Source organism: Mirounga angustirostris, unplaced genomic scaffold (assembly GCF_029215605.1).
Source record: "Mirounga angustirostris isolate CCGP_5_RB_7025 unplaced genomic scaffold, mMirAng1.0.hap1 SCAF_3, whole genome shotgun sequence".
Taxonomy (NCBI): domain Eukaryota; kingdom Metazoa; phylum Chordata; class Mammalia; order Carnivora; family Phocidae; genus Mirounga; species Mirounga angustirostris.
In genome coordinates this window covers 161,615,602-161,677,084 of record NW_026991711.1, presented here as the reverse complement: position 1 = coordinate 161,677,084, position 61,483 = coordinate 161,615,602, and the positions used below count along the sequence as shown (strand labels likewise).

The following is a 61,483-nucleotide window of genomic DNA, read 5'->3' as shown; positions in this document are numbered from 1 at the left end:
GGTTGGTGTAAAAAGATCAGCATCGCAGCGCCTGGGTGGCTCAGTCGTTGGGCGTCTGCCTTCGGCTCAGGTCATGATCCTGGAGTCCCTGGATCGAGCCCCACATTGGGCTCCCTGCTCAAGCGGGAAGCCTGCTTCGCCCTCTCCCGCTCCCCCTGCTTGTGTTCCCTCGCTCACTGTGTCTCTCTCTGTCAAATAAATAAATAAATAAAATCTTTAAAAAAAAAAAAGATCAGCATCTGCTAGAGCTTAGGGGAAGGAGGGCAAGTAGGTGGAGCACAGGGAATTTTCAGGGCAGTGAGACTATGATACTGTGATGCATTTGATATTTTGCATTTTGACAAAACCACTAGTGATGTACAATGAATGCAAAGACTAAACCCTAATGTAAAATATGGACTCTAGTTAATAATAATAGTAATAATAATAATGTGTCAATATTGGTTCATCAATTGTAACAAATGTACCACACTAATGGCAGATGTTAGTAATATCATCACTGAAAGTAATGATGGGAGATGTAACATTATGTGTCAACTATACTTAGATTAGACTATACTTAGATGTAACATTGTGTGTCAACTATAGATATACAGTTGTGTGTGGAGAAAGATATATAAAGTGTGTGGAGAAAGAAAGGCTGGGGAGAGATATACAGGAACTCCATACTTTCTGCTCAATTTTTCTGTAAACCTAAAACTACTTTTTAAAAATAAAGTCTTGGGGCGCCTGGGTGGCTCAGTCAGTTAAATGTCCGACTCTTGATCTCAGCTCAGGTCTCAATCAGAGGGTCGTGAGTTCAAGCCTCACATTAGGCTCCATGCTGGGTGTGGAGCCTCCCTAAAAAAAAAAATTAAAATTAAAAAATTAATTCTATTCCTTAAAAAAAAAAAAGTCTCACAGATTCATGATCCCTGGATTAACAGATAAAGATGACACTGCTGTGAAGTGAAAAAAGGATAGTCTTTATAATAAATAAGGACAGATCATTTGGATCCAGCCATATAAACATAAAATGGGCCTTTATCTCCTACCTACAGAAAACTCACATCCACATGGATCATAAATCTAAATAAGAAAGGGAAAGCAATAAAGCTTCCATAAGAAACCCTAAGAGTAGGTCTTCATGGTATTGAAGTAAATGAAGGCTCTTAAATAGGATACAAAAAGTACTAACCATAAAGGAGAACCTGATCAGCTGGAGTGTTTGAGAATTAAGAGCTTCTGTTCAGAAGCATGAAGGCCAGCCAGATAGTAAGGGAAGAAATAGTAGGAAAGGGAGCCATCTTCCAGGTGGGTTGATAAGTGAAAGGGGTGTTGCAGAGCAGTGTAACTAGAACAATAAACATTTACATACAGGGCGGTCACCAGAAAACACATACTGACATCTCCCCTGCATCCCAACCCCTTTGATGTCATGGCTGTAGAGTGAAAACCCTTCAGACGTTTTTCTGAGGGGAAATCTGCATCTTGCCTTGAGGTGAGTATTAACTGACAGAGTCACTCAAGCTGAAAACCTAAACGGATCGTGTTGCCACTCGCGGTCATTGCCACAGCCACCTCAGTCAGCCATGTCCCCCTCTATGAGATAGTAGAAAAATACACATGTTGGTCTCTACCCTGGTTCCTGGCGCAGAGCTCCTAAGCCCCTTACAAATCCCCAAGTGCTATGAGCATTAGGAGCATCTTTTGTTCTAATGAGGTGACATTAGGTGGGCTGCTGGATGAAGGCTGGCCACCAGAAAGACCAAGCCATGATTAGAAGCTTGGAATTTTCTGCCTAACCCCCTCCCTCATCCTCCAGAAAGGGGAGAGGGGTTGGAAATGGAGTAGTAATTGATCAGGCCCTGAGGAAACCTCCATAAAATCCCAGTAGTGGGGGCTCTGGGAACTTCCACAGGGGCAAACACATCCACACCAGGAGGGTGATGCACCCCAATGCCATGAGGACAGAAGCTCCTGTGCTTGGGACCCTCCCAGACCTCACTCTAAATCTCTTCATCTGGCTGTTCATTTGTATCCTCTATCATATCCTTTAATTAACTGGTAAACCAGTTAAAAGTGCTTCCCTAAGGTCTTTGAGCCCTTCTAGCAAATTAATTGAACCCAATTGTTCTGGATATTTGTCTTTATCTTGTTAATTATTTAAATAGTGGGGAAAAAAGAGAAATAATTACCATGACTAAGGAAATAGGGCATTTGGACCTCAGAAATTGAAGCTGTTATTCATTAATCAATTGTGCAAGGGAATTCTGAGAAATCCAGCAACCCCTGGGGGAAAGTAGAGCTGAGGGTAAAGGACAGAGCCAGGAGGAAGGACATCCAACCTGAAAACTACAAGGACTCAACTGGGTTGTCAGTTGGTTACAAAAGCAACTTGTAATTTACATATATTCAGTTCAAAAAAAAATATCATCTGGACATTTCAGTGGCTACCAGCGTAGAAAATTCTAGAAGAGATTGGTTCCTTCCTAAAATCCTAATAAGGGGCATCTGGGTGGCTCAGTGGGTTAAGTGTCTGCCTTTGACTCCGGTCATGATCCCAGGGTCCTGGGATGGAGTCTTGCATAGGGCTCCTTGCTCAGCAGGGAGTCGGCTTCTCCCTCTGCCTCTGCCTGCCACTCCCCCGCTCAGGCCCGCTCGCTCTTTTTGTCAAATAAATAAATAAAATCTTTTTTTTTTTTAAGAAATCTTACCAGAGGGCAAAGATAGGTGCTTCTTTCTGGGATGTGTTCCAAGAAATGCCTCCAAAAATGTAATGAAAGTCTAATAAAGAATATTTGGCCAGTGTTCCCTGTGAACACAACTTCTGGAATTTCTGCAGGCAGAACAGACCCAGCAAATCAATGTGAGAGGGTGAGGATCTGAGAAGGAAATGAGACACACCTTTTTCCATGTCATGGCAGCAGAACGGGCCACGTTGCAGAGGGGAGAGAGCACAGACCAGAAAGTGAGGTACCCGAACTGCATAATTCAGCTCTCAGTCCAATGTCTACCTTCCCAAATAGGGGAGTTAGGGAGTTAGACTAGACAATTTTTAAGAATACTTTCAGTCCAAACATTTAATGAGTACATAAATGTACTCATTTTTTTCATTCAGTGTCTTACTTTTCTTCCAGGATTCATCCCCCTACTCATCTCCCTTCTGGTAACCACCAGTTCTCTACAGTTAAGAATCTGTTTCTTGGTTTCCCTCTCTCTCTCTCTCTTTCCTTTGCTCATTTGTTTTTGTTTCTTAAATTCCACATGTAAGTGAAATCTTTTTCTTTTTTTTTTTTAAGATTTTATTTATTTATTTGACAGAGAGAGACACAGCGAGAGAGGGAACACAAGCAGGGGGAGCGGGAGAGGGAGAAGAAGGCTTCCCACTGAGCAGGGAGCCTGATGCAGGGCTCGATCCCAGGACCCTGGGATCATGACCTGAGCCAAAGGCAGACGCCCAACGACTGAGCCACTCAGGCGCCCCAAAATCTGTCTTTTTCTGACTGACTTACTTCACTTAGCATTATACTCTTTAGAGTGTTATGGATTCATATTGTTGCAAATGGCAAGATTTCATCCTTTTTATGAATGAGTAATAGTCCACTGTGTGTATATATGTAACACATCTTCTTGATCTCTTCATCAATCAATGGACACTTGGGCTGCTTCCATAATTTAGCTATTGTAAATAATGCTGTTGTAAACTTCGGGGTGCATATATCCCTTTGAACTTAGGTTTCTGTATATTTTGGGTAAATACCCAGTAGTGCAATTACTAGATCATAGGGTAGTTCTATTTTTAAGTTTCTGAGGAAACTCCATACTCTTTTCCACAGTGGCTGCACCAGTTTGCATTCCCACCAACAGTGCAAGAGGGCTCCCCTTTCTCCACATCCTCACCAATGCCTGTTGTTCCTTGTGTTGTTGATTTTAGCCATTCTGACAGGTATGAGGTGGTATCTCAGTGTGGTTTTGATTTGTGTTTCCCTGATGATGAGTGATGATGAGCATCTTTTCATGTGTCTCTTGGTCATCTGGATTTGACAGTTATTTTTCAAGTTAGGAACTCTTCCTTCCAACTTAAGCTCCCTAGCATTTTTTTTTTTAATCAGGAAGGGGTGTTAAATTATCAAGAAAAAAATTTTTCAGGATGTTTGATGTTGATTATAGGATTTTCCTACCTCAGTTTCCTAAAAATAAATTGCTTGCACTGTGCTTACAGATCCAGGGCTATGTGCACCTCACAAAATGAGTTGAAAAAAATCTCTTTTTCTGTATCCTATAATTTCTTCAACAACAGAAATTTTCTTGTATATATTGACTGTTCATCTATATTTGTCACTTATTTTTTTGTCACTTATTAAATGGATGTGAGGTATTGGCTTTGTTAGGCATATGAATTCTTAATATAGATTTACTAAGCTTTTCTTTCCATTATCACATATTTTTCCAATTTTGTTGTTTTCTTTTGTTTTATTTGTGAGAGGGACAGAGTTTAAATTTTTGGATATTGAAACCTATTTATTTTATCTCTGGTATTGATCTCTAATTTGCCACTCAGGAAGATTTTTAGGTATACCAAAATGCTTTGTGTTTATGAAATTATATCTATTGTAGGTGTAGAAAACCTTTCCCTTCTTCCCTTCTAGGTTCTTTGGCTGGCCTAATAATTAAGCTGACACAAGACAGATTAACAGTAGAAGAGCACATTTCTTTTTTTTAAAGATTTTATTTATTTATTTGAGAGAGAGGGAGAGCAGGCAAGAGAGCACAAGCAGGGGGAGCAGCAGAGGGAGAAGCAGGTTCCCCACTGAGCAGGAAGCCCAACATGGGACTTGATCCCAGGACCCCCAAGATCATGACCTGAGCTGAAGGGAGACGCTCAACTGACTGAGCCACCCAGGTGCCCCTAGAAGAGCACATTTCTTATATATGGGAGCCCCATAAAAATATGAGACTCCTTAGCAATGAGGTAATTGAGGTTTATATATCATCCTGAGCTAAGGAGAACCAGGTAGGGGTCTGGAGCTTCAAAGTGGAGGAAGATCGTTCACAGGAAGACGAGCAGAGCAAATGTTTGGTAAAGAAATGTTTGCGGTGCCAAGCAGGTAAGTCTTTCTGATATAAAAAGCTATTTCTGGTATTAGCTCTCTTCCCAGTATAGGCTCCCTAAGTTCTTTTAGGCAGTTAAGGGGGGAGGTAAAAAAAGTTCCTCCTGAGTCCGCTGGGCCCCAATTGTCTTCAGCTGGAAATAATCCACATGTGGCACATTTTGGAATGGCATATTCCACTCCCCTCACTATATTCCTTTGTCAATTTCTCTAAATGTATTCAAGCCTAGATAGATGTTACCTACACAGAGATAAGAAATTCAATCAAAATTTTAATGGATTTTTTTGTATTTAAAAATTTTTTCCAAAGATTTTATTTATTTGTCAGAGAGAGAGAGCACAAGCAGGGGGAGCGGCAGGGAGAGGGAGAAGCAGGCTTCCTGCTGAGCAGGAAGCCCGATGCGGGGCTCAATCCCAGGATCCTGGGATCATGACCTGAGCTGAAGGCAGACACTTAACCAACTGCGCCACCCAGGCATCCCTGTATTTTAAATTTAACTAGCCAGTTCAATGATTTGCTTTTGATGTACAATGGAGAGTGAGAGTCTAGCTTGACTCATTGTCCAAGTGGTCAACTAGTCGTCTAGCACCTCTTACTTAGTATTCCCATATTCACTGTTGATTTGTGCTACCCCTTTGCCTTTATGATGCTTTTGCATATTTTAGGGATTATTTCTGGGCTATCTACTCTGTTCCATTTTTCTGTTCATGTAGTTCTTCTCTTAGCCTTTTCATTACTATAAGTCTATATTTTATCTGGTCAATGGAGAGTATAAGTTTAATTTTTTTCCTGAGTTCTTTTTTTTGTGTTTTTTTCCCTCTTAGATGACCAGCATAAGCTGTTTCACAGGGTAAAATAAGACTGAGGACAGGAGGCATTATTTTATGTCTGCTCTTCTCAGGGAGAATGACTCCTGATGTTTCTCTGGGGGTAGAGGAGGAAAGGAAGAAGCAGAAAAATAACAGATAATGTGAGCTGGTAAATCAGCTTTGAAATTTTTCTCTTTTTGAAGGCAATGGGCCTGAAGGAGAAGAACACCTCTTCTCTGTATCCTGCACGGGATTGGGTCTGTTTCCTTATGAGACGTTGCAGGTCTAGGCCTTACCTCCCACATGCTAGAAACGGGCCTGGCTTCAGTAATATGGGGACTTCAGGAATATCTATGCAGTAATTTGAGATCATTTATTTATAGACTAACCTCTCAGGAAGGAAGAGAGACAAATAAACAGGCTAAAAGGGATCAAAAGTCTCCCTAGTGCTCTGAGAGTAGGGGTATTGGGGAAAAAAGGCAGAGGAGAGTCCGGTCATGAGTTTGGTTTCATTTATCAACAGGCAAATGCTGTACCAGATTGCACCTGAAGCCACCAAGGGACAAGGTCAAAAGCTTCACAATTCTGCTGCAGTGGGAGCTTCACGAGAGCAAACTCAGAGACGACGGGGTGATGATCGCCCGTTGCCAGTGACAACTGGACCAGGAGGAGTCTCTTGCTTGAAAAGGGTGAAAATTGCCAAGCCAGGAGGGAAGGGAAACAGAAAGATGTGATCACCAAGGGAAAGCAAATTAGCCCACAGCACAATCAGCCCAGAGACCTGAGATTTAAGGAGAAAACATGATAGAAAAGTAAGCTGATAAGGTGTCTACAAACTTCTAAAAAGGCCTGTTATTAAACAAAAAATAAAAAGCAATTTAGGCAACAAAATAAAGAAATTAGGTGAAGATACCTAACAGTTGAGGAGAAATGCATTTCAGAAGATAAAAGAGAATAAAAGTTTAAGTGCCCCTGTGTGGAACGGGGAGTGACTCTTTCCTGAAATTACCTCATAAATAACCCTGGGGAACTTTCAGTGATACCCCACATATTCAAGGCATAGTTTTCAAATAGAGCCACTTCTCTGCTTGTCCCAAAAGATAACCTAAGTCTTCTCGGGACTCTTCTACAACATCTCAACTCCAGCTCAGAACTGGCTCCTTGGTAATATCATGCTACTCCACCCACCTTTCTCTCTTTTGTCCCCATTATTTGTTGTCCCAGCTTGGAATACTCTCCATCTGATACTCCAAAGTGTGAATCCACACAACACTGTTCACTTCCTCCAGGAAGCCCTCTGGGACCACTCCAGCCTAGGCTGTCTCTTTGGTCCAAGTACTTCTCGCATGTTTATTCAGGACCCCACAGGGAGTTTGATGAGAATGCAAAATGCCCCTTTCCATTGTTCCCCAGGCTAGCCTTTTAACCCTTGTCGTGCCTGACGTCTAAGGCTGCGGCTTCATCATCCCACAAAGTTGGCCCACAGGTGGCGATGACACAGAACCGAAGACTATCGAAGACTATCGTTCTCAACTCTTCTGTCTTTCTGAGCAGGATGAAGCTGGACGACAGAACTATCCCCTGAGGCACAAATAAACTAAATGACTTTACAAAGCAGCCTGCTTTCTTGGGGGGATGTTCTGTATTGGTTTGATATGATTTTAAATCCACTGGTTTATGGCAAAGATAAAAAAAAATGAGAGTGAAGTAAGCTGTATCAGGAGATCCTCATTTTATCTGTTGTTGTTGATAAGCACTCAACAGCTCAGCTCCTGAGGGGTGCTGCTGGGGACTTATCAATAAAAACATTAGAGGAGAGGCACTTGGGTGGCTCAGTTGATTCAGCAACTGATTCTTGATTTCGGGCTCAGGTCGTGATTTCATGGTCATGGTGAGATCGAGCCCCATGCCGGGCTCCACATGTTGAGCGTGGAGCCTGCTTAATTAAGATCCTCTTTCCCCTCTGCCCCTCCTCCGCCCACCCTGTACTCTCTCTCTCTCTTCTAAAAAAGAAAAAAAATTAGAGGAATCAACTATGGCCAGGGGACATTTAGACTTTAAACACTGAGAGCTTGTGAGGACCGTCTGAGAGTGTTCAGTCCTGGGAAGGCGATTCTGCTAATCGAGCTAGTGCTCCAAAGACCTTGGGGCTTTGGCTCCTGCTACAGGAAAGGCAACTCTTACCTGCAGGGGTGAGAACCATGCCGCAGTCTTGCGCATCAATACTGGGGCGCATTCCCGATCCATGTGCTCCAGCAACAGGGGACCTTCACGTTTGCCCTGGCGGGGTCAGCTGGCTATTGGCCAAGCCTCCTCTCCCCATTGCCAACTTGCGTAAAGGTACATCCAGCTAAATTTGGACTTTCTCTCTTTCATCTCCTCTTGCCTGAAACAATAGTGTGACTAAGCTATCATTAATTTGGAGTATGTTATTTCTTTATTGGCTTATTAAGAGATATTATCCTGTATGCTATATTGGCTTGTAAAATTCCCGCAGTGAACCTGTGTTAGATGAACTATTGGCAAAGACAATGTCAGTCTCTGAGCATTAATTTGTCCCCCAAACAGGGGCGCCTGGGTGGCTCAGTTGGTTAAGCGACTGCCTTCGGCTCAGATCATGATCCTGGAGTCCCTGGATCGAGTCCTGCATCGGGCTCCCTGCTCGGCAGGGAGTCTGCTTCTCCCTCTGACCCTCCTCCCTCTCATGCTCTCTGTCTCTCATTCTCTCTCTCTCAAATAAATAAATAAAATCTTTAAAAAAAAAAATTTGTCCCCCAAACAAAACAGGGGCACAATGTACTTGGTAGAAAAAGTGAGACTCTAGGTCTGGAGAAGAAAAAAGTAAGTGGGGGGGGAAAACTTGCCTAAAAATCAAAATGATTTAAGCTGTACATTTATGACTCTTGTGCATCTTCAGTATTTATGGAATATTTTGAGGAAAAGTTTACATTTTAAAAAACCAACAAAGGGGCAGCTGGGTGGCTCAGTCATTAAGCATCTGCCTTTGGCTCAGCTCATGATCCCGGGGTCCTGGGATCAAGCCCCGCATCCGGCTCCCTGCCCAGCGGGGAGCCTGCTTCTCCCTCTGCCCCTCACCCCACTCGTGTTCTCTCTCTCTCTCTCTCTCTCTCTGTCTCTCACTCTTTTTCAAAAATAAATTAAAAAAAAAAAAAAAAACATGACTCATTTCTCATCTCCTGAGTCTCAGTTTTTGCTCCTAGGCCTTGCTGGATGTTTTCATAAAGATAGAGAAAAGGATTCTACTGGAGAAAAGAAATTAGACACATTGAAAAAACCCCAACTAGTTAAGAACCTGATGAAGAAAGTCAAAGGTTATCAAGATTCAAGTAGAGACTAGAAATAACTGACACTTTTTCAACTAAATTCATTCTTTCTTTGAAAAATCATGTCACACCATTTTTCTTATTTGTTTTATATTGTTTTTGTCTTTCAATTCCCAGGGTAGAATGTGCCCTGAAAGAGATCTAGGTGAGCATTTAGAATTTGTTTTCTTCATCCCCTCACCTCAATCCCTCCTCATTTCACCATTCATGTCTTTTTTTTTTTAACTGAGATATAATTGACTTATAATATCACATTAGGTTTAGGTGTACGACTTAATGATTCAATATCTGCATAGATGTGAAATGATCACCACAATAAGTCTAGTTAACATCACTGTTCACTTCTTGATAGACATGCCTTGCAAAGCAGAAGCTCAGTAGCTGTCTTTCATGTTTTTGCTATGTGAAGGAAAGCTTGGGAGTTGTTGAAAAGCCAAGGCCCACCAATGTAATTTAGGTTAATTGTAAATAGAAATTTCTCCCTTCCCACCCAGGGGCTTGCCAAATTCCTTTATGTTGTCACGTAGTTAAAACTCAGAGGGTTTTTTTGTCATGAGTGTCTTTAGTCTGCTCCAAATTACTTACATTTATGAACCAAATATGCCAGTTCAAAATATTATTCAAAGTGGCTACTTAACTCAGAAAAAAAAAAATCCGCCATTTGGGTCTGAGGTCTTTTGGCTACAGTACATACTTCTTCTCTGGCCCCCTTACCAAATAAGGGGAGGGTGAGTGGTCTCCCTGGCTTCCCGCGGATCTCAGCTCCCCATCCATCTGCCTACCCCATATCTGATGCTCCAGTCAAACCAAACACAGTCACTATTGCTGACTGAGAACTGTGTCCAGATTCCTGTCCTTTTCCCTCCCGAAATAAACAATTAAATCTTAAGGACCTCAAAAAAAAAAAAAAAATCTTAAGGATCTCATTTAAAATTCTGGTCAGTAAAGGTTTTTTTCCCCTAATTATAAAAGTATTATATACTCACCGCAGATGATTTTGAAAATGCCAAAAAAATAAAAATAAAAAATATAAAGTTCAGCAGCCATCCCTTTACCCATAGGTACCAACTTTGTGTGTATGTGGAGATGTGAAATCTAATGGATCATAATGAGTATAGAGTTTTTGGTCAGCTTTCTCCCTGAATTTCACCCCAGCCTCCTTTCCCTTTGCTCTTCTTGAAAGAATGGCCCTGAGCAGAGTCCATTCCCCAAGTTTCTTCCTTCTCTCCTCACATGCCTTGTCCCCATCTGCTTGACTGGATCACAGACAATTTCTGAATAGAATGCTCATGTTGACTTGCTGCACTCTGGTGAGTTTATTAAAGTATGTATCACAAACGCTGGGAAATTCACTCTGGCAACGACCACTGACATGAAATACCTATGGTTCTGGGTATAATCCTCCCTCTGAGGAATAGGATCTCTGACTTCAAGTGCCAGAAATTTGTTATTGGCCTGGACAACAGAAGAATATGGGGAAAATTCCCAAATATTTGGAAACTAAGTAATATATTTCTAAATAATCCATGGGTCAAAAAAGAAATCAAAAGGAAATTAGGTAGTATTTCTGAATTGAATTAAAATGAAAACCAAATGTATCAAAATTTGTGGGATGCCGCTAAAGCAATTTTCAGGGGGAAATTTATAGCACCAAATGCATATAAGAAGCAGGGGTGGGGAAGAGCAGCAGGGCAGGATGAAAAGGGGCACATAGAATATTTTGGAGGTGATGAATATGTTCACTATCTTACTGTGGTGATGATCTGATCTCTCAGATATACATAGATATGTTAAAATTTATCAAATAATATACTTCAAGTATGTGCTATTTGTTGTTTATCAGTACACCTCAGTAAAACTGTTTTAAACGGACATGTGGGGAGGGCGCCTGGGTGGCTCAATCAGTTAAGCATCCAGCTCTTGATTTCAGCTCAGGTCATGATCTCGGGGTCATGAGATTGAGCCCTGCATTGGACTCTGAGCTTGGTGTGGCGTCTGCTTGAGATTCTTTCTCTCCTTCTCCCTCTGCCCCTCCCCTGGCTCACTCTCTCGCTCGCTCTCACTCTAATAAATCAAATCTTAAAAAACAACATGCGGGTAGTGGCTGCACTATCAGAAGCAGATCAAAAGCAACCACGAAAAGAAAACCAAAAGAATAGATAATTAACAACCTAGGAAAGGGTAAGGTAGACTTTTTAAAATTACTTAAATTACCTAAGTAGAGAAAATTGAACTGGTGCCACAAAGAAAACAACTAGAAAAATAGCAGCTTTAAACCCAATTATATCAATAATTACATTAAATGAAAATGAACTAAATATTTTAACTTTAAGAAGAAACCAGACTGAGGGCACCTGGGTGGCTCAGTTGGTTGAGTAACTGCCTTCGGCTCAGGTCATGATCCTGGAGTCCCTGGATCGAGTCCCGCATCGGGCTCCCTGCTCGGCAGGGAGTCTGCTTCTCCCTCTGACCCTCCCCCCTCTCATGTGCTCTCTCTCTCTCTCTCATTCTCTCTGTCTCAAATAAATAAATAAAATCTTTAAAAAAAAAAAAAAAAAAGAAGAAACCAGACTGGATTTTGAAAGCAAAAACAAAGCAAAAATTGTAAAACCTGACAATACATGGGGAGGAAAGGCAAAATACACCATCCCAAAATATGCCACTTAGCATATTTGGTTATTTTGAATTAAAGTTACTTAAGAAACAGCCAGTGCAAGAAAGACACTCTGACCCTCCTTTGTCCCGCTGACAGCAGAAAATAAATCTCTGATGTGAAAGATACCCTCCCTGTACCAGCAGGGAGAGAGACATCCTTATCACTAGAAATAGAGAATTCAGGGCCAAAAAGAGCATATAAACAAACCTTGCTACTTTCTCACTAATCTGCTACCTCAATCCCAAACTTCTTTGTTTTGTCAATTCTTCACAAACTTTTTATTTCCTTGTCTAAAAGGTGTAAAAGCTGTCTGCTTTGGTTACGCCTTTGAGTCTGATATTTTTGTGAGCTCCTGTACATACAAAATTGACTTTTTTTTTCTTTTTTTTTTTTTCTTTTTTAAAGATTTTATTTATTTGACAGAGAGAGACACAGCGAGAGAGGGAACACAAGCAGGGGGAGTGGAGAGGAAGAAGCAGGCGCCCCGCCGAGCAGGGAGCCCTATGTGTGCCACTTGTTCATAGTCTGGTCCATTCCACACCTCTCAATTTTCCCAGATTGAGAAAGCACATGGGCAGCAAGAGACTCAGATATGAAAGAACTCCTTAATATTATCCTAAAATCACTGATCTCTACACAAGGCTTATTCTAGAAGTTTCCCTCAAGAGTCTGGGCTTCTGTAGCTGAATCACCACTTGGGCAATTTAGATGCTGTCTGTCACAGCAGGCTGGCCTTCATCATGAATGGCACCAAGTTGCTCCCTTCAGTCATTTCTAAATGACTTTGACAATTTTTGTCATAGTCCCTGTTTATTTATTCTTATTCATGTAATTTTTAACTGACTCAATTTCTTTCCCTAAATAAAAATTTACATAAATGTTGTTAAAAAGGAAGTTTTATATCACTACCATAAATGGAAAAGCATTACATTTGCTACAGAAGAGGAACTATAAGAGTAAATAAAATGAAAATGTTGCTATAACTAAGTTTCTAGCTAGATACTATTGACCTTTCTCTCCTTTGTCAAAAAGGGAAGTTAGCATATTTTGAAATGTATTAAAGATAGATTAGCACTGACAGTGGATTTTTTCCCCTGATGTAAGAGAATTATAAAGAGAATGACTTTTCACTATGTGATCCGCTGTTGTTTAATGCATAATGACTACATACTGCCAGTATCACCAGTGGGCCCCAGGCTAGAAGGGAACATTGCATGAGCTCATTGGCCCCGGTATCAGGAACGTGGCTAAATAGCGCCCCCTCCGTGCATACCCAGCCTGTGGGTAACAATAGTGGACTCCTAATGAAACAGACAGTGGGTAGGTCCCAACTAGCACCTTTCTCAGTCAGCCCCTCCGGCAGCAGTGCCCACCACTTCTTTTAAGCCCATCTTGGAAATTCCAGGCTCATCTCAGCGGTCCCAAGGTTCAAGTGCCAACTGTGTTTCGGCTGCCCAGGCCCAGCCCCACAGTCTGAAAGTGGGTGTAGCCCCGGGGGGGGGGGGCCACTCCTAGAAGGAGAGATGAGTTGAAAGCCAATACCAGCCCTTCGGCTGGGCTCTCCACGGACACTTTGACCTGAAGCCCTCTGTCTCTGCGGAAGGATCTAAAGTTGCTGAGCGGCCACCAGGGTCAGCATTCCTGAAGCGGGCTGTTAGGGAAAGGAGCCTGGTGTTTCACCATCTGGAAAGCAGCTGGGTGTGGTGGACTGAGCCTGGACTTGGGAATCAGACCGGATCTGGACTCCAACCCGGACTCCGCCTTTTGCTGAGGATCCGGATACCTTTTCTGCTTCACTCAGCCTCGATCTTGTCCTGTGGGAAGTCGGAATACTGATGACTTCGCTGAGGTTGCTGCGTGTTGCGGGGGGTAAGTAAAGCAGTATCTGTGGTGTTTGCATGTATTACCTCACAGAGAGCAGCTGCTCGTTCCTTTGCCCTCCGGCTTCCCTCAGGCAGCCACGAGCCACCTTTTCCCCTGAAGCTGTCGGGATGAGAAGGGCAGACAGCGCAGGGTGGATAACCAGCCACGGATCAGACCCGACACCTTGCGGCTGGCTCTGGATGACTCACCCTCTTCTAACCCTTTGCTCAGGCCCTTGCCCCTCCCTCCAGGAATGCCCTCCTCCCCCCGAGTTCTCTCGTGCTCTCGGGACACTGGGTTCTTACCAACCCCGCACAGACAGGTGTCATTTATCAATTATTTTTGTTTCTTTGGAAAATAACCCGCTCCCCGAAAAAGCACCCCCCCACACACATATACAAAAACAAAATAAAAAGCAGTCGTTTATCATTGTAGTTGTGTATTGAAGCACTGATTTAAAAAAAATAAAATAAAAGCCTCTTCCGTGACCTCTTCGATACGGACTTGAGAGATCACACTGTTGCTTTGATTCTTTCCATCTATACTTATGAAGCCTTCACGATTCTTGCTCCGCCGCGTCCCAGTGGCGTGACCTTGGGCAAGTCACTTCACAGCTTGGTGCTTCCGTGTCCTGACATTAATATTAATGTTAATATTAATTCCTTTGAGGAATTTGAGGGTTATTGTGAAAATCAAATGAGTTAATACATGCAAGAGTTAGAACAGCTCCTGGTGTACAGAGTAAATACCAAAGAAGTGTGAATATGCACATACATCATATACGCTCTTTTGTTTGCAAAAGCAGGCTCAGTCTACTATGAGAATCAATCCACTCAGCACCGCCTCTCAGCTCCAAATCCACTCTCCTACCGCCTGCTTGGCGACCCTGTAGCTACACCCAATGACAATTGCTCCTTCGCCCGCCGGTACAATTTTCGGTTTTGTCCCTAGAGGACGCTGGAGAGCGCAAGGCAGAGCCGAGGAAGGGCCTCTCCTCCAAGTTCAGCGCGATTTTCTTCCTGCTTCTAAGGCCACAGCTGCCAGCCGCTTGCGGAAGCCCTAGCGGGGCTCGCACTCCAGAGAATTTTGTCAGCGTGCCAGCAGGAAGCCTGCTCACCAGCCTCCATTTGCACGCGGCTGCCGACCTCTGACCCGTGACACGCCCGTGAACTTCTCTACCGTCAGTGGGCACGGCCACATCTTCAACAGGTTCTGACTCCCAACCTTGGTGGGCTGGGGAGGAGTCTTCCAAATGTCTTCCTTCCAAGGGTGCTCTCTTTCAGCCCTAAAGGGATTTTACTTTCAGTAGTTAACTTTCTTTTACTGGTTAATAATACTTCCTATTAAATTTTCCATTTCAAATTACAGGTGTGGTTTCCGGCTCACACTGGACTCTTGAGTATCTATATCAATATATATATGGCTTATAGTTTGCTTTCTTTTTAGTTATCAAGATATAATGGGCATCTTTTTCGTCCTCCCAAATGTCATTGCCTCTCTTTTAATGCAGTTTTGTGGCTTTGATTACACGGAAGATTTACACTTTTATGTAGTCAAATGTATCTGTCTTTTCCTTTGTGACTTCTAGCTTCTGCATGGTGCTTAGGGAAGCCTTCTCTGGTCTTTTATTGCCTAAATTTCTCTTAATGCCTTTATAGTTTTGTTTTAACATTTATATTTTAGGAGTTTTGTGTGTTTTGGAGTTTTGTGTATGGTCTGAGGTAGGCATCTAACTTTATTTTTTTCTTGATGGCGGAGAATCAATTGTCCTAATACCATTTTTTAAATCCTTTCTTGATCATGTTGTTATGTCACTTTTGCCAAAAAAGCACCTTTCTTCTCTCCCCAACCGGATTATAATTTCCCAGAGGGCAGGGACATATTTGGCATCCATCCGTTCTCTAACTGCCTGATACCTGGCAGAGCCAAGTACCTGTTGGTGATGGTGTGGCTGATGAGAAAACTGAGTGAAAACTAGCTCATTTCCAGAGCAGCAAACAGCAGATGCAGAACTAAGGGCTAAGAAAAAATAAGAGCTGTTCCCCAATTTGCATGAAAGAACATGTTTGTGGTTTGTGTTTGTGTATTAGTTACTAAATGATTCTGGCAGAGCACTGTTTTAGGTTGGAGCATAGGAAACAAAGGATGGGTAAGACCTGGTTCCTACCCTCATGAAGTCTGCAATCCCTGAGTGCCTGTCAGCAGGAGTCTCGTTAGACCACCATGATACATGCGTGTGATGGAACACAGGCCACCGTGAAAAGGATCAGGGAGACCTAGAGGTTCTAATATAGAATTGGCTCTCTGGGATCTCTTAAATTTAAACACCCAAGCGCAGAACAGTCTGCTAGCATTTGGGAAGGGAAAAAATGAGAGGAAGACACAGACACATATGTGTTTGTATAAGAAAAAATATCTCTGGGCGCCTGGGTGGCTCAGTTGGTTAAGCGACTGCCTTCGGCTCAGGTCATGATCCTGGAGTCCCTGAATCGAGTCCCGCATCGGGCTCCCTGCTCGGCAGGGAGCCTGCTTCTGCCTCTGACCCTCCCCCCTCTCATGTGCTCTCTCTCATTCTCTCTGTCTCAAATAAATAAATAAAATCTTTAAAAAAAAAAAAAAGAAAAGAAAAAATATCTCTGAAGGATATTCAACATATTGGAAACAATAATTACTTCTGGGGGCACCTGGCTGGCTCTGTCCGAAGAGCATGCGCCTCTTGATCTCAGGGTTCTGGGTTGGAGGCCCTGTGTTGGGTGTAAAGATTACTTAAAAATTTAAAAACAACAACAACAATAATTTCCTCTGTGGAAGGAACTGGGGATTTGGGGGACGGGGATCCGTGTGAAACCTACTTTTCCCTGTGTATCCTTTGGCACTGTTTAAATGTCTTACCAGATGCTTGTATTATATTCCCAAATAAAGAAAATAGGAATTTTTAAAAAATTTTATTTATTTATTTATTTGATAGAGGGGGCGGGGCACAAGCAGGGGAGCAGAGAAGGAGAAGCAGATTGAGCAGGAAGCCCAGTGTGGGGCTTGATCCCAGGACCCTGGGATCATGACCTGAGCTGAAGGCAGACGCTTCACCGACTGAGCCACCCAGGTGCCAGAAATCAGGAATTCTTAAAAGAAATGAGATAGAAACACAGACACATGAAACAAAAGTGTGAGAAGTAAGAGGGCAGAAGGGTGACAAGTTCGGAACTCTAAAGTCCACGGCTCCAAAACGGAAAGGTGGCGCCGGCAAGGGGCCAGGTACATGTCTCGCTCCGGGGCTCGGCACACGGCTGATGGCCGGTCCCGCGGCTGGCGGGTGGCCGGAGGAGCAGGCCTCTGGAAAAGACTGACAGCAGCGACCGCCCGGCCTGTGCCGGGTCGAGTCATCCGAGCAAAGGCCGGCCGAGGCAAGGAAGTTGTTGAGATCTGTTCAGGCCCTGCTATGTGTTCTCCGACAGCCACCGAATTCGCTTCCTTGTCCTTCCCGGAAGTTATTTTTTATAGATTTTTTTTTTAATTTTTTTTTTTTTAAAGATTTTATTTATTTGACAGAGAGAGACAGCGAGAGAGGGAACACAAGTAGGGGGAGAGGGAGAGGGAGAAGCAGGCTCCCCGCTGAGCAGGGAGCCCGATGCGGGGCTCGATCCCAGGACCCTGGGACCATGACCTGAGCCGAAGGCAGCCGCTTAACCGACTGAGCCACCCAGGCGCCCCTCCTTCCCGGAAGTTATAACCTCCTACTGAACACAGAGCAAGAAAGGGGGCACCTGGCTGAGTGCGCTGGTCACATGGAGGGATCCCTGACCTACAGGAACAGTGCCAGGAACCTGAGGAGGCTGGGCCCGCCTAACTTCTGCACACAGGTGTGCTTTCGATTACTGGCAGAATGAATCATCTTTCTTGTAAGTGACAGAACTATTTTAATATTTGATCACAATCTTTAACCTGGGCCAAGCCCCCCATTTTTTTTTTTTTTTTTTTTTTACCGGCCTGAAACTGTTGATAAAATTGGCTTCTCCAGGACATTTCAGGGTGATAACTCCAGCAGGGAGGACAGGCTCCTGTCTCCAAGTCCCGAGACAGGGCACAAACTACTTGTATATGCTTGCCCCCTGCCTCTCAGGAAATATTTTCACAGGTGTGGTACAAAGAGGAAGGACAGGCCCCTGGATGTGGAGGTCAGCCAAATGAAGTTCAAGTTTGGTTCTTCCCCATTTCTAGTCGTGTGACCTTGTTTCTTATTTAGCTTCCCTGAGCCTTGATTTTCTAATCCATAAAATGGGCACAGTAACACTTCTCTGTCATGCTCACAGAGTCATCATTTTCAGCATTGGCAAGCGACTAGACCCAAGGGCTGAAGTTGCTAAGTTGGCAACAGCAAGAAGCACCTCGCCGAAAGTGGCTCACTGTCTCCTTGAAGGGTTGCCAGAGCTGGAGATCCAGGCAGACGTGAGGAGAGGGACAAGGATGCTTTCAAGTGGTAGAATAAGCAGAAATGTAGGATGATCAGATGTAGCCCTGAGCTTCTGATTGGGCATTCTGGGGGTGGAAAAATGTCAGCAGCAACTGGGGTGGGAGTGGGGGGTCACAGATGAAGAGGGTTGAGTCTGCATTTGAACCTGATTTTATGAGAACAGGTTTGGGGCACTCAGAGGCATCAGAAGGGGGTTTCTCATCTGCAGGTTGCTTCCTCTCCAGACTAAACATGCAGCAATGATGGTTCTAAGAAGTGAGCCCACGCCCCTCACGCCTGTCTTGGCAACATGAGTTACATCGCCACCACAGAAATAACTACCACTAAAAATACAGACAGGTACGGAGTGGAAGAAACTCAGTCTGCCCCAACCAAGAGGGCAAAACCACCCTGTGCACCTGAGCTGGCCAAATATTCACAGTGCAGCAAGCTGAGAGATCGCCCTGTCTGGTGGCCAAATTACATTAACCAGCATCGACCACACAAAAAGATTTAATTTTTATTTTTTTAAAAGATTATTTATTTATTTGAGAGAGAGAGAGCATGAGCAGAAGGGAGGGGCAGAGGGAGAGGGAGAAGCAGACTCCCTGCTGAGCAGGGAGCCTGACCCCGGGTTGGGGTGGGGGGGGCAACACAAAATGATTTTAGAAGAAAGACCCCCAGATCCAGCACCCAGCAGAAGAAATAAACATGACCAGGGCAGCTGAAGCACCTGCATCATTCCCCCCTCTTTCCCCAAATCCCAGACCCACCCCAGGTAACAGCCAAAATTTATTTATCACCCCCATGCATATTATTGTTTTCATGGATATGAATGTACAAGCAACCTATAGGACTGTCATGTGGGTTTTTAACTCTGTAAAAATTATATCATATTGCATATGCTCTTTTTTTGATAGACTTTTAATTTCATTTACCATTTGAACAATTTAAAGTGAATAGTTCAGTGGCATTTAGTACATTCACAATGTCCCCATTCCCCACTACTCAGTTCCGGAAAGCATCGTGCTGCAGGGCATGTGTATGACCGACCCATACAAAACTGCCAGTATTCGTGTCTGACCTAGCGAATGGCAACTTCAATGGTTCAACCTAATAATCCCAATTCATTTTGCTTCACCGTTTGATGGTATTCCTCTATGTGACTATACCCCAATTCATCTAACCTCCTATCGATGGATATTTTGGTTGCTTAAGCTGCTTCCTTTTGTTTTTCCCCTCTCTCTTCTCTCTTACAAGCAATGATGCTCTGAAAATTCTCCTCCGTGTCTCCCCTCGTAGGTGCAAGAGTTTCTTTTGGGGCAGAGACCCAGACATGGAATTGCTGGTTCATACTACTCACCTAGGTTTGCCCCCTGCCTCTCAGGAAATATTTTCACAATGAATGTGAATATGGATATGTGCACATATTCAACCTTTATAGATATTGCCAAGTTGTTCTCTAAAGTGATTGTGTTGATTTACATTTCTCTGAGCAGCATAATTGACTCCCCTTTGATCTATATCCTCACCTGTACTTGCTACTGACAGGTTTTTAAATGTTGTCAATATGATGGGTGCAAAATGGTACCTCATTGTGGCTTCGGTTTTGCAGTTCTCCGATTATTTAGCGGATTATGTTCCCATTTGTTTATTGCTCATTTGTATTCCTTTTCTTTTAACCAATGGTTCCTATTTTTCGCCCTTCTAACTAGACTGATTATTTTATAGAATTGTAGAATATACATACTTATGTACATTTATATGTATTTACATATCCCTTGTCAGTTATATATGTGGTACATACCATGTCCCAGTTTGTGGCTCATTCTTTAGTTTTTCAACATTGTTTTTGATGTTTTTAAATTGTTAAAAGGAAAAAGGGCATTTTTGCTTAGATAAATTCACAAATGACAGATCCATAGGAAATTAGTTAAGAAAAAGGTGGGCCTATCCAAGAAAGTGCTCTAATCTTTTAGTTTGAGATCATAAAAAATTCTTTCACAAAAATCTGGGCTGAAGGGTACACTGATCCGACTCTGTGTGACATTTTTCATGTTCTTTTGCATCTATTAGGGCATCAGGTAATCTAGAAGGACCTAGGGGTGGGAAGAGAAAGGCACAGGCTGTGGACCAGAGGCAGATACTCTGCACACCATAACAATGATAAATTCTAACCTGGCCTTTAAAGTCATTCCAAAGCAAGAGTAGGAGTACAAGTTTGTTGGCGAATGGATAAAGAAGATGTGGTCCATATGTGCAATGGAATATTACTCAGCCATCAGAAAGGATGAATACCCACCATTTGCACTGACATGGATAGAACTGGAGGGGATTATGCTAAGTGAAATAAGTCAAGCAGAGAAAGACAATTATCATATGGTTTTACTTATCTGTGGACCATAAGGAATAGCATGGAGGACCATAGGGGAAGGGAGGGCAAAATGAAGGGGGGGAAATCGGAGGGGGAGACGAACCATGAAAGACTATGGACCCCGGGAAACAAACTGAGGGTTTCAGAAGGGAGGGGGGTTGGGGGTTGGGTGAGCCCGGTGATGGGTATCAAGGAGGGCACGTATTGCATGGAGCACTGGGTGTTATATGCAAATAATGAATCATGGAACACTACATCAAAATCTAATGAAGTACTGTATGGTGACTAACATAACATAATAATAAAAAAAAAAGTTTGTTCATATTCCTATTTCGACATATAGGTAATGGGCCTCAGATTATACTGTTGCCCAGGCCCTGCAAATGTTGGATGAGGTTGAGGGCGGGAGGATAAGATAGGATATGGGGTCAAGAGGGGTGTAGGGGGTGCAGTCATGCTTCAGGCAGATCTCTTCTGATCCATTTTAATCCCCCTCTGCCTGCCCCCACCCCAGCCCCACCTGCCAGCCAGTCTGGCCAGCTTGCCAGATTGCAGGGGCTTTGCTTCTAAAGAGTCTCACCTTTGTGCCAGGAGAGTACCCCATCAGACTGATGAGGAAGCACAAGGCAAGCGGAGGACACCCCACACCGGCACAAGCTGACACCCCGCCACCCCCCCACCCCCGACTCCCAGGTGGGACAGGTGCGACATTCCTCAGGCACTCCTGGCTGCCCTAAAGCTAAGGGAAGGGAAAAACCAATGGTTAACTGACCGAGATCACAGTCCTGCAAGACAGGAGTCTCCCTCAGTTTACAAAATGTCTTAGCAATTTACAAGAGAAAAGCATTCTTATCCACAGCCTAACTTCCAGAGATCCATAGACTCAATTTCCTGGAGCCCTAACATCACCCACCCATCCACAGTGATGTGGGAACAAAGGTAGAAAGGAATGTAAATAAAATAAAATTTCCTTATAACCCGCAGCCTATGGACAAGGACTTGTGATAGGTAGAGTATAACATTCCTCCAGGAAACTCCCAACTGTCTTAATGTTAATGCTTTACTAGAGGGGAAAACCACCTTAACTTGACAAGGCAAGGCCTCGAATATCTGGTAGGACCTCTTCAGCATACAAAAGTTATTTTGAAAACCTCCCTTCTCCTTATGTCCCCCAACTCCTCGGTATATAATCAGTCACCCCTCATGACCCCGGTGCAGCGGCTCTCTCTGCCCACAGGTCCTGTCCCTGCGCTTTAATAAAACCACCATTTTGCACCAAAGACGTCTCAAGAATTTTCTTGGCTGTCGGCTCTGGACCTCACCCCACCAAACCTCACCTACATTCCAAAACTATATCAAGACCACGGGAAGCGCCTGGAAGTTTGAGGTCTCCCACCTGGGGCAGCTCTTAGGAGAGGATGGAGGGCTGAGGGAGGATGGAAGCCCAGTTTTCTTACTCCTTTTGGATAGAGAGCAATTCCTGAACAGATCGCTCGCACACGAATCCTCCTCTCGGGGTATGACTCTGAGCACGTGACAGAAGATCTGCATTCAGGGGTTTTGGTTCTGTTTTAGTTTTAGCTTTGAAGGAAGAGAAGTTACAGCATGTTTTGTGTGCTGAGGGGGATGATCTGGGTGAGAGGGACAGTTAATAGAACGGGAGAGAGGAGGAAGGGCTACATGAGTGGTGTCCTCGAGTGAGCAGGATGGGACAGTCCTGCACAAGATGGAAACATGGACTCTTGGCGAGAAGCATGGACTGGACGGTGCACCTACTGTTGACAGGCGAGAAAGCAGTAAACAGGGTTAGGGTGCAGGTGGATCAGAGGACTCGGTGGTGGAAGGTAGAACTCTTTTCGGATTACTTCCCTTAGTGAAGCCACTGAGACCATCAAATTAAAGTGAGGAGAGTGGAGGATGATAGAGGTCTGAAAATGCAAAAGAGAATTCAAAAGAAAGTGTAAAATAGACTGAGAAAGCAGAGGGTGACATAACCAGGGAAATGTTAACAGGATTGCTGAGAACTACCCAAAGCCTGTTTGAAGTTTATGGTCATTGGTTTTAAATGAGACTGGCCTGGAACACTGTATATTTTTACACCAGCCTCAACCAGGAATTCCAGTACAAACACGGGGGTAAGTAGGCATATGTGATTAACCAGAGCTTGGATCCTGCCCCATGAGGACTGTGGGAAAGGCAAGGGTTTAGAGGGTGGGCATGAGAAAGTGAGTTCAATGATGACACATGGGACTCCAGCTGGATAAAGAGGGAGGGAAGAAGTGAGGGGTGGTGCTGACATTGGAAAGATGGCAGATAGGGTCAATGGACTAACCAGAGGCCCCAGGGGCACTGAAGACTGTTGGGGGCAGGGCCCTAGAGAAAGTGAGATGGACTGGTAGGAGGCAGCTGTCAGAGAGGCATGTCTGCAGCTGAGATGTCGGTGGAGGTACCGATATTGGTAATGACAGAGTTTACTGGACGCAAGACAGGGAGGACATGGTGGTTAGGCTGATTTAAAGGTGGTGGGGAAGCTCAGGGACAAATGCAGAGTGAAATCATGGGAAAGTGCATGCCAAAATGGAATCATAAATGAATTAACTCTTCTTTGTGGGTTCTTCTACTTCCCAAATATTCCACAATGTGTATATGTTACCACGTAAGCAGAAATCAAAGATATTACTCAAAGGTAAAAAGGAAAAAAAATCCCTTTATTTATTGGTCAGACAATTACTACTATTTACAGGTACTCAGTCCACAAAACTCATAAAGTTATTCCAATGGTAGAGACGCACAAGTATTTCCAGGCATCTTACAGAATCATTTAAAATGAGACCAAATGAGGGTTTTGAGTTTCATAGTGTATGTCCTTTGTTTCAAGAAATGCCTCCTTTAAAATACATATATATTTGTATTTGTTGTATTTCCATCTGCATTAAGAAATCCTGAAATTACCTCTGGGATTCAGAGGTGGGAGGACTGGGCATTTGGGGGACAGAAATTCAGGCAAGACTAATCTTGAATACCTTTTTGTATTCTCTTTGAGCAATGTAAAGATATTATTTATTCAAAAATAGATTTAAAAAGTAAAAATTCATACAATTTAAAAATTTTAAAAGAGGAAAAATCCTCTTAAAAATTCATATCTGCAAAAGTTATGTTACAAAGTGGTTGTTAAGGGCGCCTGGGTGGCTCAGTTGGTTAAGCGACTGCCTTCGGCTCAGGTCATGATCCTGGAGTCCCTGGATCGAGTCCCGCATCGGGCTTCCTGCTCGGCAGGGAGTCTGCTTCTCCCTCTGACCCTCCCCTCTCTCATGTGCTCTCTCTCATTCTCTCTCTCTCAAATAAATAAATAAAATCTTTAAAAAAAAAAACAAAAAAACAAAGTGGTTGTTTATACTGGCAAATCAGTCTTTCTTTAAACAAGGAATTTCTCCTAGTACTTTTTAAAAAGGGTTCCATTTTCAGGAATTTAGCTGCTGTTTAAAGATACAAACATGTCCTTACCACACATGCGATATTCTTACCAGGTCCTTAAAGGCAAACTGCAGACTTTTGAGGAGAGCCAGACCCTACCAGAAACAAAGTTAAATAACTTGTCACCAGCAACATGTACTTCACCGGAAGATAGTTACAATTGTTTGGCAGGGCTTCAGAGTTCAGAATGAGAGGCAGGGTTGGTTTAAGTACGTTCTAAGCAGGTTCAAATCACAACAGGGAAAAGGATAAATAAAGCTGTCTCACAGTGAAACCAGGTGGCAAGACGGCAAAGCCGGAGATACACACGACTGCAAATCCCGCACTAAGAGCTGTAAGACTTGAGTAAGCCATTTGACCCCGAAGGCTGGACCATGGGTTCCCTAGCCACGGTTCTTCCAAGGTCCCAAATCCATGATTTTGGGTGTAGTGTGAGTTCCCTCCAGAGTTCAGCAGGGGCTGAGGGATTGTAGACTAGGAGTCTGTCATGACTTAGAGGATGGACTGGAGCAGGTTTCAGGTAGATTAAGTGCTGGTATCTGACAACAGGTCTGAGGACCTCTAGCCCTGAACCCTAATCCATGCTACGTTAAAAAGTTCGATATAAAGTTCGTCACTCCCGTGGGCACCAGGATGCAGACACAAAAGTTGTTTGTCAGTGCTCAGATACAAAGAGATCATGCAGAAGAGCCAGGATCCACCTCTATTAATTGAAGCATTTCAAACGGAAGGTGGAAGACTCATAGACCCTGAGAATAAATCCACAAACATCCAAGGACCCAAGAATTCCAGGTTAAGAACATGACTAAATCATTCAGAAAGTATCAGTCCTGGAAGATTTTAGGACTCAAATATGGCACAGAAGTTATCTACCAAATGAGGTCAGCTTCTCATTTGGTCTACCTCAGTGGAGACGGGATCACTGATAAAGAGCTGCTCTTCGGTGGCATTCCCCATAGTGTTATACTGGTCAGTGGCTGTTCGGATGGATCAGTAACCACACCGTATCAGCTGCTTGTAAGTCTGCATTATCTGAGCACTGGCTACGGGGAGCCCTGGCAATATCCAACCTGCCCACTCGCATGGTGAGGCCCTGCAGCAGAGAGCAGGAGGATGCTGTGGTGACTAGTATCTCTAATAACAGTCACACCAGTAGTATCATTCTTAAACAACTAACATTTGCATAATATTCTATAAAACGTTTCCTCACCCTTCATTTTTTTGGTAGAAGCTAGACTTTCGAGAAAAAAAAAAAAGAAAAAAAAAGAAAAAATTAACCATAGCTCTTGTAGGTTGAGCACAACTACTCAAAATATACAGAGACCTCACTCGATCTGCGCATTTCTTTCATAAATGTCTGGGCTGACGATGGCCACTGCCAAATACCTGGGACCAAGTCACCTCCAGTGTTTTGCTCTAAATTCCCATACACACACACACACACACACACACTCACAGACAAGGGACAAGTGTGTACACGCTCCGTTTAGGAGAAATGACTGAAGGATGGGTGTGTTCCTGGTGTCCGCACAGGCCCATGACTTACAGTCATCAACGTCTCCAGTGACTCCTCAAGTGTTTGCCGGAGAAGTCTGAAAAGAAAGCTCGTGGCTCATTTCCTGATTCCAGAATTTAACCTTACATAAGCACTAAGCTCCAGCACAAGGGCAGTATGGACTAGACCCACAGGACCGGGGCACTTCAGCATCGAACCCAAGAGGCTGCTGCTGAAGGAGAGCTCCTTAGTGGTGTCTCGTCCAGCAGGACTCAGAGCCGAGAGCTGGGGACACTGTGATCAGTGAGGGAAGAACCAGCACTTCACTCAGAGGACACCAGTGGGGATTGCTAGGGTTGATCTGCGGCTAAAACTCAGCTGGAATTAGACGCAAAGGAACTCAAACTCTGCTGTTTCCATTGAGGTTACTGCCAGAGGTATCTGCCACCTAACGGTCTTATAGGACCTCGCAACAACTGGATTTAAATGGAGAAATATATATTTATTATGATATTCGTATATTATATATTCCCCTAAATCCTTATCTTAAATAGGTCATTTTTCTCTACTTCATACATAAGGCTCGAAAAACTACCTTGATTTAGTGTCTCAGAGCAAGGGAGTCACAAGGCCAAATGGAAACCCAAGGCTTCCCTCTCCAGATTCTTTGCTTTTTTGTTTTGAACCACACCATCCTTCACTCGCAGAGAAGCTTTTATGAAATGGCCCAAAGCTGTGTATATTCAGTTGGACAAAGACTGTAACCACCAGCAGTTAGCTTTGACTTGTATAAACACTGGTTTGGGAAGATTATTCTGACATATTTATTACATTCCTTTCCTTGGTCAAGCTACATTCAAATCCACGTAATGACTAGCTCCATCTACATAATTACTATTATAAAAAACTTCTTATGAATAGTTCTCATAGCAAATACACCATAAATTAATGTGACTTTCACATGAATAACTGCAAAATCAGGCATTACTGAGAGTTATTTTTCTTCATTCCCTGACACCTTTCATGAACATCTGAATACCCAAGGAAATGTTCCTAAAGCCCTGCTATATCCATGATATTCCAGTTCACTCAAGTGGGAAATAAAATCCTATAAATAGTAGCCATCTGGGGGACTGTAGCAAATCACTTTGCCTCCTGGGGCCTCAACTTCTTCATCTGGAAATAAAGGCCTTAAGGAGAGGACTTTCAACCTCCCTCCTGCAGGAGCTGAGAAAAAAAATTCCTCTTGAAATTGAAAAAAAAAAAAAAAGTTCACATAAATAAAGATATTCAAAGCCTTAATGTAAGAAGTATCAAGTCTTCCAGACAGAACCACACCCTCCAAGGCACAGCCGAACAACTCTCTAAGGAGAGAACAACATCCCCTGTGAACAGCTTCAGACCCTCAGGCTGCCTCCCTCCTCCATCCTTTGGACCGAGGAACAGAGAGGGGCTGTTGACCGTAGTCAGCACAGCACAGCCATCGAGAGAACCCCTGACCAAGAGAGACATGCTATCGTGCAGACTCAGTCCTGATTCAAGCCTCATCGGAAGCCAGCCCACCCATATGTGTGTTTTCAGACGACTAAGACAATAAATTCCCTTCTTTGCTTTAGTTGGCTTGACATGGGTGTTCGGTTATCAGCTTCTGAAAGGGTCTGACCAACATGGGATTTAATCTCAGGCTGTAAAGTCTCTGCTCCCAGAGTTGCTGAGTGTGTCTCTCTTCATTCAGACTATCAGCATCCTAGAGCCGAACCTGTTCCTGACCCAAGAGAAACAGTTCCTGCAGGAATACCTTCCTTACACTAAAGCAGGAAATGAGCACCGTATAGACCAAATTTTCACCTAGGTAGATGTGCAGGAGAGGAACCTTAGGAAGGGGAGAGCAGAGAAGGTCAATGAACCATGTGTGATCTCTACCATTATCCAATGTCCACAACAAGGCCATGCAGAGGGGATGCAGAATGGTAACAAGGGGTGGTCACGTAGAGAGGAAATTGAAGCTCAACTGAGGCTAAGAACAGTGGTTCTTAAAGCTCAAAGGAATCTGAAAATCTACGTGGTTCCACCCTTTACCTCACGGATGCACAAACCAAGGCCAACTGCTTTTTCCCAGGGCGTGCAACCAAAGCCAAGACTACAGTCTGAAGCTTCAAGAAAGAAAGTGTTCAAACATTCAGACTTGTCAAAAAGAACAAGGGAAAAAAAAAGATTTTGCTGCATGAGAAAATAGGGTATTTCCAATAATTAGAATGACATATGCAGGCCAGCTCACCATCTATCATTGATTCCTGTGATGGGTGGGAGACTGGAATGGATGACCAAAGCCTCATTTCAAGTCCAAGAGTCAATGAGAACTCTCTACTATTAAAGTTTTTCCTGTGGCACAGGGAATACTAGCTTTTTCCGTAGTGTGAAAGCGGGTTGGGGCATTTGTTTCTTTGTTCCTTGTCTGTCTGCTTGTTGACTCACATCATTGTTGACAGCAGTGAGGATGGATAAGATATCTTCATTTCTGCAGGCAGAGAAGAAAAAATATTTTCAATCAGGAGACAGAAATCACATCATAGAAAGGTCATAGGAAGAAACCCTAAAACATGTGGCTTCTTCCTAGTTGAATAGGCCAAGATGCTAACTGGAGTCCTGCCAAATATAAAGAAATGCTTATTTCAAAGTTGAAAAAAAAAATGCTACATTATGTATGAAGTTTTTCAGTTCTACATTTAGTGTTTAAGAACACTATAACAGGGCGCCTGGGTGGCTCAGTTGGTTAAGCGACTGCCTTCGGCTCAGGTCATGATCCTGGAGTCCCTGGATCGAGTCCCGCATCGGGCTCCCTGCTCAGCAGGGAGTCTGCTTCTCCCTCCAACCCTCCCCCCTTTCATGCGCTCTCTCTCTCAGTCTCTCTCTCTCAAATAAATAAAAAAAAAACCCACTATAACAATCACAGTTGCATTTTAATTCTTTTTTTTTTTTTTAAGATTTTATTTATTTGAGAGAGAGAGAGCATGAGCAGGGGGAGGGCCGGAGGGAGAGGGAGAAGCAGACTCCTCCCTGAGCAGGGAGCTGATGTGGGGCGCGATCCCAGGACCCCGGGATCATGACCTGAACTGAAAGTAGATGCTTAACCAACTGAGCCACCCAGGTGCCCTTTTTTTCTTTTTGTTAAGCAATCTATACCCAACGTGGGGCTTGAACTCATGAACCTGAGATCAAGAGTCTCATGCTTTTCTGACTGAGCCAGCCAGGTGCCTCACATACTGCACGTTAAGGCACTTAGTCCACAAAGGAAGTTTGCATATAATTATATATATTTTTCCTTGTTCCTCCTCCAAGCTGGTGGATATAGACAGACAGATAGATGATACATGCATAGATAAATAGGATGAATGGATGGATGGATGGATGGATGGATGGATGGATGGATGGATGGATAGATGATAGATAGATAGATAGACAGATAGATAGAATAGATAGGTAGGGGATAAAGATAGAGAGGGACCCTACTATTAAGAATGCCCTCTCTATTCTTGGTTTGAGGAGGGATACAAAGATAAACATGACACCGTTCCTGAGCTTAAACACTTCAAATGCAGACATGAAGCACATACCAAGTATGGTATATACACAAAATTCATAATACAAGGCAGAATGTGATCAACACCATATAAAAAGTGGACAAATCCTCTGTTGCGGCACCTGGGTGGCTCAGTCAGTTAAGCGTCTGCCTCCAGCTCAGGTGATGATCCCGGAGTCCTGGGATCGAGTCCCGCATCGGGCTCCTTGCTCGGTGGGGAGCCTGCTTAGATTTCTCTCTCCCTCTCCCTCTGCCCCTCCCCCTGCTCGTGCTCCCTCTCACTCACTCACTCTCTCACTCTCTCAGATAAATAAATAAAATCTTAAAAAAAAAAAAAGCGGACAAAGTCCATTGCAAGTTCAGAGGAAGAAGAGCACTTTCCTTCTGGGAGAAGACGACTCCACAGAGGAGGTGACTTTTGAGCCTGGGCTTGCAGGATATGTAGCATTTCCCAAAATGTTCCAGGGGTGGGCAATTCACATCCTTGGAAGCAAAGCACAGGTTCTGGAGACAGACCTTGGGTGTGAATCACGGCTCCATCACTCACTGTGTGGCCGTAGACACAGTGACTGACTTCACACTAAATTCACTGAGCCTCGGTGTTCTCAGCTCTAAAATAAGGACTCTAAGAGTACCCATTTTAGGGGCTGCATGAGACGTAAGTGAGGTGAGTTATGTAAAGCACATAGAACGCTGACTGTAACAGTCCACTGACCATCAGTTTTAGTATCATTGTATTACTACTACTTACCCTCATCATGATTGCTATTTTCAGGTGGGAATGCAGGCCCTGCCTGGTTCTTAGTCCTTGCGTCGTGTCTCACACCAGCTGAGCCCCCTGCCCCTAGCTCTTCCTGCGGCTACTCCTTCCGATCACTCAGTCTCACTTGGAATATCACCTCTACCAAGAAGCCTTGCTCAAGGAGCTCCCCACCCCATTCTCTATATTATCTTCTTTGCTTTCTTCACAGCAGGTATCCCTTCCTGAAATTATCTTATTATTTTAAATATTCATTTACTTACATTTTTTTAAAGATTTATTTACTTGAGAGAAAGAGAGAAGAAGGGGCAGAGGGAGAGAGACTCTTAAGCAGACTCCCCACTGAGCGTGGAGCCCGACATGGGGCTCAATCCCATGACCCTGAAATCACGACCTGAGCTGAAACCAAGAATCGGATGCTTAACTGACTGTACCACCCAGGCGCCCCTCACTTCCTACATTTTCATTACCTCCTTTCCTCTCACTACACAATAAGCTCCATGAAGAGATTCTGTCTCTCTTTTTCACGACTGTACCCCAAGTTCCTAGCTCAGTGCCCAGTACAGTAGGCACGTAGTAAGACCTTGATAAATACTGCCTTGTCCCTGAAGTCATAGGACATTGGTCCTCGATGGCTATGGTGGGGATGGAGGGATTAGCGAAGAAGAAGGAAAAGCTAAAGTTGAGTCAAGATTCCAGTTCTGAGTTTCCAATTCTTAATCCCCAGAAGATCATGGTGACCATTCCTAGAAATGGGGATTCAGGAGTAGGAGGCTGCTGGAGAGGGCTGAGCAGATGAATTTAGGACTAGGCATACTGAATGTGAGGTCCAAGGGCACCAAAAGGGTGGGATGTCTGGCATGCTGCAAGAAATATATAGGACTGACCTGAAGAAGGAGATTCACTCAGTCAGTCATTAATTGATCCAGAAAATATTTATGGAGCTCAACAGCAGAGAAGGTACTGTGTCAGGTATGAGGATATAAAGCTGAATGAAACAACTCTGCCCTCTAAAAATTCAGAGATTAATGGACGAGAGATAGCAATCTGGGAGACATTTTCATGGAGAAAGTGGCTTCCAGGGATAGCTTAAGCTGCCAAGAGCTATAGAGAGCCGAGAATTGGGTCTGGGACTAAACCATGGTGAAGGCCCATTTCCAGAGTAGCACGTAAGCAGCATGTGACAGATCCAGAAGGAAAGTTGTCAGAGCAGTAGATCAAAGGTATTATAATGCCAAAGGCAACACACAGGCACTCAGCAAATATGAGTCACTGACAAACGAACAAATAAAAGGCCCTCCTACCTTTACTCATACTGCTCCCTCTGCCCAGCATGCCTTTCATCCCAATTATTTACCCAACATCTATCTGTCATCTCTAGCTTTCCCTGATCCTTCAAATCTGGGTGAAGTACTAGTTCTATGTGTTCCCATAACACCTATGCTTTACAATGTGCGTTGGCCACAGGGGATGCTCTTCCCCCCATCTATTTTTTCTATCCCTCTAGACTGTGAGCAACTTGAGGGCAGAGACTGTGGGTTTTTTTTCAATTTCTGTATCTTCTCTTGCAGTTATATGCTGGTGCTCAATACAGGTTTGTTGGATGGACAGATGTTTGGATGGATGGATGGATGGATGGATGATGGACGAATGGATGGATAGATGGATAAACAGATGGACAGATGAATGAATGGATGATGGATGAGTGGATCGATGGACGGACAGATGGATGGGTGCATGGGAGGGTGTGTGAACAGACAGATGAACAGGTAGACAGATGGATGGATAAAGGTGGATGAAACAACTCAAAACTCTCACCTTGGGACCAAGCTCTTCAGATGATTACACAGAGACTGAATATACCAGCTGCCTTTCTCCACATGCCGAAAGGATACGTAGCCAGGGACAGTGGCCAGGCCAAGAAGGAAATCCGCCTCATCGGGAATACTGTCCTTAAGGGAAGGGGATACATGCTCAGGATTTACAGCATCTGCTTCAACGAATACAGGAGGTTGTATCTCTTCACCTTGACAGGCCTGGATAAAAAAGAGTTTGGGCTTATGAGCCAGACCAGGGCATTGCTGGGCTGTGAAGTGAGACGTGATCTCCTGAATGGGAACAAGGGTCCCATCTGAAGAGTAGACAGCTCCAAATTTCCCATGGGTCAGAACACAGAACACGAAGCAGTCTCCGTCAGAATGGCCTGGATGACACTTATATTCCTGCAGAACCTTGTCCAGATGTCCTTTGGTCACATTATCATATACATGTACACTGAACCCAAGCCACTCAAACACATGCCTCAAGTGCTCTGTAAAAAAAAAAAAGGAGAGAAAGGGGAAATGATAAAATGAAATGAAATGGAGTGGAATGCAATAAAATGAAGGGATGAAACAATGTGAATAGTTATAAAACTTGCACAGCCAAGAGCCTGAAGCTTGGGAGTTTTTTTACTTTCATAACAATAAAATTTTACAACTTACTATCTGCCTTCTTATAGTACCCACCGTGCTATCACAATGGTCCTGAGAGTCGGCAGAGGCCCAAGTTTCATCCTATTTCACAGATAAGGAAGCCAAGGCCCCAGGACTCTCCCACAGTCACAAACTGGTTAGTGATGGAACCAGAACTCAAATATGGATTTTCTCTAGCTGACGCACCATGCTTTCCCCCAAACCACAGAGTTCTAACTGGTCAGGGGCTCTTGTCACTCTCAGCAGGTTGGTGACACCCCTGCTATGGTTTAAATGTTTATATCCCATGAAAAGATGCTCAAAATCAAAACCACAATGAGATACTATCTCACACCGGTCAGAATGGCTAAAATTAACAACACAAGAAACAAGCGGTGCTGGAGAGGATACGGAGAACGGGGATCCCTCTTGCATTGTTGGTGGGAATGCAAACTGATGCAGCCACCCTGGAGAACAGTATGGTGGTTCCTCAAAATGTGAAAAATAGAACTACCCTGGGACGCCTGGGTGGCTCAGTCAGTTAAGCATCTGCCTTCGGTTCAGGTCATGATCCCAGGGTCCTGGGATCGAGTCCCACATCAGACTCTCTGCTCAGCAGGGAGTCTGCTTCTCCCTCTACTCCTCCCCCTGCTCCTGCTCTGTCTCTCTCTTTCTCTCAAATAAATAAATAAATAAATAAGAACTACCCTATGATCCAGCAGTTGCACTACCAGGTATTTACCCATAGGATACAAAAATACAGATTCAAAGGGATACATGTACCCCAATGTTTATAGCAGCATTATCAACAATAGCCAAACTACGGAGAGAACCCAAATATCCATTGGCTGATGAATGCATAATGGAAGATGTGGTATGTGTGTGTGCATACATATATAATGGAATATTCCATATATATATATAATGGAATGTTATTCAGCCATCAAAAAGAATGACATGGATGGAGCTAGAGAGTATAATGCTAAGTGAAATAAGTCAGTCAGAGAAAGACAAATACCATATGATCTCACTCATATGTGGAATTTAAGAAAGAAAACAGATGAACATATGGGAAGGGGAAAAAGAAGAAAAGGAAAGAGGGAAACAAGTCATAAGAGACTCTTAACACTAGAGAACAAACTGAGGGTTGATGGAGGGAGGTGGGTGGGGAATGGGCTAGATGGGAGATGGGTGTTAAGGAGGGCACTTGTTATGATGAGCACTGGGTTGTTGTTGTTTTTTTAAAGATTTTATTTGTTTATTTGAGAGAGAGAGAGAGCATGAGAGGGGAGAGAGTCAGAGGGAGAAGCAGACTCCCTGCTAAGCTGGGAGCCTGATGCGAGACTCGATCCTGGGACTCCAGCATCATGACCTGAGCCAAAGGCAGTCACTTAACCGACTGAGCCACCCAGGCGTCCCTGAGCACTGGGTGTTGTATGTAAGTGATGAACCACTAAATTCTACTCCAGAAACCAATATTGCACTGTATGTTAACTACCTAAAATTTAAATTAAAAATTCGTATGTTGAAATCCTAACCCCTAGGTTAGGGTATGAGGAAGTGGGGCCTTTGGGAGGTGATGAGGTCGGGAGGGTAGAGCCCACAGGGAGACCCCAGAAAGCTTTCCTGCCCCTTCTGCCAAGTGAGGCCGCAGCACAAAGACCACCATCTAGGAAGCGGGCTCTCACCAGGCATCAAAATGTCAGAGCCTTGCTCTTGGACTTCCCAGCCTCCAGAACTGTTAGAAATAAATGTTTGTTGTTTATAAGCCATCACACTTATGGTATTTCGTTAGAGCAGCCCAGGTGGACTACAACACCAGGGACATACAAGAGGCCAGAAACATTTACGATATCACCCTTACATTTAAATGGAAGATTAAAATTACAGAAAGAAAATGTGAAAATAAAGAAGTGATTTTTTTAAGATCCCCAACTTGCATGTGATATACTATTCCAGAGTTTCTTACCAGCGTCTTTATCAGTCCCTGGTCTATCGGACATTGAGGTAAACTTGTGGTTATTGACAACAACACAGTGGCCTCTGTGTTTCCGATCCATCCTGTACACATTTGCCTCCTTGAAAGAAGAAGAGATAGAACCACTTATTAGGGAATCGTCATTTTAAGGGTTTCACGTTTCTAACCAACCACTCCGTTTATCAGTACCAAAGGCGGAGAGTTCTCCAGATTCCGGTCCTGGCCTGGAATTAAGCACTTAAGTCTAAGGTGGAATGCCAGGTAGTGATTAAAATTCAGACTGCAGACTGTCAAATAACAGAATATGTATTTTAACTTTGGCAAACCAAGAGCTTATGCAAAAGTGTCTTCCTTTTTGGATCAGCAAAGTGAAGAAAGCGTAAGTAAGGATCTAACGAGACAACAAATCTATCAAATGCTTATCAATTGTCGGACGGTAAGATCCTGGAGTGATCTGACTCCTCTGAAAACACAGAAATCTCTTCTGTAGAGATCACAGTGAGAAGTTTAAAATACAAGCAATTTTTTTAAAAAGATTTTATTTATTTGACAGAGACACAGCGAGAGAGGGAACACAAGCAAAGGGAGTGGGAGAGGGAGAAGCAGGCCTCCCGCTGAGCAGGGAGCCCCACGCGGGGCTCCATCCCAGGACCCTGAGATTATGACCTGAGCCGAAGGCAGACGCAATTATTTTTGAAGGTTATTGTTAACAGCATGTGATGACAAATAAGCTGAGTTGGCTTCAGTGGGGCCTCTGTGTGGCTAACATGATCTCCTAAAAACACGGTGTGTCTTTGATCTGAGGAGAAAAGAAGTCGCGTCGGCCAACGGAAAAGAAAATTCTACCCGGAAATCATTCAAAGGCCCTGGGAGGCTGTGAGGGCAACAGAACGGCCTCCCTCATGGCCAAAGGTCAACACACCTCTGAGTGTCTCAGAGAAAGGTGGGAAGGGCAGAGATAATCACAGAGAGAGGAAGAAGAACAATGACAGAAACAAACAGCTCTGAGCCCTCAAAGTCATTAAGGGATAGACCCTCGAGAGAGACCTGAAGAAACCGTCCAAACCTCTGTGCTGGTTTCAGAAAGTAGAGTGGCAGCAGATGCTCCCAGCATCTCCGTGGGGACCAGAAAAGAAGTTCTCAGACTCTTCCAATATCCGTCCCCAAACATTTAGATATCCTGACAGAGGATGGGCTGGGAGTCAGGATCCCAGGAATCCGCTCCAGGGTTTCTGCCAGAAAGCTTGGGATGGGCTTTCGCAGCATGGGTCTGTTACTGGATACAGAGGGGCTATGCGAACACCACGAAGCAGAAAGAGGGGAGACAAGGGAAACCCAGAGACCCAGTCTGGGCAGGGAGAAAATCAGTCCACAGCCCAGGGATTAATGCAGTCATGTCTTGAGCCCTGGCTAAGGAATGCATTGCTCTGAAGTGTTCTTGCAAACTCCTTGGCTCCTCTAAACAAGAATCCACCCCAGAGATGAAGCCAATGATGGGTTGTCACATGACAGTACAGGAAAATGAAACTTCAAGCTTTTCTTCTCCCACACCCCACAAGTTTTCAGTAGAATCCAGTTGGCTCTGCCCCAGTCTCTGAGGCCTGAGTTAATTATTAACCATAGTTAAGGGTCAGTCCTGGGTGCGCAGCTCAGGCTGAGTGAATCCAGTTTCCCCAGACCATAGAACACACCAAAAGGGAGCCAAACTGTCGTTGTACAGAGCACCTGTAAATTCCTCCTCACCTTAGGAGAAGGTAATGCTTCAGGGAAGTCATGTCCAAACTTCCAAACCACAGAATTGCAAAACTGAAAGAAACTCTTACTCTTCAGAGAAGTGAAGCCATTGCCTAAGCTCCTGGAGCTACAGAGTAATAGAGCCAGGGCTTCGGAGGGGGAGCCTTGGAGTCACGCTGCTGGGTTCAGATCCCAGCTTCACTCCTTTCTAGTCGTGTGACCCTTCAGGAAAGTACTAGACCTCTCGAGTCTCCACTTCCTCATCATTAAGCAAGGATAACCGTGGTACCCATCTCCAGGTGATTGAAGGATTCAATGAGATAAGCCCTAGAAAGCTCTTAGAACAGGGCCTGGCACCTGACAAGCGCTCGGTAATAGTAACTCTCATTCAAGATTGTATCATGCAATCTCCTACTTAGGCCGAAGGCAGAGATTCCTAGGAAAGCGAAGTGTTTGGACTCTGAAGTTTAAATTTCCAGAAAAAAAAAAAAATAAGGAATGGCCTCTGATAAACTTTACATATCATGGAGAGACTACACCAAAAACTTGTTCATAAGCCATTCAACCCTGTAGCAGATGCTGGAATATTTTCCCCGAGGTCATGGTCTTTGGGCAAGGATTCAGGGCACAAAACACACCAGTGACCTCTCTCCCTCCGGCCTTTCTCCCTCCAAAAAATACAAGTAGTATCTGGAGCCACACACCAGATGTTTCCACAGAGTCAGCATTCCACTCTGTCATGCTGGCCTGTGGGTTCCAGCCTTACCAGGGCTTCCCATCCCTCCTTCCAGAGGGTGAGCTCATTGGGGGCGGGGGGAGGTGACGGGTGGAAGGAATTGCCGCATTCCCCAGATGCTATTGCGCAAGGGTTTCAAAGCAGAAACCACCCCGCCCTTTCCATCCTCCCACAGAAAAGCCTGGTATAATCCATGCCTGAATGGAGATAAGAAATGAATTCTCCACTCATTTGTTAACCTTCTCCCAAGTCACCTCAAATTGCTTGGTGTGTATCAGATGTTTCTATTCCTGCCACACTGATGCAAGTTATGTAAAGTGTATTAGAAACACCTACCATTACTCCTTGAAGGCTGATCTTGCCAGGAACCCTTCTGTTGAGGAGACAGGAAATGAATGAAACGCAGGAAATCCACAGCTAGGATGAGGGCTGAAAAGCTGGACTTGATGCAGAGAAGGACGGATACCTTGTCCCCAGCCAGAGAAAAGATCCGCAGAGACTGACAAAAAGAGAATCGACTCTGCTTTCTCAGAGGAGGAGGTTCACAAAGACACAGTGACAAAAATATGATGTATGGCACATGCACAAGGATATTTATTCACTGCATTATTTGGAATAACTAAAGACTAGAAATAACCCGAATGCCCAGCAACAGAAAGTGCAGGAAAGAGCTGTGGTCCATCCACACAGTGGACCAGGACACAGAAGACACTGTATACTTCTCCAGGAGATACTATTACATGAAGGAAGTAAAGTGAAGAACAGTATTTTAATGGGCTCCCTCTTATAATAAAGGGGAGAGATGGCTGCGGGTTTTTTTCCCAAAAGCAGGAATAGGATAAATAAAAAAATAAACTAAAAAAAAAAATGGCAATCTACGGGGGAGGGGAAGAGGGGCAGGAATACCAGACTCCTCTGAGTATACTCTCTTGACAGTTTTGACTTCAGTCCCACATAAACGTTCTAGATCTTCAAATACAAAATTGAAACATCACCGAGGGCCCTCGTCGTTTGTGCATGATTCTCACCATTCACTCCACCCCCAAACCCCTTGCCCTCAGCCTGCAACAGAATGCCGCAAAAGTGTTCTGGGGAGGTGTTAACCCTGCCGCTGGCTGTGTGGTGGGCACCCCCAGGAGACCTGTCTGAGGTGACCGGCAAGTTGCCCCCAAGTCTCCAGGGATGCCTCCCTGCTGGAGCCCTCCGGGCTTCTGGCTGCAAGAGGGGGATTTATCTTCAAGCCCTACCAAAGCTGCACTGCCTCACTCCCAGGCTGCACAATACCAGAATTCCCTGACTCTGAGGGAACAAAAATGCAAAAGAACTTCGGTTTCACTTTCCAAAACACTTCCGGCCATTCTTTCCCCAAGCCCCGTTTTCCTTCCTGCAAAATGCTAGAGTTTCTCTCGGCAACAACCAAGGGCCAAGCAAGCCGTTTACTGGGTTTGTCCATTTGGTTCTGAAAGCAGCTGAGTGAACTTTCTGGGATTAAGGGCAACACAGATGCCTCCCCAGGTTCTGCCCCAGGTTTTCTTGATTTGTCTCCTTTCTTGTGCTGATAAAAGCAGCCAGAATAGGGACGAGAGGTCAGCTTTAAGGTCTGCCTGGCTCTTTCCCTGAAAATGCTGCATCTTCTGTTGACACCCCCAAATCTGTGTGTCAGAGGGGAAGGAATGAATGACCTGTGGCCTGGCCACATTCAGTCTTCTTTCCACTGTTTACAAATAATAAGGGCCCAAAATAAAGCCTTAAAAAGAAGCTGTTGTTAGGTCTCCTCAATAGAGAGACGTGGCTCTCCTTAAGAAAATCCTATGCCACGCTCAAAAATATTGATTTGGTTTTTAATGTTAAATTCATTAATTAGGGGGTGTGATACCCTCATTAAATGCAGTGGTTGGCAGTGCTCTTTTACATGAGAAAATCTGTCAGGTGCAAATGAAACATGAGATGATTTACCAAGTTTCATTTTATCCAGGGGCAGGATTGCCTAGATAACTTTTAAGACACCTTTCAACCCCGAGAGTCCAGGAAAAAGTACGTAATGTGAGGTGCTGCCTCCCAGAGCCTCCCACACTCTCAGCACCATGACAGCCAGCCCCCTCCACCAGGCCATGGCCAGAGTCCAAGGTCCGCAAAACAGCTACACTTCAGATACCAAGGTTGAGCCACACCCCTTACAAACTACTGAATTTCTACGGCAAAGAGCCAAGTCCTCTGTGTGTGTGTGTGTGTGTATTTTCTACATGCATGTAAGTATCTGAGCATACACAAAACTAGTTGAAAAAGTGGGTGGGGGAAGGATTGAATTTAGTGGGCAAAAAAAACTTCTGGGGGAGAAAGGAGGGCTCTTACATATAGCAGAATGCTGAGGGCTGACATAAACGTGGAGAAAATACTGGAGTTTGAAAATCATTGCTTTTCTTTTTTAAATAAAAGATTTTATTTATTTGAGAGAGAGAGAGAGAGCACAAGCAGGGGGAGCGGCAGGCAGATGAGAGGGAGAAGCAGACTCCCTGCTGAGCAGGGAGCCCGACCAGGGGCTCGATCCCAGAACCCCGGGATCATGACCTGAGCCGAAGGACTGAGCCACCCAGACGCCCCAAATCATTGTTTTGCAGCCAACAAGGTAAATATTGAATCACACTAGAATCATCAATGGATACTCAATCTAGGGGAAATTCTTAATGCCGAGTGGGATGTTTGTACGGTCTTAAAATGTCTCCCCACCACTTATTAGTTGCAAGGGAAAAATAGTAACTATACAAAACTAACTTGTACAGCGAAGAAATCAGACAACACCTTGACCAAATAATCAAAATTAGCATCACAAATGGGGGGGCAGGTGGGCACCGCTGCCTCCACAAGTAAGACCCTGAGAAGGGTACCTCACTCAGGTAATATTCTGGTGAGAATATTAAACCACACACCAAAACCAGGCAAACCACACACCAAAAATGAGGAAAATTCTATTTTTTTTTTTACAAAAGATGATAGTGGGGGTGACTGTATTCTTCAAAAATGTCATAAAGAAAAGTTGTAGAAATGTTTAAGATTAAGGGAGACTAAAGAGACATGATAATACCATAATGATTCCAGATGAATTATGTATTGGAGGGGAAAAAGCTATAAAGGCTATTACTGGATCAACAGACAAAATTGAAATGTGGCACCTGAACGTGGTGGAAGTATTAAGTAAACTTTCCTGGCATCGGTAACTGTACTATAGTTCTGTAAAAAAAAATGTCCTTATTCTTAGGAAATACACAGTAAAGTATTCAGCAGTAAAAAGCCATGATGTGTGCAAGCTACTCTCAAAAAGTTCAGAAAAAAATTATGTGTTTACATAAATGGATGATAGAGAAAGATAGAGAAAGCGCGCAGAGGTTAACGCACATGGGGTAAAAGTCAACAGGTAGGTGAATCTGGTAAAACAGTATACAGCGTTCTTATTATTATTTGCATTCTTTCAACTTCTCCGTAAGATTGAAATTATTTCCAAATTTAAAGATTAAAAATGGTAAGTGTAAAAATATGAAATCATGAAAGTAGTAAAGAAGCTATCAAAGAATTTAAGAATAAAAAATAAAACTTCCACAAACAACCCAATTAAAAAATTGGCAAAGGACTTGAATAGACCTTTCTCCAAGAAAGATAATATAAATGGCCAACAAGTACATGGAAAGATGCTCAACATCACTAATCATTAAGGAAATACAGATCAAAACTACTATGAGATACCATCTCACACCCATTAGGATGGCTACCATTAAAACAAGAAGATAGCAAGTGTTGACAAGGATGTGGAGAAACTGGAATTCTTATGTATTACTGGCAGAAATGCAAAATGACGCAGCTGCTATGAAAAACAGTAAGGTTCCTCAAAAAATGAAATAGAGAATTACCATGTGATCCAGCAGTTCCACTTCTAGGTACATACACACGAGAACTGAAAGCACGATCTCAGAGAGATATTTGTATGCCCATGTTCAGAGCAGCATTATTTCACAAGAGCCAAAAGGTGGAAGCAACCCACACGTCCACTGAAGGATGAATGGACAGACAAAATGTGGTAGATATACACAATGAAATATTAGTCAGCCTTAAAAAGGAAGAAAAATCTGACATGGATGAACCTTGAGGACATTATAGTAAGTGAAATATGCCAGTCACAAAAAGACAAATACTGTATGAATCCACTTACATGAGGTAAATTGAGTAGTCAAATTTATAGAGATACAAAGTAGAATGGTGTTCGCCAGGGACTAGGGGGAAGGGGGATGGGGAGTTATTATTTAATAGATATAGCGGTTCAGTTTTGCAATATAAAAAGAGTTCTGGGGGGCGCCTGGGTGGCTCAGTCATTAAGCGTCTGCGTTCGGCTCAGGTCATGGTCCCAGGGTCCTGGGATCGAGCCCCGCATTGGGCTCCCTGCTCCGCGGGAGGCCTGCTTCTCCCTCTCCCACTCCCCCTGCTTGTGTTCCCTCTCTCACTGTGTCTTTCTTTGTCAAATAAATAAAATCTTTAAAAAAAAAGAAAGAGTTCTGGATATTGGTCATGCAACAATATAAATGTTCTTAACAGTACTGAATTGTACATTTAAAAATAATTAAGATGGTAAATTTTATGTTGTATTTTACCACAATTAAAAAGAAAAAATTTCAAGGCCAAGATAACTTCATTGATCCTGATTGATGTTAGCAAAATAAAACTGCCCAAATCTGCTGGGAAGAAACATAAATCCCAGGAAAGAATGTCATATGTGTCTCTCAAGGATCATGATCATGTTGTTAAGAAACAGACTGCAAATCTCCCGGTGTTTCCCCTCTACTCACCTTTCTACTGCTGGGCACTATAGGAACCCAAATCTTGTCCTGTGGAAAGGACAGGCTACATAATTTGTGGGGCTCCATGCAAGATAAACTGTGAGGCCCCTTGTTCAAACATTATTAAGAATTTTGAAACAGTGACTGCTGAGCATTAAAAAAGCATGGGCCGTGTGGGGACTACACAGGCTATATGTTCAGGAAGCTGGCCTTGATCAAATCACATCGATAAGAACAGAACCATCTCACAACAACCCAGTGGTGTCCTGGAGTCAACTCAAACCAGCTAGTGAAAGCCATCTGTCAGAGTTTCAGAAATTCTGCAATCAAATTGATGTCATGTTGGTAACATGAAATCAGCCATGGTGGGAACATTTACACCAAACACTACACATCAGGGTCTCTCTCTCTCTCTTTCTTTTTGGGTGGGGTGTTGAGGGCGGAGAGAAGAGCTGGTGGTTAGGGCGCCTGGGTGGCTCAGTTGGTTAAGCGACTGCCTTCAGCTCAGGTCATGATCCTGGAGTCCCGGGATCGAGTCCCGCATCGGGCTCCCTGCTCAGCGGGGAGTCTGCTTCTCCCTCTGACCCTCCCCCCTCTCATGCTCTCTCTATCTCATTCTCTCTCTCAAATAAATAAATAAATAAATAAATAAATAAATAAATAAATAAAAGAGCTGGTGGTTAAACATTTACCAACACACCAATGAACCTACCGGTAAGGCTGGTAAGGCTTCTAACAACTGTTCAAAGTCTGAACGGGAAAATGGTCCTTCCCCTCTTTGATGCAATGACTCAGGTTCTCTGTCTATTGGAGGTCTCACTACCTGGGAGGCTGCAAATAGAATCAAAGATAGTAAGACAAAAATCATCATCTGACTAGTAGCAATCCAAGATAACCAATCATCAAAAGAAATTATTTTAGGGCGCCTGGGTGGCTCAGTTGGTTAAGCGACTGCCTTCGGCTCAGGTCATGATCCTGGAGTCCCTGGATCGAGTCCCGCATCGGGCTCCCTGCCCGGCAGGGAGCCTGCTTCTGCCTCTGACCCTCCCCCCTCTCATGTGCTCTCTCTCTCTCATTCTCTCTGTCTCAAATAAATAAATAAATAAATATCTTTAAAAAGAAATTATTTTATAGGGACCTGAAGATTTATAGTGCCATTTGCTTAAAGAGGTGTACACATACACCTAGAAAAAAAAAATGTGAACTTATAAATTGTTTTTCTTTATCATTACATTCTCATTCCTTTTATTATATTTTATTTCTTTTGTATTTATGTTTTTATTATTCTTATAATTTTATTAGTTCCTTAAAATTACTATATGCTTTGCTAAATACTATTTCGGAACTTACGGTATTTTTTTTTCTTAAGACTTCATTTATTTGACAGAGAGAGACATAGTGAGAGAGGGAACACAAGCAGGGGGAGTGGGAGAGGGAGAAGCAGGCCTCCCGCAGAGCAGGGAGCCCGATGCGGGACTCGATCCCAGGACCCCCTGGGACCATGACCTGAGCTGAAGGCAGACACCTAACGACTGAGCCACCCAGGCACCCCGAGAACTTATGGTATTTAATGTGTCAGATAATGGCCACGTAGAGATTACAAAAGCATTACCTCAAAAAATAAAACCAGAATTCAGACTCTAGCAAAAAAGATAAAGAAAGAAGAAAAGAAGGAAGGGAGGAAGGAAGGAAGAAGGAAAAGAAAAAAAAAATCCAAGAAAAAACCATTCAAAAGTGGTGATTAAATAAATGTTATGTATATAAAATGTATTTCTATGGAACCATTAATAACAATGAGCTATGTCTGTATTATGTACATGGGGAAATGTGAGATATATTAGGTGGGACTAAACCAAGTTATAGGATATGATTAGCAAGATTTTAGTTAAATATATATTCATCTAGCTATCTATACACACACACAAACACACACACACACACAAATTGTCTCTCTATATATACTCCAAACAGCAAACAATGATTATCTCTGGGGAATGGGCTGACAGTAGATAAACTGTATTGTCATTATTCGAATTTTTATTTAATTTTATTCTAATTATGATACATTATTTTTAATAAATTTAAAATACTAAAGCAAACACCAAGGCTAAGAAAACTCAGGAAATTATCCTGGTGGTCCTTAATTAGAGCTTGTGTCCTAATCGGATACAATGGACTTTGTCTTTGGATCACATACACTTGAGGGAAAGTCCAAAATCTGCACCCTTACCATCTTTTCAGTTCTTTAGTCCTTCATCCTAAATGGAAGAATTAAGCCCAAGCTCTTAGGACTATACTAAAGTCAATACTGAAATATTAATTGATATCTATGATATAGTAATAAATATATATATTTGATCTCTGCCCTCTTTTTCCTGGCACAGAGCTCCTAAAACTCTTGGAATCTCGAAAGTGCAAAGTCTCTCTTGCTAATAAGAGGCTAATGATGACTGGTGATTGGGGCTCCTGGGCAGCCTCCAGAGGGGGATGGGCTGGGAGCCAGGGGAATAAACCTGTGGTCAGAGGATTGGAACTTCCCACCCCACACTCAGACCCCTGGGAAAAGGAGAAGGGCTAGAGGTTGAATTAATCATAATGGCCAACGATTTACCCAGTTGTGCCTACATATGAAGCCTCCATAACAATCCCTAACTGAAGGGACTTGGAGAGCTTCCAGGATGGTGAACATGTAGAGATGCTGGAAGAGTAAGCTGCCTGGAAAGGGCCTGGAAGCTTTATGCTCCTTCCCCCATACCCTGCCCTATGCATTTCTTACATTTGGCTGTTGCTAAGTCAAATCTTTTTATAATAAACAAGTAATTTAGTAAGTAAACAGTTTTCCTGAGTTCTGTGAGCTGTTCTAGCAAATGACTGAACCTGAAGGGGGTCATGGGAACCCTCAGTTTGTAGCCAAATCGGTCAGAAGCCGTGGGTGTTCTGGGGACCGACTAACTTGCGACTGGTGTCTGAAGTGGGGGGGGGCAGTCTTAGGGCACTGAGCCCTTAACCTAATTTAGTTAAGGTCTGTGCTAACTCTGGTTAGTGTGAGAATGGGATTAAATCATAGGATACCCAGCTGGTATCTGCAGAGACTTAGAGAATTGCTTGGTATGGAAAAATCCTAGCCATCTATGTCAGAAGTGTTCCAGAAGTGTTGGTGTGAGAGTAGCAGAGGAAAACAAGTTGGTTTGTTTTCTTTTGACACCCAAAAGAGATCACTCAGCAGGGAGGTTGTAGAAAAGAAAAATCACAATCAGAATTCTTCTTCTGATATAAAGCTCAGGTCTCAAGACTCACTGAGGCATTTACTACATAAACATTAGAGTGCCTTCTCCAGAGTTCAAGTATCCAAAATCACGTGACCACCTACCCTGTTTATTTTGTGGGGGATACTAACTACAGGAAAATGGCAATTGTAATCAGAAAAAAAAAATCTCAGCGTTCAGCGTTCAGTGAGGATTCTAAATGTACTTTTGACATCAACTCCCTGCTTTTTATTTCTCACTGATAACTTTGGTTATAAGAATCATTTTTATTCTTCATAACTTTTACTTAAATTATGCATTTATTCATTGCTTTAGTTATTTTTGAGATTTTATCAATTTAACAACAGGATATTTTGTTCCTCAACTCATTTTGTATTTATAGAATTCATTTTTTTTTTTAAGATTTTATTTTTTATTTACTTGACAGAGTGTGAGAGAGAGAGAGAGCGCACAAGCAAGGGGAGCAGGAGAGGGGGAAGCAGGCTCCCTGCTGAGCAGGGATCCCTATTTATAGAATTCTTAGAGAGAAGTTTCCTTTTAGCTAGTTTCGTTTTTAACCAAAGATATTTGTACACCAAATTGACTCACTGAATTAAAATATGGGTGTGGTATAAAAGCTTCATGAATATACTCATACATTTTTTAAAGAAATTTTTATTTATTTGACAGAGAGAGAGAAAAAGCAGAGGGAGCAACAGAGGGAGAGGGAGAACCTGAGCCAAAGGCAGGTGCTTAACCGACTGAGCCACCCCACACCCCTATACTCATGCATTTTTATTTGTAGCTCTTGTTTAACAGAGGAGAAACAGGACCTGGAAAAACACAAATACTTAGCATATTGATATATGGTAAGGCAACCAGGTTTGATTTCCACCTTCTGCTATTACCTTTAATGATATTACCTTCACAAGACAGGATCAAAAAAAAAAACAAGGAAATAAAATTCTTCTTCTCTGGTAGTAATTTCTGAGAAAATTAAAGTTTTCATGACTTTCTGACAAACATATTCATAGCAACATGTTTTATTCTATGCCAGACATGCATTTTATAGGAATTACTTCATTCGATCCTCAAAACACCCATGAGGTAGGTACTGTTATTATCCCCACTTTACAGATGGGGAAAGTGAAAGGTTAAGAAAAGAACCACTACCCCATTAATAAGTGGAGTCCTGGCAATCTGACTCCATAGACCTCATTCTTAATCCCTAAGCTATCCTGCCTCCTTCTTTTTTGTTATTTCATTCAAAATGTTTTTTCTATACTCTCACCCCCATGTAAGGAGGAAAAGACATTTTTCTAAAACTACTTTTCTTGGGTGCCTGGGTGGCTCAGTCGTTAAGCATCTGCTTTTGGTTCAGGTCATGATCCTGGGGTCCTGGGATCGAGTCCCACATCGGGCTCCCTGCTTGTCGGAAAGCCTGCTTCTCCCTCTCCCATGCCCCCTGCTTGTGTTCCCTCTCTCGTTGTGTCTCTCTCTGTCGGATAAATAAAATCTTTAAAAAAATAAAATAAAATGAAACTACTTTTCTTCACTAGAATATAAGCTCCAAGATAGCAGGAGCTTTGCTTTATATACATTTCTGTGTCTCCACCTTCAAAAACTGAGCCTAGTTCAGAGTATGTATTCAATAAATATGTCTTGAATGAACAGATGGGGAGAAAGTTCTGGCTTTCCTAAGAGAATATTATCAGAGTGATGAGTAAACGTCATATAGGACCAATTAGTTTAAGAATTCCCATGGTCTTGGGCACCTGGGTGGCTCAGTCGGTTAAGCATCTGCCTTCAGCTCAGGTCATGATCTCAGGGTCCTGGGATCGCTCAGCGGTGAGTTGGCTTCTCCCTCTCCCTCTGTGCTCTCTCTCTCTTTCGCTCTCTCAAATAAATAAATAAAATCTTAAAAAAAAAAAAAAAAGAATTCCCATGGTCTTGTGCAAGCAAGCAAGTGTAAGCTAGTTACCTTTCTCTCTTTTATATTTTTCTATCTTTCTCATAAGGTTAGGTACAACTCTTCTGCAGAGATCCTCCAGTAACCTCAGATTATCTTCATCTATTAGACCTTGTTTCTCCAGATATGCCAGGAAACTTAGAGAGGTCTGCAAGAGAATCAATGGAGTCACATTTACTTGCCTTCTGATGATCCATTCATTCTTGAAACATTACCTGCACGGCGACTAGTCACCAGGTTTTGCAATGATGAATAAGGAACAGTGTTTGTCCCTGAGGAGTTCAACAGTATGGGGGAAGAGGCATTTCCAAGTAAGTTATCTATATTAATAACAAATACCAAATATACATAACTTACTACGTACCGGGCAGTGTTTGCTGTATATTAACCTCAAAAACAAGCCAATAAGGCTAGATACTATATAACCCCCATTTTATTTATCTTTTATTCAAATTCAATTAATTAACATATAATGTATTATTTGCTTCTGGGTATAACCCCCATTTTAAAGATGAGATAACTGGGATTCAACAACTTGTCCAAAGTCACAGAGCCAATAAGTGGCAGAGCTGGTATCTGAACCCTGGCAGTCTGATGTCAAAGTTCCTCTAATTAGCCATTGAGCGACGCTGCCTCTCACTCACAGCTGTAAATGATATACTTAGATTAGGGCGGCAACAAAACAGAGGCACCAAAGACACAGGGGGCAAATATTTAGTATTTTAAAAGAGAAAAAATTTCTTAAATGCTGCTGGGAAAAATCGCAAATTGGCTAGTATTATTTTAATATTGAATTACATGTGGGGTGGAAGGCACCATAATCTTTTCAGTGAACAGGGCTTCTCAGTGTATTAAGCTGGTTATGAAAAAATATATACGAATGACCTTACACTAGAGCCCACAGAAAAGAGTAATTCGTCAAAAGTGAACCTCTGCACACTATCTCACTAGGTACATGAGCATCAGCAGGGTGGGAACTGGGAAGAGGTCTCCAGACATACTGAATGGTTGAATGGCTGAAAAGGGACAGTCTGTTCAGGAACATTGAGAAGGAGGCTTGAGTGCAAACCCTGATAAGAGCTAGGTCATGGTCAAAACAGGGGGCTGCTATGGGACCGTGAAGGAACACACAGACACACAGTATGTGCGGAGTTTTGCATGTGTCCCACGCATCAAGGAGTGTCAGTAGTAGTTTTTAAGGAGAATAGTAACGTGAGCACACTGGTTTTTGAGTGGAAGTCTTGAAACAGGTTGGGGGAGGAAAGGAATTAGAAAATATTGGCAGTAATATTAAATACCCTGGCAAAGAGACGATCAAGACCTGGTCTAAAGCCAGTGGTGGAAACACAGAGGAGGCACTGGGTTTGAGGAGTATTTCTGAAATAGAATTTGGTGAGTTGTGGAGATCAGTTGGAAGTGGGTGAAGAAATGAAGGAAGAATCCAAGATAACTTCCAGTGGTGATACCACTCATTTATTCATCATTCATCTATGGCACAAAGCAGACTTCACACAAGCTGCTCTGGGAGGGGATTCTGGAAGGATGACTAGGTCTTCATTGCCAACATGGAAAAGGACATTCCTTTGTCATGTTGGCAATGGAAAGGAAAGGGCAAAGTAAACCACATGTGGAAATGATGTGAAACTAAAAACCTGGTTATGAGGAGGTTCATGTTGGCTTCAGCAAGAAGTTTCATTGGAATGAAGGAAGCTGAAGTCATATTGAAATGCACTGAAATGTGACCCAGAGTTGAGTTAGTGGAGAAAGAGTTTATACAAACTATCCTTTCAAGAAGTTTGGCAGTAGAGGGAAGGAGGGAGACTGAGCAATAACACAGGATGAGGAAGGGTTACTGAGCGCGTGCGAGCGTGCGTGCGGTGTTTCCAAATAAGGCACTCAAGATGGCAACAAACAAGGGAAAGGCCAGAGTTACAAAATCTTACTTGATTTCTGTTCTCAACCGATCAAAGAAAGATTACAAATTTTTTTCAAAGATTTTTATTTTTATTTTTTTATTTTTTTAAGATTTTATTTATTTGACAGAGAGAAACATAGCGAGAGAGGGAACACAAGCAGGGGGAGTGGGAGAGGGAGAAGCAGGCCTCCTGCGGAGCAGGGAGCCTGATGCGGGGCTCGATCCCAGGACCCCGGAATCATGACCTGAGCTGAAGGCAGACGCTTAACGACTGAGCCACCCAGGCGCCCCAAAGATTTTTATTTTTAAGTAATCTCTACACCCAATGTGGGGCTTGAACTCACAAACCCAAGATCAAGAGTCACATGCTCTACCAAATGAGCTAGCCAGGCGCCCCTGAGAGATTATAATTTTTTAAGAAATTCCAGGGACAAGGAAGAGAGCCAAAAAGGCAAAGAAGAGTATATGTCCCCACCTGCAGCCCTAGCACACCAACAGCTTGGCCAGGGAATAAAGCAGAAGAGAGAAGGGGGTGCAGAAAGATTTGTCCAGAGTTGATCAGCTGGGCAAAGGGGTCAGAGGGAATCCACCAAAGTTCTGCAGTGGGTCACATGAAAATGAGCTCTCACTGAACCTTAAAACAGACCCCTATTTTTGACAGCATCCTACCAGGAGGAAGAAAAGGGACTAAGACATGATTCTAGAAGCAATGATGGAAATTCTTCATACTTTGAAAACAGTTTATGCGATGTTTGGTAAATGACACCTTCTACACACGCACACACACACACACACACACAGTCGAAATAGAATCCGTACTTTAAGAACACCACCCCAGTAAATACTAGCAGGAAGTGTCTGAAAGCTTTTTTCTGCTTCTTTGCTACGCTAGTAGATTTGGGTGTGGTTTCCTTTACATCCAACGTTCATTTGATTACTACCCGAGAACGGATTTCCGGACTGTTTTTGGGTCTCTCGGAAGGTGTGAAGGCAGCTATACTCCTATGAACTTGTACGAAAGTTATCAAAAAGGAATCCTAGAACACCCTACAATGGTCATTTTTCTAACTCGAGAGAGACCCTGTGAATTTAGAACCTTTCCTTTTTGACTGAGGGAAGTTTAGGCCCTCCCCACCTGGCTGCTAAACAATTTATTTCTGTGACAAAATATTTTGCAATCGCAACAGCAGATAATGCAGCCTTATGAAGCCCTGGTACTAAAACTTCATCTGGGTTGCTAGAGATTGTCCTTTACCCACTTCAAGAACATCCAATAGAGATCAATCTGGATTATGTAGGGCATATAACTCAGCCACAATTCTCACATGAAGAAATAGATCTCCTTTGGAATAAAGCTGAGATCATTTGGAACCCAAGCAGTGTACTTTTCCTGAATCTGACCGGCTATTCCCACAGTTCTATGCCACAGGGAAATACCGTGATTGCTCCTTTTACTATCGTACTGAATGAGAAAAGCATAAAATCCTTTGGCCACTTGAGAATGGGCCTTCAATGACTTAAAAGCTAATTTAGCAGGGGACAAAATGTTTGGAATGCTTCTGGCCACAAACCACAGATGCCTGCAAGCTAAGGTCTAAGACCCACGTAGGAAGTTCAGGAAGAAATACACTCCCCAGTTTTTCCTACTAGAAAATCATGGCTTGGTGTGAAGCATACCAGGGACTCCTGCCCATTTCCTCATCCCCCACCCTGTCGTGGTTAGTATGAACTTCCTTTCATGACACAGGGAGAGGTATAACCACAGAGAGTGGTTTCATTGTATTTATAAACCCAGAGACTAGAGAAATTGTGAAAGGCTGCTCTAAGCTGGAAGAGAATATTATCAGAATAACCTGGAGAGCTTTTCTAACTATAGGAAATCTCTTCTAATGCTGAGACATTTGGCCTCTGAATCCAGCTGCCAGTTTGCAGGAAATGCGGAAGACAGGAGCGTGCTGAACGGTACCAAGCACACACAATCAACAAAACTCAGACTGGGGGAAATTCTACCCACCAATTGTCCCGGGCCTCTTCAACAGATAAATGTTAAAAAAAAAAAAAAAGTGGGCACCTGGGTGGCTCAGTTGGTTAAGCGACTGCCTTCGGCTCAGGTCATGATCCTGGAATCCCGGGATCGAGTCCCGCATGGGGCTCCCTGCTCAGCAGGGAGTCTGCTTCTCCCTCTGACCCTCCCCTCTCTCATGTGCTCTCTCTATCTCATTCTCTCTCTCAAATAAATAAATAAAATCTTTAAAAAAAAAAAAAAAGAAAGGGAGGGGTTGGAGGGAGAGGAGTTTAACCTGTAGATTAAAAAACACTCAAAAGAAAAAAACTGGCCAAGACTAAACTTGACATCTAGGGATGCACAGGTAAATGACAAAACCATAAAGAAACATCAGAACATTGTTGCTATAAAAGCCAGGACAGTGGTTCTTCTAGGGGGTGGGAAGGGTTGTGATTGGAATGGGGTAAATGGAGGGGTTTCTCGAGTGACTGGTAAAATTCAAATTCTTGACCTGGGTGATGGTTGCAAAAGGATGAGCCTTATAATAATTCATTAATCTGTATGTTTGTTTTATGTCATTTTTCTACACTTGTGTCTTGTTGGGTTTTTTTTTTAAAGAATAAAAAGATAAAAAGAAAAGAAAAGAAGTGTAAAAAACAAAAACAAAAATGTATCAGAACTTTCAGGGGCTATCTAAGGGAGAAAATTACTAGATTCTGACAAGTGGCAGTAAGTATAAGAATGTTAGCCATGTATCTTTGCCCATCCCATCAAGGTGGCTTAGTTCATCCTGCTAATCTCTCTAGTTATTCATGGTAAAAGCATATAAACAGAAAGGGCTCAGGCCATTTTCTCAGAAAGAGAAAAGGAAGATTGTATCCATCCCATTCATTCATGCTTTCATTCAGAGCACCATTTTGTAACAGACTCTACAAGGTTCTGGACCTATAATGATGAGTAAGCCTCAGTCCCCAACCCCACAGAACCCACAACCAACCTCAAGAAAAAAGGAGCCTCAAGAAATGACTCATCAAAAGATATAGAGACTAAAATCCCTGAGGGCTCTAAAAGAGGAAAAAAGATCTCAAAGACTGTGAGCAATGTAAACAAAATGAACCTACTCAGGTCTACAGGTCGGACACCAGGAAATATATTTAATGAATTAGTTACACAGGCCTCATTTGACCCACCCCATGTAAAACAGCTTCCCACTCCTCAGTGATTTTTCTGAAAACCAATTTTATTTGTCATAATATCAGCTGATCTCAGGAGAATGTGATATGGGGGGGCTACGTGTGCAATGCAGGCTCGACAGGGTGGGTGATATTCGCATTCCTAAGTTGCATGGGGGGTGGTTCATGGCTGTTCACTTAGTACTACATTTCATAACTTCTATACACGTTACTTGTTTTTTTTGTTTGTTTGTTTGTTTTTTATTCATGAGAGACAGAGCGAGAGAGAAAGGCAGAGGGAGAAGCAGGCTCCCAAAGAGCAGGGAGCCCGATGCGGGACTCGATCCCAGGACCCTGAGATCACGACCCGAGCCGAAGGCAGACGCCCAACCATCTGAGCCACCCAGGCGCCCCACGTTACTTGTTTTTTGTATGTTATCAGACATTGCATAACTTAAAATCTAATAAAAATAGCGGCTGATGGGGTGCCTGGGTGGCTCAGTTGTTAAGTGTCTGCCTTCGGCTCAGGTCATGATCCCAGGGTCCTGGGATTGAGCCCCGCATCGGGCTCCCTGCTGCTCCCTCTCCTACTCCCCCTGCTTGTGTCCATGTTCTTGCTATCTCTGTCTCTGTCAAATAAATAAATAAAATCTTTAAAAAACAAAATAGCCGTTGAATAGCACAATTATAAAGTAATGTTAAAGGGTAAAATTTGAAAAGTGGCCCCTTCCTAAGTTAACTAACTTGCTTGTTACAAGTTGATATTAGAATCAAAAGGAAAACATACAAAGTTTTGAGGCCTGGAAGAGAGACCTGCTGCTACTTTGCTACCCTTAAATATGACCCATATAGCAATAATATTAATAGACAGCAATTATGTTATTATTAAAAATACTACCATTAGTTCAAAACACCTGTACAGCCCTCTACAAAGCACATCCTCAAACATATGTCTCATTTGATTTTCACAAAAACCCTACACAGGAGATAATGCAAAGTTCCTCAAAAGGACACGCAGGGTCCCTCAGAGAGCACACCTACTGTAGATGAGGAACGACTCATTCTCACTCTGCCATGATTTCCTGCCTCCTCATTTCCACACATTTCTCTACGGGAAAACACAGTGGGTGCCAAGAGCAGTTTAACCACTTACCACCTGATTACTAGGTGCCAAATTTTACCCACATTATGTTGTCGAATTCTCCCAACAGTCCTGGAAGGAAGGAGTGTGATTGTCCGCAATATGACACATGAGAAAACAGAGACTCAGAAAGCTGCAATCACTCGCCCCACATCAAGGCGCTAGAACCAGGACTAGAACCCAGGCCCGTCCAGCACCGAAGTCAATGTTCCTAAGCGCTGTATGACATCATCTCCAGCAAATAAAAACCCTTCCTGAAAACCCTGTCCGGCATATTCCAACACTGATTACGGCAGTGCTCACAAATACCCTACTCTATATGACACACTTACCATCTGGATTTTGGGAATCGATTCCCTCAGAAGGAAGATCATGTCCTTTAAGTTCTCTGAGCCGATGCTTTCTGACAGTTCATAGAGCAGGTTTCTAAGACACACATCCAGAGAGACAAATAAAACCTCACACTTGCAGAGGACAGCATAGTAAATCAAGTGCTTTTTTAATAAACATTCTCTTTCACGTGAATGATCACAACCTATGAGTAGACAATTTTGAATCCCACTGTACAGATTCAAAACTAAAACTCCGAGCTTTAAGTGGCCTATTACATTAAGATAACACAGTAAGGGGGCGCCGGGATGGTGTAGTCGGGTAAGTCTCTGACTTGATTTTGGCTCAGGTCATGACTTCAGGGTTGTGAGATCAAGCCCTGCATCAGGCTCCACACTGAGCATGGAGTCTGCTTAAGATTCTCTGTCTCCCTTCCCCCCCAACCCCGCGCCCCCGCGCGCACACGTGCTCGCTCTCTCTCTCAAAAAATAAGATTAAAAATAAAATAAAATTTAAAAAGATAACACAATAAGCGGTAGAGGCAGGCTCAAAGATCAACTAAACTGTGTTATATATTTGAAAGTTGCTAATGAGTGGGTTTTAAAAGTTCTCATCACAAAAATAAAATTTATAACTATATGTGGTGATAAATGTCAAATTTACTATGGCGATCATTTCACAATATATACATATATCAAATCATGATGTTGTACACCTAAAACTATTATAATGTTGTAGGTCAATTATATCTCAATTACAAATAAAAAATCTTAAATAAATAAAATCGTGTTATCTAAGGTCTGACCCATGATAGACCAAATGCCTGTATGTCACCCCATGGGTAAAATGTCTGTATTTTACCTCTCTGGGCTTCACCCAAAAATGTATGAAAATTTGAAACTGGACATGGCATAAATGATGTCCTTCCCTACCCCAGAGACACATCTCCTTTTTCATTTTGCTTATTTGGCCGCAAGAACACATGCATTCCCTCCCTTTGAGTCCCCACAGTGACTCACAGGAAGGGTTGTCTGTGAATGGGAGAGTAAAAGGAAAGGGAAGGCCTGCTTTGTTGAGGCAGGCTTCCTTTGTTGGTGAGAAGCCAACCAAGGGCAGCCACTGCCAGGCCCAGAGTGGGGCTTTGAAAACCCTTGCTGACCTCCCAACCTCTCATCTCATGGGTAACCTGCCTTGGAGAGATCTCCTGGTTTAAAAGCACTGTGTCATCCAAGAACATAGATAAGAAAAAGATCTTAATCCCAGCCTTTCTTTTTTTTTTTAAACAGGTTTTTTTTTTTTTAAGATTTTATTTATTTGACAGAGAGAGACAGCGAGAGAGGAAACACAAGCAGGGGGAGTGGAGAGGAAGAAGCAGGCTTCCTGCTGAGCAGGGAGCCCGATTTGGGGCTCGATCCCAGGACTCTGGGATCATGACCTGAGGCGAAGGCAGACGCCCAACGACTGAGCCACCCAGGCACCCCCCCAGCCTCCTTTCAAAGCCCAGTGGCCCGAATGAACACAAACTAGATGGAACACCCACGCCCCGCACCGTCTTGATCACAGACCCCTCCTCACCTGAACAGAGAGACCCTCCCTCGGGTAGGCAGCAAACTCTCCACTTGCTCTTTGCTTTGGTTGAGGTACCGCAGCAGCGATTTCTGCTTGATTATGTAGAGGAGTTCCGCTAGAAAGAAGGGGTCTTCCTCACTCAGCAACTCCTCTTCCAACAGATGATCAAATATGTCTGAGGCTGAGCTGGACTTCTCCAGCTTCTTGTGGGAGACGCAGTCTCGGCAGAGAAACTTTAAGCCCTCCACATCTTGGTTCCCCAGCTTTGAATCAATAGTCAGAAGCTTCCCACGGAAGCTTGATTGACCATTATCATCTGAACGGAAACCCGAATTCTGACGTTGAGATGTCATGGCCAGCCTGAAAGAGACAGAGGTGGGGGAGCACATGAGAGAGGAGGTATACACAGAACCCCAACTTCCCAGGCCTCCTCCGTTCCAGGCATGAGACTTTCCCAAAAGTGCTGAAAAATAAAAATTCCTGTGAGCTTGCTTCAAAAACCAATAGTCAAAAAAATGAGTCCAACACTTGCGTGGTGACCCTTCTGGAGGTCTGGAGGGAGCTTTTTTTGGAACCCAATTTACCTTCATTTCTCCCAAATCAAAACGTCCCTGGTGAAAGCTAGTGAAAAGGGAAGATGACAAAGCACAATCTCTCCCTGTTAGAACTCTTAATTCATTTCCACCAAATGGCAAAAATAGTGCTTAGATTTACACCTTTCATTTTATTTTATTTTATTTTATTTTATTTTATTTTACACCTTTCATTTTAGAAATAAAGCAGTCTGGGGATTTATATTTCAGAAGTGTCCACTAATCCAAGAACAACCATAACGGGACAGGTCCATATCGCACAAAAAGAGAAGCCATAATCCTTGACCCCAAAAGAAAGGGTGGTTTTGGACAAGAGTTGCTCAAATCATTGAAGGAAGTCACAAATTGCCTAAATTAGTATTTCCACCCGATCAGTTCATAAAGTTCATATGGTATTTTCTATACTAAATTCCATTCTAATCAGAGGAGCAATGAACGAATAAAATTTTTCAGTAATATTATTCATTCTATAAGGCCTCAAGGTATATATTCTCTTTGCAAGACTTGGCTATTTAGAAACAAGAAACCACTTTCCAAAGGAAGGAGAATATTAACAAAAAACATCAGTAACAAAGAGTGGTTATATCTAGGTGGTATAAATACAGATACTGTAAATTCTCTTTTTGGCTCCTGTTGAGTTTCTCGGATTTTATGCAATGAACACATATTACTTTTATTGTTAGAAAAAGAAAATAGAGGGGTGTCTGGCTGGCTCAGTAAGTAGAGCATGTGACTCTTGATCTCAGGGTTGTGAGTTTAAGTCCCACATTGAGTGTGTAGCTTACTTAGAGAGAGAGAAAGAGGGAGGGGGAGACAGAGAAAGAACAAAAAATGGTATTTTTAATGTGATCGTCCATGAGGTCTTCCTTCTCGGAGTAGTCTGTGATACCGGAAACCAAATGAATGGCCTCTTGGAGACGGATTCCAATTCTAAGGTATCGTACGTTTGCCCTGCAGTTTCCCAAAAATTCCAATCTGTAGTGGGCCAGACTTTGTCTCCACTTCAGTTGGCCAGACTTCAATGAGTCCGCCGGACTTTGTTTGCATTCATGGACTAGCACATTTCCGCCTGTAAAAGTCTGTGTTGGAGCTTTCCTAAGGCTTTTTAAACCTTCGTTTTCCCTGACACGGCTAGTAAATCCAGGCAGAAATAATGCCATTGCCCACGAGAGTTTTTGCAACACAGTTTAGTCTGTGACTAAAGCAAGGAACAAGGCTAGAGTGCAAGAGCTCAGCAGGAGAAAGGTGCTAATTACATACCTTCAGATCCAATTCCGTTGATCCTCTGGAGGTAAACGGTTCCAGGGGAAATTGCCTGAAAATAAAGTTTTAAAGAAATTAGAATCCTCGGCGTAATCCAAGTTCCAGAGAAACTCCCATTTGCGCGGGAAGTGAACCCAAGACTTGCTGCCTCTGCAAGTGAAAACTGGATCTTCTCTTTGGGTAGCCTTACAATTTATTTCCTGCCTACGTCAGGGCTGCCTCGCCTGCCTTTTCCCCCTCCCTCTTCCAGGTTTAGGATAACACTGACAAAGAGCGCCTCCTACAGGCAAGAATCACAACTTTCCACAACTGGACAGCTCGGGATTTTCCCAGGTTAAACCAAGGGCTCCTACAAATGTACTTTTCGAAGTCACTAAGTGTTCTAGCAATTCCCTTGGATCACTGAGGTTGATGAATCAAAGAAGAGAGAGAGAGAGGGAGGGAAAAATAAAGAAAGAGAGAGAGAGAAAGAAAGGAAAGGGAGGGAGGGAGGGAGGGAGGAAGGAAGGAAGGAAGGAAGGAAGGAAGGAAGGAAGGAAGGAAGGAAGGAAGGAAGGAAGGAAGGAAGGAGGCACCTGGGTGGCTCAGTTGGTTGAGCGTCTGCCCTCGGCTCAGGTCATGATCCCGGGGTCCTGGGATCGAGTCCTGCGTCGGGCTCCCTCCTCAGCAGGGAGTTTGCTTCTCCCTCTGCCTCTCTCTCTCTGTCTCTCATGAATAAGTAAATAAAATCTTAAAAAAAAAAAAAAGAAGGAAGAAAAGAAAGAGGGAGGGAGGAGAAGAGGAAGGGGAGAAGGAAGGAAGAAAACAGAGAGTTTATTTTCCTAACCATCTCCTTCCCCAAACTCGCTTAACCTTTAAAATAAAACCCAAAAAGCACAAGAAATAGTGGTCAACCATCTTAACTCTCAAAAAAATAAAATTTTAAGGCAGAAAAAAGGGAGGGAGAGCTGGACTAAAAGCCCATTTGGAGGTATTTGCAGGGAACACATCAGCAGACAAAACTGATGAACTCTTTGGCCTCACATCACATTCAAGTGCAGCAGGAAAGAGACTTTGAGGACATTATTTCTAAGAATAAAAACAATACCTAATACTTATATGCCAACTACCATGTGTGAGGCACTATTTTTTCAATTAATCATCCCAAATCTCTAAGATAAATACTATTAGTATGACCCTCTATTAAGATGTGAAAACTAAGACATAGAAAGTTTAAGTAATTTGTCCAAGATTACACTGTGAACTAGCGGGAAAGCCAAAATTTAAACCAGCAAATCTGAGTCACTACACTGTAATTCATTCAGCTAATTCAAATGTGCAGGGCTCTGAGAAGTGCAGAATCTTAGAAAGATATTTTATCTCTGAAAAAAAGTAAGATTTATGATGCTTTATTAACAAATATATTAAAGTGCCATTTTCATATCCTTGGCATCATCCAGAGAACTTCTATGTTTAAGAAAGACAAGCCCTATTACTCAGCCATAAAAATGAATGAAATCAGGGCTCCTGGGTGGCTCAGTCGGTTAAGCACCTGCCTTCGGCTCAGGGTATGATCTCAGGGTCCTGGGATCGAGCCCCGCATTGGGCTCCCTGCTCAGCTGGGAGCCTGCTTCTCCCTCTCCCACTGCCTGTAGCTCCCCCTGCTTGTGTGCTCTCTCTCTCTGTCAAATAAATAAATAAATAATCTTTAAAAAAACGAATGAAATCTTGCCATTTGTGAAAACATGGATGGACCTAGAGGTTAGTATGCTAAGTGAAATAAGTCAGAGAAAGACAAATACCATGTGATTTTAGTTATATGTAGAATCTAAAAAATAAAACAAACAAACGAAACAAAACAGTAACAGACTCATAAATAGAGGAAACTGTTGGTTACTAGGGTGGAGGTGGGGACACCTAAAATAGGTGAAGGGGACCAAGAGATACAAACTTCCAGTTATAAAATAAATGAGTGATGGGAATGTAATGTGTAGCATAGGAAATACAGTCAATAATTTTGTAATCACTCTGTATGGTGACATGGTAACTAGACTTAACATGGGGATCATTTCATAATGTACAAAAGTATCAAATCACTATTATGTACACCTGAAACTAACAGGCTATTGTATGTCAATTGTACTTTAATTTTCAAAAAACTTACAACTTAAAGCATACTATGGGCAGAGCAGTTTAATCGATTTAGTAAACCGTTCAAAAGATACACCTCGGGGCGCCTGGGTGGCTCAGATGGTTAAGCGTCTGCCTTTGGCTCAGGTCGTGATCCCGGGGTCCTGGGATCAAGCCCCACATCGGGCTCCTGGCTCGGCCGGGAGTCTGCTTCTCCCTCTCCCTCTGCCTCTCCCACTGCTCATGCTCTCTCTCTCTCTCTGTATCTCTGTGTCTCAAATGAATAAAAAAAAAAAAAAAAGATACACCTCGTTGGTCCTGGAAACAAGTGTGAAAAACCCGATTGTGGCTTTGAGTGATGAGGAAATGATTGTGTGGGTATGACTTCTATAAATCCCCTACAGACAGGCATGAGCACGGAGATAGGGAGTTCCATTTATTTTTGGAGTGTATGCCATTTGGAAATGTTCTTTATTAGTACCAATAATAAATAAATGGTTCGGAGAAGGAAGAAAGAAACGAGGACAGACAAGTCCTAGTGGAGACGGTTGCACAACCAGGTAAGTGTACTTAATGCCACTGAATCATATACTTAAACATCGTTTGAACGGTAAATTTTATGTTACGTATATTTTGCCACAATTTTTTTTTTGAAAGATAAAGATACACAAGCCCTAAGTCTTAGTCTTCTATTCAATTCCTTGCGGCATTTCAGAAGGTATTTGGCAAAACTACCACCCCTCACCCAAATTTTTCAAATTTGATGCAACAATATTAAATATTTAGCAAGCCCTTCCTCTGTGTACAGCACGGAATTGGGCACAATTAGAAAGGAAGGTGAATAAAACACGTCTGCCTTCAAATAATTCTGACTATTCCCATTTCTTGGCCCCTTCTTTTCTGATGAACTGTCTAAAGTCAGCGTTATTAGCTATAGTCAGTAGATGAGGAAATCAAAGTTCACGGATGCAAAGTATCTTGCCATTATCCCAACGCTAGGAAGAGATGGGGATTCTAGGTCTCTCTGATTCCAGATCCCATGCTCTCGATCCCAAGGCTACGGCCGCCTGTACCTCCATGTGCCGTGGTCCCTGTAACCACTGGGCAGGATGTGGTGATTCTGCAATGAGGCTTCACCTAAGTGCCACAGGAGACCCAGGAACAAGGGAGGAATCCTGATGAAGATGCCTTGGAGGAGGAGGAGGTATTTGAGCTAAGCGTGGAAAGTAGAAGTAGAATAGAGATACATGCAGTAAAACTTCACCTTTTATCCTAGTACTCAGTGGAAACACTCGAACCAAGTTACGGAGGTGAGATGGTACTCCCTTTTATTTGTATTCAGTATTTCATACTTCTTCCAATTTAGAGCACAGTAACTGAGGACATGCTGATGGCAAGTTGAGAGTGGTGGAAAGAATAAACATTTCCTACAGCATCTTTCCTGATTGGTTGCCGTCAACTGGGTCTACATGAAGAACCAGTCAAAACCTATATAGCCTTTTACCGTGGTGAGAGTCTGTCGCTGCCCTGGTGACAAAAGGGAAACACTGGATTGCTTCTCTTTAGTTCTGCCATCAGAGTGGCTGGTGGTGGTAATAGTAAGCTTTCCTTTACATCCAGGCTTTGGTCCAAGTTCTCCACCCTCAAAGTTTATGAAGGGGAACTTTATAAGTGTATACTTGTGAATTAAAAAAAATGGACACGGGTGATGGGGAAGATGGGTATGCCAGCTAGAGAAGAGCTCTGGTGCCTTGAAATTTTCAGTCCCACCCCTGGTCCTGAGGTAGCAGGCCCTCCCCACTCCCTCACTCCACACCTTATCCACACACTCCAGACCTTGCCAGAACCAGTTTTATTCTCAGTATATGGGAGCATGGTGAAGCCAAGAACTGAAGGGGAAGACTCTCTCGGGTAAGGACCCCCGCAGAGATGTCCAAATAGTGAACTGGCAAGAGATTGTAACTAGACAAGTAAAGTGTGACCCATTTTGGATTCGCTATACTACAAAGTGATCTGTTTTAGCATGTCTCTTTTCTAATTAAAAAATTCATAATAAAAAAAAGAGGGGGTGGACTTCCAATATTTAATGTAGAAAAGCTGAAAGATGGAGAAACACACAGTCGCTTGTAGTATATAACTACCTTATAATTTTAGTATATAGGGGCACCTGGGTGGCAGAGTCAGTTAAGGGTCTGACTCTTGGTTTCAGCTCAGGTAGTGATCTCAGGGTGGTGAGATCGAGCCCTTCGTCAGGCCCCACACCTCAAATCGGGCTCCACTCTAAGTGTGGAATCTGCCTAAGACTCTCTCTCCTTCTCCCCCTACCCTTTCCCCCCAACACACTCTCTCTCTAAAATAAATAAATAAATATTTTAAAAAATAAAATTTTAGGGACGCCTGGGTGGCTCAGTCGGTTAAGCATCTGTCTTCAGCTCAGGTCATGATCCTGGCGTCCTGGAATCAAGTCCCACATTGGACTCCTTACTCAGCGGGCAGCCTGTTTCTCCCTGTGCCTGCCGCTTCCCCTGCTTGTGCTCTCTCTCTCTCTC

The 61,483-nt window shown here is 43.2% G+C and overlaps 1 protein-coding gene across 4 annotated transcripts; it reads right to left on the bottom strand.

Annotated features, from left to right (window-relative positions):
- Positions 1 to 23,277: 23,277 nt before the first annotated feature.
- Positions 23,278 to 57,008, bottom strand: CASP10 (caspase 10). 4 transcript variants are annotated; one of them, XM_045868233.3, is made up of 8 exons: positions 56,823 to 57,004; positions 54,976 to 55,329; positions 53,403 to 53,496; positions 46,850 to 46,985; positions 42,336 to 42,454; positions 34,322 to 34,430; positions 31,718 to 32,210; positions 23,278 to 28,077 (listed from the first exon to the last, which is right to left on the bottom strand). In XM_045868233.3, exons 2-8 carry the CDS (start codon positions 55,320 to 55,322, stop codon positions 27,930 to 27,932), a joined length of 1,446 nt encoding a protein of 481 aa, XP_045724189.1. In that variant the 5' UTR covers positions 55,323 to 55,329; positions 56,823 to 57,004; the 3' UTR covers positions 23,278 to 27,929. The 4 variants fall into 4 exon arrangements, with proteins under 4 accessions (XP_045724189.1, XP_064442979.1, XP_064442980.1 ...); XM_064586910.1 differs by lacking the exons at positions 23,278 to 28,077; positions 31,718 to 32,210 and adding an exon at positions 37,137 to 37,299 and having other exon boundaries at positions 34,344 to 34,430; positions 56,823 to 57,008; XM_064586912.1 differs by lacking the exons at positions 23,278 to 28,077; positions 31,718 to 32,210 and adding an exon at positions 37,137 to 37,173 and having other exon boundaries at positions 34,344 to 34,430; positions 56,823 to 57,007.
- Positions 57,009 to 61,483: the final 4,475 nt, after the last annotated feature.

Bases quoted from the DNA above. Each gene is read 5' to 3' on its own strand.
- CASP10 (XM_045868233.3), bottom strand. From the start codon at position 55,322: ATGACATCTCAACGTCAGAATTCGGGTTTCCGTTCAGATGATAATGGT. The intron at 53,497-54,975 runs GTGAGGAGGGGT...TGTGTGTCTTAG, and splicing joins GGGAGGGTCTCTCTGTTCAG to AAACCTGCTCTATGAACTGT. The intron at 32,211-34,321 runs GTAAGAAACTCT...TTTTTTTTACAG, and splicing joins AGGGACTGATAAAGACGCTG to AGCACTTGAGGCATGTGTTT.